The sequence below is a fragment of the Papaver somniferum genome, chromosome 2 (assembly GCF_003573695.1).
Source record: "Papaver somniferum cultivar HN1 chromosome 2, ASM357369v1, whole genome shotgun sequence".
Classification (NCBI taxonomy): Eukaryota; Viridiplantae; Streptophyta; class Magnoliopsida; order Ranunculales; family Papaveraceae; genus Papaver; species Papaver somniferum.
The window spans coordinates 54,414,640-54,486,728 of NC_039359.1; the positions used below are offsets into that span (position 1 = coordinate 54,414,640).

The window sequence follows — 72,089 nt, forward strand, 5'->3', positions numbered from 1 at the left end:
TTAGGAAAGCTCAAATTCCGGAAGTGTGTCGGCAAAGCAGAATATGAAAATTTGAGAATGTGCGATACTTTAAGATGGAGATTTCTCATATCGTTCACTCTATAAAGAGAACGAAATGAGAAGAGGCAAAATGTGCGAGTGAAATATCGCACATTCATTATGTATGCGAAACAAATATCATCTAATACAAACGAAAATCATCGCACATATCAAAATTGAGATTACGTACTTGATGATGTCAGCATAGTCACGAGTAAAGTGTAATGATCTGTGTGAAGTATAAAGTGTGCGAAGTTGAGTGAATGTATATGAGCGATTGTAACGCACAGTGATTCGGAAAATAGGGGATCTATTAGCTGCCATCCACTATGTAAAATCCTGTATAAAGGGAAGGGCTATCATGTAATGCGAGAGATCTCAGAGAGTGTGTTAGACAAGAAATTAGGAGAGAAAAAGTTTATTTGGAGAGCAAGTAAAGTCTTTGTATTATCTTATATCCAACTTAAGATTTTAATGAGTAAATGAATGATTTTAACCATGATTTCTTAGTGTATTGTTTAGATTCTTGTATGGATGTGGTTGTAGGATTTTCTGCAACTTCATAGATTAAAGATAATTACGACATTACATTTAACGAGGTCAAGGAGTTGAGCGAGTTATTCCGCTTCAGTAGGTTTTGTGAACCATTTGATAAGTTTTTCGACCTCAATCTTTATAAGGTTTCTCAGCTCTTCATCTGGAATCAGACCAAGCTCCATTTTCTTCCACACCTCATCTCCTTGACGAGTTTTAGCTTCCATTGTTGTTATGTCGCCTTCAGGTAATTAATGTTTTCCTTTGAGATGGATGTGGTAGGTATAAATGGTCACCCTTCACCCCCATTTTATAGTTGTGAAATAGGTTTTGTTGACATCTTTTCTAAGCGGTCGGTCTCACACAATAATGTAGACCAATTAGTAACGGTAACCAATAACATTTTATAATGGAAGAGTAATTTAAAAGCCAATTGAGAATCCAATAATTTGCATCGGGGTTTCAATAACTTACTTTCAATTCGCTATTGTGAGACAACAAAATCTTACTTTTATTTATATAAGTTTAAGATTACTAGAATGTTTTTAAAATAGATATATTATTTTATATTTTTTAAAATGTATAAGTTTAAGATTATTAGAATGCATTTAAAATAGATATATTATTTTATATTTTTTAAAATGAAAAGAAAATGTATTTAAAAGTTTAGAAAAATAACTTTTTAACTATTAAAACGTAAAGAAAAAACACAAAATTGGTCAATTAACCCAATAACGACATTTCCTGGGTGAAAAAGACATGTGAAATTTGATACTGTTTAAGTGGACGAGAATGTAAAAATAGCAATGATGTAAACAGATTCATGCTACCTATTAGTTTTTCATATTTTTAATTTACACCAGGATGCATCCAGTTTCACCCTCGCTTTTTTCTAAAGGTGGGTTTGGATGTAGAATTTTAAAGGTGGGATTTAGGGGTCAAGGGGATTTGGTGGAATTACATTTCCCTCGGTTTGTTTGGTTGCCCAAATCCATGGAATCACGTTTCCAATGGGAATCAGTTTTCCAGCAAATCCTCCATATGGAGTCCAACCCTCCCCCTAAGATTTCTGGGAAGCTTACCAAGGGATTTGTGGGCCTACTTTTTTTAACCCTAGATTTCATTTATATTCAATTTTATTATTCCAAACGTAAAACCAAACGGTATATAGACTTTAGAACAAGATAACTCTATGAATCCTATAAATTTTAATTGGGTTACCAAACACACAAAAGATTTACATGAATCCCAGAATTTGTAATCCCACCGGATAATAAATTCCTGAAAATCGTGAATTCTACAAACAAACCCACCATAAGTTTAAGACAGGATGAATCCAGATTTTTTTTTTTGACAGGAAAAGGGAAAAATTTATATAAAAACTTGTGGTCACCAAAAAAGTGACTACATGAGTAAGAAGTTACATGGATATGTTTACAACCGCTTCCCAATTGCATGGATGAATCCAGATTCATTCTTTCTATTTTTTTTGTGTCCATTTCATCCATAATAATTTTTACTCGTCCATTAGAACCATGTTTTAAAAATATTTGGATATTTAACCAAATTTATTTTGTTTTAATCATACAACCACATGCATGTAGGTTTATTCGGTGGTCAAGGGTTGGAGTTTCTGGTCAAACTTTGTTTTGTGCAAGTTTGTTCCAAGTTAGGAAAACTTGTTCCTAAAGTGGCTTAAGGGTCAGGTTTGTGTTCTATATTTACATGACTAGATTTGAAGACATAAACTGATTCAACCCACAAGAGTGCTAAAACCTGATGATTAGGTTTTTGGTCTCTTTGTTAGGAAGGATTGAATGCTATCGTTAAAATCAATATCGACGATGTAAGTGAAAAACTTGTAGAGAAAGCGCTTTTTGTGTTATAGTGTTAGTACTTTTTTTCAAGAGTTTACATGTTTCTCCTCGGTTACAGTCAAACCTCGATAAATGAATGTTCGATAAATGAATAACCTCGCTAAATGGATAATTTGTTTTGGTCCCGACTTGGGCCAACTTGATAAATGAATAACCTCGGTTAATGCATTAATGAATAAAAAAAAATTGAATCCTTAAAATCCCTATAAAAATATAAATGAATAACCACTAAATTTCCATATATAAAAAAATATATATAAGAACAAAACAAAATACATAATCAGTAAATTTCAAATAAAAATATATGTAGAAATTCGTATATGGTTAAATGACTTTTTTTTCACCCAAACCAAAATGCATCACATCCTTAATTTTATGCAATGCTTGCACAATTTCTGGAATATTTTGCTCGTGTTGTATCAAGTAATTTTTTGAAGTGACAATCGCTTGAAAGGCATCTTGAGATGAAATATTTGGTACGACGCTACTATCATCGGGTTCAGTATCATTCTCGTCATTCATTACCGACTCAATAATTTCTCCGTCTGTTGGATATTTCATAACTGCATCATTCTCGTTAGGATAGTTTAAAACATGTTCAACGTCCATCAAATTTCTATAATGTACGTAAATAAAAAATGACACCTGTTAATCCTTGGATATCTTCTTCTAATTGACCATTTTCTAGTTCTGAAACATCTTTATCTTCGAACCAAATCTTACACCTCTAGCTACATTTGTACATCTTATCTTATAAATATTCATTTATTGATAAATAAATAACCCCGCTAAACGAATATTTTTTGCTTAGTCACGAGGTCATTCATTTATTGAGGTTTGACGATACTACCAACTGTGAAGGTGTGGAAGAGAAGACATGAAGCTGGTTAATTTGAAGAATGGTTTAGAGAATTTTTAAGGTTTCTCGACAATGTTTTTGGGTACATGTGTTTGGTTTGAAGAATGATTCAGAGTTAGATCTAACCATGAATAATCAACAAAAAATGGCAAAACCAAATTGTATATGCTTTGGTCTGAAGAAAAAAACACCAACAAATTATGATCTAACCATGAATGATGGACAAAAAAGGTGAAAAAAATTATCATTTTAATCTGGGAAAAAATTACCAGTTCGATGTGTAGCAATGAATAATTTTCAGAGATAATAATGTTACTAAACAATTTCTCAGAGAAGATGATGAATAATTTCATTAATTTCATTAATTTCTTGATTTTTTTCTTCATTACAGACACAGGATACAAGGCTCAGATATTTATTGAAGTGACTGGCCGACATATTACAGGCTGTAACAGCTAACACCAATAGCTGACTGACATGTAACTAATTGCTAACACCAATAAAAAATGAACACCTGGAATAGCTGACAGTGCATGGCAGGCCTCGAAAAGGGTATTAGAAATTATCCCCGGCCAAAAACTTGGTGGACCCGGAGATATGTATAAAATTAAGCGCAATGAAAACGGGGGCCTACAGTAATACCGCAAGTGCACGGTCGTCGGTTGTAGCTCGTGCAAGTACGGGTCGATCCACAGAGATCGGGAGTGTTTGGAGTGTTTCTAGCTAATTGGGTTCCTAAATTGCTATTGGGCTATGAAGCCTTTTGGCTTAAATTGGGCTTTGAGTACTAATGGGTTTGATAACAATAAAATGAACTGAGCTTGGGCTCAGTTATCTTTGAAGTGTAAATGGGCTTTGGCCTTAAACTTAGGCTTTTGATTAAGCCCACAGTTGATTGAATTGGGCTTTGAGTCTTAAACCTTGTTTTGGGCTTTTGGGCTCAATGGGCTTTGGAAAGGCAAGAGGAAGAAAACAGCAGAAAACAGTAGCAGCATAAGCAATGAATGCAGCAAGCAACAGAATGCACAAGCAATAAGAAGCAGAAAACAGTGCAATCAGCAAGCAACAGAAAACAGTGCAAGATGAATGCACAAGCAACAGAATGCAGCAAGCAGCAGAAAACAGTAGCAGTATAAGCAATTAAGACTGCACAGCAGCTGCAGGGCAAAAGCAACAGCAACAGCAGCAGAAGTGGCAGAGAAGGCAATGCAGCAGCTGCACAAGCAGTGCACAACAGCACAAGGCCAAGAAGAAGGAAAGGCAGTTAACAGGAAAAGAAGTAGCAACAGGGGAAGAAAAGGCAGCACAATGCAGCAGTGCAATGCAGCAAGGCAAGTGCACAGCAGCAGTGCAAGGCAAGTGAAAAAGATGGCAGTGAACAAAACAGTGAAGACAATAAAGAAAACAAGCAGAGAACAATGCAAGAACTAAACAAAGCGAATACTAGACAGCAAAGAAAGATAACAAAACAAACCAAGGCCTAAGGCCAAGGGCAGGGATGTGGAGAAGCTAACAGGGCAAAGCTAAGGCATTCTTCTAGAGTGGGAAGAGAACTAGCTTGCTCATTGTCACTAGTGAGCACTAGTTTCTCCCTACTACTCAATCAACACAATGCACCTAAGCATACAAAAGGAATGGCAAGATAATCAGCTTGCTATGAGCACTGATTTCTTTCATTACACAATCAGTTCAATGCTTCAAAGGTATCTATCCTAGCATTCCATCAAACTAACAGTGAATTAAACATAACAGGAACATTAACAAAGGAAAAAGCAATCAAAGGAACTTATCAACACAATGCATCAAAACAAGCACATTAACAGGGTAAACACTAACAGGATTAACATTAACAGGAACAACTTTAACCTAACATGATAAATTAACACTAACAGGGAACAACAGGATTAACATTAACATTAACAGAACATAGTAAACATGAACATAAATGAAATTGAACTGAAATTAAAAACATTAACAGGACATGAAAGTCCTGGATGCTGGCTATTCCAAGCATCGTTTTTACATCATACTCACACCCATATATATACCCACAGACAATTAGGGTTCTACCCATTTTCACCCAAAAATTCCCAAACTGACAGAGCTAGGGTTTGTGATTACTCACCCAATTTGACACAACCACTCCATTGTGATGTCGACCCATGCTTCTATTTGTTCTCCTGTATCACCTCCATGCATCAATTGCTTCTCTAGCACACGTTAATCCATCAACCCATAACCTAGGGTTTAGGTTAGGTAATGAGTTGATGGGATAAAGGGCTAGAATGATGGGGGAAGGTGTTCAATCACGTGTAGGATGATGACGGAGGTGGTATGGTGGTGTTTGGTGGCGACAGGGAGAGGTGGCGATGATGGTGGCGACAGTTGCAGGGTGATGGTTCTGCAGAGGAGGGGTGATGGAGGAGATGGCTCGACTGTTTGGGAGAAGGGGGGTGTTTGGTTAGGTGGTAGGGTTCGGTTGCTAGGGTGTTAGGCGGATCCATCGAGTTTGATGTTCTGTGACGCTGAGTCACTGGATGCGAAGCTGGTAGGTAGATCGGACGGTGATGTGAAGTGAAGCTTGTAGCGACCGTCAGATTTTTTGATACAACGAAGTTAACGGCTCTAGATGGGGTTAGGTGTTGTAGTGTAAGGCGGAGATATCAAACGTTGATGAACAGCAAGGGAGCGACCGTTGGATTCAACTACCATCTAATCTGAAGGCTTGGAATTTCAGCGCTGTGGTGCTCGACAGAGACTTCAGATTTTGATGCTCTATGAAGGAGCGACCGTCGGATGCTTCTGAGAACTGATCTGATGGCTGAGAACGGAGGCGCTTTTGTGTGTAGAAAATGAGGTTGTGCGCACCACTCTTTGCGGCTTCCTTGCGTGATTTCTCCCGGCTTTTCACTACTTTTCTGCTCTTTTTGCCCCGCGACTCATCCGAACTTTATTTATTACCTAAAAATGCAAAGTTAATTAATAAAAATATTTATTCTTGAAAACAATGAAAATACAGAATATGGGATAAAATGTAGAATTAATGCATAAAAGATGAGTTAAAATGCCAACAAAAAGGGATAAATATATACAATATTTGGCACTCATCAAATACCCCCAAACCTGAATTTTACTTGTCCTCAAGTAAAACAAAACTAAGGAAATCCTAACTATACCACTGTCGCTGGTCTCTCGAATGCATTTAGCGTATGCACTAAGCCTTTTAAACCACTAAGTGTCCCTAGTGGACGAGTTGAATTCTCGTGAAGGTTTACCAGAGGTGTGCCTACAAAACCTAAGGACAAATATAAGCTCAGATTCCATCAAATGTGACATGTGCAAAACAGTTAAGCTCACAGCAAAATGGAGATGTCAATCTAGCTATCAAAGGCACAATCCTAGCACTGATAACAAATAAGGACATGTGATAAGAGTGTAAAGTGTATCTACACATGTGTAAAGAAAGATCTGAAGTCATGACTACTAATCACCAAGGATAGTTTCTCAGGCTAAGAACTGAGGTCGAAATCTAGCTAGCTGTCCGGACTTTACGAGAATTGTGAATGAGTTGGAGGTATTTCACAATTACTCGCGTTGTACATCAATGGCATACACCCTCCTTGCTTATTACAACGAACAACAAAAATGACTATTTACATGACTCTTATTTACATTGACTATTCTCTTTTTATTTTTGGAACAAGAGATGATGGAATTGATAAATACTTGATTTTTTTTGTATTTTTCTGATATTTTTTTCTCTCTTTTTTTTTTTTTTTTTTCTGAAAATACACATCTTTTTTTTTTTTTTTTTTTTTTTTTTTTAAGGAAACACTTTTGATACAAAACAAAAAGAAACAAAAGATTACATGACACTTTGCAAGAGGTAGCCCTTTTTGATGCACCCAGTTAAATTCGATGGTTGTCTTTCTTAATGTAACCTCCACCTTCTATCCCAACCAACCAAAGAACAAGCTAGTCAAGTTTCGTTCAGTATTCTAAAGTGATTGGCAATCGTAACTTCCTATCAAACACCTTGAAGATCGAGGCCATACATGTATTGGTAGATCGTGCGCGTGCAAATTTCTTATCACTATGTGAATTGTGCTAGAATCAGGGTGCCTAAATATCTAGACTAAGACTCCTAATAATTACATATTTGCACAAGAGTCAACATTTCAAGGTAAATGAGCTCCATTTTTTTTATTATTTTCATTTTTTAATTTTTTTTTGGAATTTTTCAATTTTTTCAAAAGAAGAAGGAGTTCGTTTTCAATTATAGCATATTATCGTGGTATCTACTCTATACCCCCAAACCTAAACTAAACATTGTCCTCAATGTTTCAAAATATGGAAAGAATTAAAATGCAACATATGGAAAGGGACATGCTGAGTAGAGTAAAAGGAGAGAGAATACCCGATTTCGGCGAAAGCAGAATTAAAACTCCGTTATCCAAGGCAAAACTCCAACATATTCGGAGTCACAATGGATGAGCACAAAATATATACAAAAGGAATTCTAACTAAGAAAATTTGGTTTTTAATGGGATTGGACTTTTTGGGAAAAATTTGGTTTTGTCGGGAGACATTTGGCTTTGATGGGAAAGAAAATTTTTGGTTTTTTTAGGGAAACATTTGGAAAACTTTGGTTTTGATGGGGGAAATTTTTGGTTTTTGAAATTGGAGAGAAAATATTTATTTTAAAAGAAAATATATATTTTTTTTTAAGAAAATAAAATGAAGAAAATAGAATTTGGTTTTTTTGAATGAGAGCACGCCCACTGTTTGTCCTCTAATGGAATGGAAGGCTGCGGCTCACGAAACACTAAGTTTTAACTTTGAAAGTTGAATTTGGCCCAGTTGGTTAAGGCCCGACGTTTGTTTTAAAACTTTGGTTTCGAGGTCCACTCTTGAGTGGAAACAAGCCCACAATCAGTTATAAGCTCAGCTGGGTTTAAACCCAGAGTCCAAAATACAAGTCCAATGGAAGAATTTAAACAAGCCCACACAAAATAAATACAAGCCCACAAATTAAACAAACAAGCCCAAAAATAATTAATTACAAACCCAAAATAGAGAAATAAAAAGCCCAAAAAAATTGGGTTAATTATTACAAGCCCACAATTAAAGAAATTTGGAAGCCCACAGGTTGGGTTCTCTCAATGGAATGAGTTTAGGCTTACCTTTTTAGCACAGCCCAGCTGCTCTGATATTGTTGCAAAAACCCAGTTGGGTTTTGGTTCTTTTCCTTGGTGGCGTCCCAGCAGAGGAAAAACAGGTTCAGAACAGCAGGTCCAACAGCAAATGAAGTGAAGCAGATGCAGATGCAAATGCTATGAAATGAAATACAAAATAGCTAAAGAAAAACACAGATAAAACACAGCACCAATCCCCGGCAGCGGCGCCAAAAACTTGGCAGGCCTCGAAAAGGGTATTAGAAATTATCCCCGGCCAAAAACTTGGTGGACCCGGAGATATGTATAAAATTAAGCGCAATGAAAACGGGGGCCTACAGTAATACCGCAAGTGCACGGTCGTCGGTTGTAGCTCGTGCAAGTACGGGTCGATCCACAGAGATCGGGAGTGTTTGGAGTGTTTCTAGCTAATTGGGTTCCTAAATTGCTATTGGGCTATGAAGCCTTTTGGCTTAAATTGGGCTTTGAGTACTAATGGGTTTGATAACAATAAAATGAACTGAGCTTGGGCTCAGTTATCTTTGAAGTGTAAATGGGCTTTGGCCTTAAACTTAGGCTTTTGATTAAGCCCACAGTTGATTGAATTGGGCTTTGAGTCTTAAACCTTGTTTTGGGCTTTTGGGCTCAATGGGCTTTGGAAAGGCAAGAGGAAGAAAACAGCAGAAAACAGTAGCAGCATAAGCAATGAATGCAGCAAGCAACAGAATGCACAAGCAATAAGAAGCAGAAAACAGTGCAATCAGCAAGCAACAGAAAACAGTGCAAGATGAATGCACAAGCAACAGAATGCAGCAAGCAGCAGAAAACAGTAGCAGTATAAGCAATTAAGACTGCACAGCAGCTGCAGGGCAAAAGCAAAAGCAACAGCAGCAGAAGTGGCAGAGAAGGCAATGCAGCAGCTGCACAAGCAGTGCACAACAGCACAAGGCCAAGAAGAAGGAAAGGCAGTTAACAGGAAAAGAAGTAGCAACAGGGGAAGAAAAGGCAGCACAATGCAGCAGTGCAATGCAGCAAGGCAAGTGCACAGCAGCAGTGCAAGGCAAGTGAAAAAGATGGCAGTGAACAAAACAGTGAAGACAATAAAGAAAACAAGCAGAGAACAATGCAAGAACTAAACAAAGCGAATACTAGACAGCAAAGAAAGATAACAAAACAAACCAAGGCCTAAGGCCAAGGGCAGGGATGTGGAGAAGCTAACAGAGCAAATCTAAGGCATTCTTCTAGAGTGGGAAGAGAACTAGCTTGCTCATTGTCACTAGTGAGCACTAGTTTCTCCCTACTATTCAATCAACACAATGCACCTAAGCATACAAAAGGAATGGCAAGATAATCAGCTTGCTATGAGCACTGATTTCTTCCATTACACAATCAGTTCAATGCTTCAAAGGTATCTAGCCTAGCATTCCATCAAACTAACAGTGAATTAAACATAACAGGAACATTAACAAAGGAAAAAGCAATCAAAGGAACTTATCAACACAATGCATCAAAACAAGCACATTACAGGGTAAACACTAACAGGATTAACATTAACAGGAACAACTTTAACCTAACATGATAAATTAACACTAACAGGGAACAACAGGATTAACATTAACATTAACAGAACATAGTAAACATGAACATAAATGAAATTGAACTGAAATTAAAAACATTAACAGGACATGAAAGTCCTGGATGCTGGCTATTCCAAGCATCGTTTTTACATCATACTCACACCCATATATATACCCACAGACAATTAGGGTTCTACCCATTTTCACCCAAAAATTCCCAAACTGACAGAGCTAGGGTTTGTGATTACTCACCCAATTTGACACAACCACTCCATTGTGATGTCGACCCATGCTTCTATTTGTTCTCCTGTATCACCTCCATGCATCAATTGCTTCTCTAGCACACGTTAATCCATCAACCCATAACCTAGGGTTTAGGTTAGGTAATGAGTTGATGGGATAAAGGTCTAGAATGATGGGGGAAGGTGTTCAATCACGTGTAGGATGATGACGGAGGTGGTATGGTGGTGTTTGGTGGCGACAGGGAGAGGTGGCGATGATGGTGGCGACAGTTGCAGGGTGATGGTTCTGCAGAGGAGGGGTGATGGAGGAGATGGCTCGACTGTTTGGGAGAAGGGGGGTGTTTGGTTAGGTGGTAGGGTTCGGTTGCTAGGGTGTTAGGCGGACCCATCGAGTTTGATGTTCTGCGACTCTGAGTCACTGGATGCGAAGCTGGTAGGTAGATCGGACGGTGATGTGAAGTGAAGCTTGTAGCGACCGTCAGATTTTTTGATACAACGAAGTTAACGGCTCTAGATGGGGTTAGGTGTTGTAGTGTAAGGCGGAGATATCAAACGTTGATGAACAGCAAGGGAGCGACCGTTGGATTCAACTACCATCTAATCTGAAGGCTTGGAATTTCAGCGCTGTGGTGCTCGGCAGAGACTTCAGATTTTGATGCTCTATGAAGGAGCGACCGTCGGATGCTTCTGAGAACTGATCTGATGGCTGAGAACGGAGGCGCTTTTGTGTGTAGAAAATGAGGTTGTGCGCACCATTCTTTGCGGCTTCCTTGCGTGATTTCTCCCGGCTTTTCACTACTTTTCTGCTCTTTTTGCCCCGCGACTCATCCGAACTTTATTTATTACCTAAAAATGCAAAGTTAATTAATAAAAATATTTATTCTTGAAAACAATGAAAATACAGAATATGGGATAAAATGTAGAATTAATGCATAAAAGATGAGTTAAAATGCCAACAAAAAGGGATAAATATATACAATATTTGGCACTCATCAGTGCACAAGATGAATTACACGCTATAAGAATTATTCTCTAACACCCCCACGCAAGTGCAGTGTCTAATGAGAAGGGGAGACACTGAGCTTGTAATGCAGAGTAGAAAAGCGTGTGGAAGCTAACCCTTTGGTGAAAATATCTACAATTTGATCCTGTGTGGAGATAAAACGTACCTCTAATGATTTACATGCTACTAGCTCTCGAACATAGTGAAAGGCAATTTCTATGTGCTTCATACGATTGTGAAAAATTGGGTTTGCAGTCAGATAAGTGGCACCCATATTGTCACACCAAAGAACAGGTGGTCTTGGTGAAGAAAAATGAAGTTCTGACATAAGAGATTGTATCCACACAATTTCAGAAGTAGCATCATCTAGTGCACGGTATTCAGACTCAGTGCTTGACCTGGAAATAGTCTTCTGCTTACGAGAGCACCAAGAAATTAGATTAGGCCCCATAAAGATGGCCATGCCACTTGTACACCGCCTGTCTGTAAGATCTCCAGCACATTATGCATCTGAGAATGTCTGAAGTTGCAGAGAGCTATATCTTTTAAATTGCATACCATAGCCTAGAGTGCCTTGTAAATATCTGAGAATGCGCTTGACTGCAATCCAATGCGCTTCAGTGGGAAAGTGCATAAATTGGCAAGCCTTGTTGACTGCAAAATCTATATCTGGCCTGGTAATTGTAGCATACTGCAAAGCACCAACTACACTTATATATAGAGATGGATCACTAAATGGTTCAGACTGAGAAGTAGAGTTTCTGGTAGCAATTGGTGTAGATGAAGAATGAGCAAATGACATCTTTTTATTGAGTAGCATGTTGGATATATAATGTTCTCGAGAAAGTAAAATACCTTCACTGTTTTTAGAAGCTTGAATACCAAGAAAGAAGTGCAATTCTCCCAAGTCCTTGATTGCAAACTCTCTACTCAGATCAGCAAGTAATTGATCAATAGCTGTAGGTGAACTCCCTGTGACAAGAGTGTCATCAACATAAACAAGAACATACAAGGCTGTAGTAGATGTAAATTTGAAGAACAAAGAAGTATCTGTTTTGGAAGGAAGAAAGACACTTTTCAGCAAAAATTGACTAAGCCTGTCAAACCAAGATCTTGGAGCCTATTTTAATCCATATAAGGATTTTTGGAGTTTGCAAACATGATTGGGTAAGAGCTTATCAGCATACTCTGGTGGCTGAACCATGAAAACATCCTCTGATAAATGACCATGCAGAAAAGAATTTTTAACATCAAGTTGTCTTATGTTCCATCCCTTGTACAGAGAAATAAAAAGTATTAATCTCACTGTTGTTGGTTTGACAACAGAACTGAATGTATCTTGATAATATATGCCTTCAACCTGATTAAATCCCTTTGCTACTAATCTAGCTTTGAATCTCTCAATGGTGCCATCATCCTTTCTTTTGATTCTAAAGATCCATTTGCAGCCAATGACATTGTCAGTAGAGCAAGCTAACACCAATTTCCATGTTCCATTTTTCAGTAATGCATTTATCTCTTCATCCATAGAAGCTCTCCACCTTGGATCCTTGCAAGCTTCAGAGTAGCTAGTGGGAACTGTAATGTCTTCACAAACAGTTTGAACTTCTGAAGAAAATACTTTTGGTTTAAATATTCCTTTCTTTCCTCTTGTTGTCATAAAATGATCATTAACAGTTGGAGCAGGTGTAAATATAGGCACTGAAGATGAAGTAGGAGGTGGAGATGACAGGTCAGCATCCACTTCATTAGAAATAGCATCAGAAGTAACTGATAATGGAATCTCCATATATGAAGTGGAAACATTGTCAGATGGAACACCTGTGAATAGCTGATGATATGAAAACTCTGATTCAACAAATACAACATGTCTCTTGAGATAATGATCTTGTTGGTGGAAGGATTGAGGCATCTGTAACCTTTGTGCATTTTACTGTAACCCAAAATATACACTTGACTGATCTTGGTTCCAATTTATGATTATTGAATGGTCTAAGACTGGGAAAACATGCACAACCAAAAGTATGTAGCAGCTGATAATCAAGTTTGATCTGAAAAAGGCACTCAAGTGGTGAATTTTTTTGCAGTCTAGGTGTGGGAAGTCTATTGATTAAGTAGTTGGCAATTTCAAAAGCATAGCTCCAATAAGAAATAGGAAGTGAATCATGGGACAATAAAAGCAAGTCCAGTTTCTACTATATGTATATGTTTTCTCTCAGCGGTGCAATTTTGAGCATGAGCATGAGGGAATGAAACTCTATGGCCTATACCACAATTATCCAAATAAGTGGAAACATTTATATGCTCTCCTCCCCAGTCAGACTGTATAAATTTAATCTTTCTGCTCAGTAGGTTTTCAACATGAGATTTGAATTTGATAAAAGTATCAAGAACTTCTAACTTATATGCCAAAGGATAAAGCCATGTAAATCTGCTGTTAGAGTCAATGAAGGAAACATAGTACTTATATCCATTAATAGAACAAATGGGAGAAACCCATACATCTGAATGAATAAGGTCTAAAGGACCATACACTTTATTGAAACTAGTATAATCTGGCAAAGAATGACTCTTAGCTACTTGACAGGCAGAACAAACTTGAGAAGATAAATGTGTATCAATGACTTCATCTATAGAAGATAAAACATGCTTCAAAGTGTTATAAGAAGGATGACCTAGATTATTGTGCCAATTTGATGATCTTGTAGTGGAAAAAGCTTGCTTGAGTTGAGTTGCAGAGAATTCCAAATGATATAATCCACCTTTAACAGGTCCACTGAGAAGAACCTTGTGAGTAACCAAATCCTTCATAAAGAATGAATCAGGATGAAATTCAAAGAAGCAGTTATTCTCTTTTGTAAATTGATGCACATAAATAAGATTCTTTGTAATGGAAGGAACATGAAGAACATTAGACAAAGTAAATTTAACATTGTCATGCTGAAAAATAGAAGAACCAACATGTGTAATGTGCAAACCTGAGACATTTCCAACTTTAACTTGATCATGATCTTGATACTCTGAATTAAGATTCATATTAGAAAGATCAGAAGTAATGTGATGTGTAGCCCCTGAATCTGGCACCCATGTAGAACTAGAAGAAGCAGTGGAAGTTGGATGATCATAAACTGCAAAGGCTTCTGGTTCTGGACACCAAAATTCATCATAGTCTTCTCCATAGTAATCATAATTAGTGTTATAAGCCTGTGTATTTGAGTTATTATAGTATCTGTATTTGCAAGTGGGAGCTAGATGACCATCTTTCTTGCAGATTTGTCAATGAGGAGTATCATCATTGTAAGGAGCTTGAGATTGTAGTGGAAAGAAATTGTTGTGATTAGAACGACCACCATGTTCAAATCTTCCAGTTCTACCACCAAAATCTGATCTACCACCACGAAAACCACCTCTATAACCTCCACCAGTTCTATGACCTCTATTCCCATTAAAAGAACCTCTGTAATTGGAACCTCTATAATTTGAAGATGTATACTGTGGAGGACCAGAGTAATTCTGATAATAAGAAGTAGGATATTTCCAGTAACCAGGGTATTGAGAATCAAAGGTTGAATAAGAAGGTGTATGGGAGAAGTGGGATTGTTGTGTGGTTACATTTGCAGAAGCTGATGTAATATCAGATTTAGATTCAGAGTTCACACGCAGTTCTTCAGAGAGTAATAATCCGAGTAACTCAGAAGAGGTAATGAGGTTATCGTTCTTTAATTGTTGAGTGGTTATAGATGTTTTAAAGCATTGAATTCAGGTGATAAACCTTGTAGGATACGGAATACAAGATCCTCATCAGAAATTGCTCTACTAATTTGTGCTAGCTGATATGATTAAGATCTAGCCTTATTGAAGTAAACAATCATTGATTCACTGCTTTTCTTGAGATTTACCAAATCAGATTTCAGTTACATCAACCATGATTTACTAGAAGCATTGAAATTATGTTGTAATCTAGTCCAAATCTCATGAGAGAAATTACAATCAATTACCTGTGAGTGAGTCTCTTCAGTGCAGGCACTAAATAACCATGAAAGTATAGCTTGATCTTGATTTATCCAGTAATTGTAGAGCGGATTGAGAATGAAATCATTGTCTGGATTAGGATCTGGTATTGTTAAGGCTGCAAGAAGAGCTTCACCAGCAGTAGATGTTTTCCGGAAGAATTTAACTGGACATTGATAAGATCCGTCGTCAAATCTGAGAGATTATAACTTCGTAATAGTGGTACAATATGAGATTTCTTTAAGGTGTAACTTGTTGATGATAGTTTTGATGGTGGTTTGAATGTAAGAGGGATATGTTTTTCAGTTTCAACCATGGTGATGTTGTTGTTGATGAAAAAATTTAGGGTTTGATGAGACAGGTATCTGATACCATGCCAGAGAGAATAATGTTGCTAAACAATCTCTCAGAGAAGATGATGAACAATTTCATTAATTTCTTGATTTTTTTTTCATTAAAGACACAAGACACAAGTCTCGGATATTTATTGAAGTGATTGGCCGACATATTACAGGCTGTAATTGTTGGGTGCAATAATCAAAAACAAGGAAAAATCAAATAAGAAAAAGTTATTGATACTTAGCTCCTTTATAATGGAAGTGATCTATTTGATGAAACGGACGAGCTCTCCATATCTCCGCAACAACAACAAGGCAAAACTTTGGAAAAACTGAGTGAGTCACATGTTCAACACGTTGCTCTTAAGACATTAGAGCCCGGCTACACTCAAGAGTGATGTTATAGACCTCACAGGACGGATATCTCCAGGATAAAACACCCTACTACACCTACTACTAGCATATGTAGTAGATGCTCAACTTGAGCTTGGCAACTCCGAAAAAAATCATAAAGGAAAATCTCGAACACTTGAGAAAACAATATAAAATGTTTTTTTCCCTTAGGGGTCCCTCTAAATATAGAGCAACCCCTTTTCCATAGATTTTACAAAAGCAGTGAATTCGTTTTTATAATTGACAAATACAACTTAAGAAGAAAAACTCCCCGATGTGGGACTAAAAGGTTTATATAGTTTCTTAAAACTACTAAAAATTGGAAACTCCACAGTGTGGGTCTAATAAGTTTCATTCACAAAAGAAAACAATAAATTATAATTTTTATTAAAACTTTAAAAAATTATTTTTTATTAATCGTTTTCCAACAATCCCCCACATGAATGAAAACTCAATAAAACATGAAAACACAGATAGATCTTGGTAAATCAACATTCCAATCTCACGATCCAAACAGACTCGTGCAAGTGTTGAAATCATACTAGTCATTTCTACGTCCTCTCCCTCACACAAAAGTGTGTTGACCCCAGGGTCATACTATGGATTGCACAAATCATAATAGTATTGAGATCTTTCATCTTTAGTTCTGACAAGGTGAGACTATAGGTATCCTTCACCAAAGTGAAAAAGCATGAACTAGTGAACCCTTAGTGACCTTTAGGTCCTAAGTTCTAGTAATACCAAAACCATCAAAATGAAAATCACATAAAAAGCGCAGGAAATACCATTTTAGGCAGAGGTGTCCATGAGGTCTTGAACCTTTGCTTAGTGAGATATTACCGGAATTACTTGATAGAGACAGTGAACTATGTCTTGAACTGCTAGCATTTGATGTAATTCACGATAACAACCATGGGTGATATCTCCAAGGTTGCTGCCAAGGTCGTGCAGTTTTGTCCAATTTGGCCCTGGACATATCCTGTTTCTAGAGAATCAAAGCTCATATTCTCATAGGAAGCGGCCCACTTCCTCATTCAGATAGGTGAGTTTCCATAAAGAGTGTTACTGCTACACCCCACTTCAATCTTAAATTGATACTATTGAACTCATTAAGACTTCTTAAAAGTCATCCTTCACATGCAGTCACACTATCACGTCTACACCATAGGGAAGGGACAGAGAATAAAATTCTCTGATAGTGTTTACCTTTACCCACCACAAATTAGTTGTCTCATTCGAAACCTTGATCTTGGGATCTCCAGTCAGCAAGGTTGAGTATCCTTCATGGAAAGTTTAATTTATGAGATTAAGCCCCTTCCCCCTTGATGTATTTCTAACTATCTCTTGGGATAAACCTTTCGTCAAAGGTTGCGAGATATTCTCCTTGGAATTTATCCAATCAATGGAAATAACGCTGATATAGATTAGTTATTTTCAGCTTTAGCTATTATAGCTTGGATACCACAATGTATAGATATAGCTGGCACAGGCCTATGCCAGAGAGGAATGTCTTCTAAAAAGCATCTTAGGCACTCGGCCCCCTCTCGTGCTTTATCTAACTCGATACTCTCAGATTCCATAATGAATTGAGCAATATATGTTTGTTTGTAAATCTTTCAAAAACAAACCCTCATGCTAGAGTGAAACATATCCACTCGTAGACTTAGACTCCTCTGAGTCAACTATCCAGTTTATATCACAAAGTCCCTCAAGAACAGCAAGATACCTTTAATAAATCAAATAAAAGGTAATAGAGTATTTTAGGTACCATAATACTCTACTCAGTGCATCTGAATGCTATTACTATGGACTAAAATTATATCTACTTAACTTACTCACATACAGGCAATGTCTGGACTCTTACAGTTTATTAAATTCATCAGACATCCTATAACTCTTGAGTATTCAAGTTAAGATACTCCATTACCCTTTTTTCTTGAGTCTACAAGAATAATCGTACGAAGTACAAGCAGGCTTACAATCACACTGATTGTATCTCTTAAGCACAAATTCAACATAATGAGAATGACTAAGACTACATATGTTAGATTATTTTCTAATCCTCATCCCTAAAATTACATCAACATGGCCTAAGTCTTTCAAGTCAACGTTCTCATTCAGCGCAAATTTTGAGTGGAATTAATCACATCTATGTTTGTATCAAGTATAAGCATATCATCAACATACAAGCATACAATCACACATGCATCCTTAACAAGTTACTTGTAAACATACTTGTCAGATTCATTAACTTAAATCCACTACACATTATCACATGATCAAATAAACCATACAAAATTTTGTTCAACTTACAAACTTTATCACCATAACCTTTCACTACAAAGTCCTCAAGTTGTTCTATGTAAATTTCTTTATCTAATTCACGATTTTAGAAAACATATCTTAGCATCCATATGATGTATCTCTAATTTGTTTATGATAGCAATAACAATTAGCATCTCAATGGAAGTAAATCTCGTCACATGTGAATAAGAATCAAGGAAATATATACCTTATTTTAGTTTATAGCCTTTAGCTACCAACTTAGACTAATATTTTTTCACAGTTCCATATACCTAATGTTTCCTCTTAAAGACTCATTTACATCTCATGGCCTTACTCTCTGGAGGTAAACTATAAACCTCCTAAGTCAGGTTCCGACGGACTGAGTCCATTTGACTAAATGAAGCTTCTTACCAGAATGGGGTTGCAGTAGATATCAGGGCTTCTTTACAAGTCCAGGGCTTAGACTAAGCTAGGCATGTTATGAAGTCGGCTTCATAAGAAGTCTCAAGTATAATTGTTTTACTTTTCTTAGGCTCAACCTTAACTTCATCTTCCTTTAAGATAAGTTCTGACTATTTGAAAATAAACCTAGGGGATCAACAACACATCTCTAATGAGGTACAAGTTTAAGAATAAACATGTTCAAAGAACTCAGCATCCCTAGATTATGTAATATTATTCACAACAAAGTCAGAAAAATCACACCAAAGTATGAAAAATCAGAACACACAACCAAAAATCTATATGTAGAAGTATACTCAGCATACCCTATATGAAGACACAAACAACATTTTTGGTTTCCATCTAGTTCTTTTAGGAAGAGGAATGACAATATTAGTCAAACACCCCCACACTTTTACGTATTCATAAGAAGGTCATCTACCTTTCCATAAATCATATGGAATTTCATCTGATCCTTAAGGGTACTATATTCAGGATATACTAGTTAAGAGGACTGCCTCCACCCACAAGGACGCAGGTAATCCTGAACTAATCAACATGGAAATTATCATCTTCTTAAGGATACAGTTGTTATGTTCAAGGCTTCTAATTGGTTTTGAACTTCAAGTTTAAACATCTTAAGGCTTCTAAGGCATCATCCTCATCCCTAAGAAAGTATACAAGATAGTACCTCGTACAATCATCCACAAAAATTATAAACCATCTTTTACCATAGTGGTTTTGGGTTGAACTCATGTCAACTAGGCCTAACTGAATTAATTCTAAGGGCTTAGAATTACTATGAACATTTGTGCTAAAAGATTTTATAGCATATTCAATTCACTTTTGAGTTCAAGATCCAAACTAAATTTGGGTACGTAGCCTATGCTAAGCAGTTTATGCATTGACTTATAATTTTACGTTTCCAAGTCTACCATGCAAAACATTCAAAGACACACAAAAGAAAGCACAAGAATCAACTATCTTCACTTCTTCAGATTTTTCCTTCAAACTTATATAGACCCTAAGTCCTATAACTATTGCCTAAAAAATCAATGCCCTTAGTTATAACAAGTTTTCCACATTTAATTAAGATCTTCAATCTTTTACCATCTTCAAGAGAACAAGATACAAGATTCTTTCATATGCTCGGAACATGAAAACTTCATTCAGTGTGAGACTATTACAGATATGAGCTTATGCTCGACCTTTCCCTTTTATGAAACCTCTGTCGCAGATGAGTTACTCATATAGAGTTTCTCGACGTCCCTTATCCTCTGATAAGAGGTGAACATGTCTCTGTTTCAACAAACATAATTAGTGGCTCCAGAGTCCACCCACCAGTCTCTCACATTGGTTATTAAAATAACTTCCGACATCATGTCAATGAACTCGTTCTAATTTGTTTCAACTAAATTAGCATTAACTTTCTACTTATTAAGGTTTTATGTTGTCTACACTTTACTGCCGTATGCCCAGGAATTTTACAAACATAACAATCACCTTTAATTAAAGTAATTCCGGATTCAGTTTTACGAAACATACCTTTCTTATGAAGACTATGCTTAGAGTTGTGTTTGGTTTTCTCGCCTTTGTCATCTTTGGAAGACTTGTGTTCATTCACATGCGCCTGGTAGCCATGTTCCTTTTCAATTTCATGTCACAGACTTCGTTTATACTCTGACCACGGAAACAGTAATTTCCCAATCACCTAATACACCACATCTCACAAACCTTTTTTCAGATAAATATATGAGTTTTGAAGATAATATCTAGATTTATAAACTTCGTTTGAACCACCATATCAAAAAACTCATGGTTACCCCATAAAAACTACTTTAGTTAACAACAAAATTCTGCCCGTCAGAATTTTTCAAGAACGTTTCTCTAATTTGTAAAATATCAACAAAATACTTTTACAACTCCAAAAATTCTGAACTTTTACGTGGGTAACTATCAGGATGTCTACTACGTTGTATCAAAAGAGTTCGTCGAAATTTCTTCTAGGTTAAGAGATAAACTCGAAACTCTACAGCTGACCAAAAATTCGTTTTTGTTTTTCACTCCACAACTAACATCCATGATTCACAAACCAACCAACCACTTTCGATTATTACAAATTGTAATGTCTTAAGATTGTTGGGTGCAATAATCAAAAACAAGGAAAAATCAAATAAGAAAAAGTTATTGATACTTAGCTCCTTTATAATGAAAGTGATCGATTTGATGAAACAGACGAGTTCTCCGTATCTCCCCAACAACAACAAGGCAAAACTTTGGAAAAACTGAGTGAGTCACGTGTTCAACACGTTGCCCTTAAGACATTAGCACCCGGCTACACTCAAGAGTGATGCTATAGCCCTCACAGGACGGATATCTCCAGGATAAAACACCCTACTACACCTACTACTAGCATATGTAGTATAGGCTCAATTTGAGCTTGCCAACTCCGAAAAAAAAACCATAAAGGAAAATCTCGAACACTTGAGAAAACAATATAAAATGTTTTTTTCCCTTAGGGGTCCCTCTAAATATAGAGCAACCCCTTTTCCATAGATTTTACAAAAGTAGTGAATTTGTTTATATAATTGACAAATACAACTTAAGAAGAAAAACTCCCCGATGTGGGTCTAAAAGGTTTATATAGTTTCTTAAAATTACTAAAAATTGGAAACTCCACGGTGTGGGTATAATACGTTTCATTTACAAAAAAACAATAAATTATAAAAATTTTATTAAAACTTTAAAAATTTATTTTTTATTAATCGTTTTCCAACAGTAACAGCTAACACCAATAGCTGACTGACACGTAACTAATTGCCAACACCAATAAACAATGAACACCTAGAATAGCTGACAGTGCACAAGATGAATTACTCGTTAAAAGGCTTATTCTCTAACAATAATCAACAAAAAATGGTGACAGAAAATTATAACATGATTCAATCTACGCAAAAGATCACTCATGCATGCTGTTTCAACCATAAATAATCTACGAAGAACACAAATAAAAAATTGTTCCGATTTCCATTTCATCTTTCCTTTTCTGTTGTTGATCTTTCTTCTTCACCATGTTTACTAGTTTCGGAAAAGTTTTGTTTGATTTCTAGTTTTCTGTGTCAGGTTTTAGTCTTTGCTTTCAACTAAACTTTTAAGAGAATCGACTTTGAGTAGAGAATGGAAAATAGATATCAGATTTCGGGTATTTGGTTTTTCAGGAAAATAGTCATTATTAGCTATTTAAAGAAACGACCGAACGACACAAACACGTGCATGATGCATACATAAACTTAATCAAACACTATTGGCACCATGCACCAACGAAACCCTTGCGCCTATTAAATTAAACCTAACGGTTCCCTCAAATGCACTGCAGTTGTTCTTATTAAAGCAAATTAGTTGAACTAATTACTTGGATCAAGAAATGGATAATCAGTGTATCCAACAATTGGGTCTGTAGTGTAAAATGTATCCCTATTGTACTTATTAAGAGGCGCATCAATGGCGAAACGTTTAGGCAAATCAGGGTTCGCCAAAAACAGCCGACAAATGCAATGAGATCTGCATGATTTTTATCGATCATTTGGTTACTGTCGTCTTTCTTATAACCTCCGGCAGAAATAAAAGTCCCTTTAAAAGCTTTCCTCATCGGTAAGCTGCTGTACGGGGTGTCAGAAATATCTAAAATGTTCACCATTCTTGGCTCTATCAAATGGAGATACAATATTTCATATTTGTTTAATGATTCAGCCATGAAGAGGCCGAGGGCTTCAGGGTTTGAATCTCTTGCTTCCCCGACATCAGCGAAGGGAGAAATTCGAATTCCAACTTTGCTTGCTCCAATCTCATCCACAATAGCTTTAACAACTTCTAGAGCAAAGCGGCATCTTTTCTCAATATTTCCACCATACTCATCGGTTCTATCGTTCACTTGATCCTTCATGAATTGCTCGATAAGGCAACCATTTGATGCACGTATCTCAACTCCATCGAAACGTACAAAAAGAAAAAACACATCATATAATAAGTACCATATATTTAAACAAGGCTAGCTCTATGGCTCTAAAATGGAGTGGGCAGGCACGAAACATAAAGACCTTATGTATATGCCAACAAATTTTGATAGAAGAATCGAAAGAATATAATAGAAACAATCACCAGCTTCAATCGCATTCCTTGCAGCAATCCTATAATCATATATGACTTGTGGGATTTCATCTACTCTCAATCGACGAGGAACTGCCCAATCATATCCCTCAACTCCAGGTGTACATCCCTTATCAGTACAAGATATCGGAGCCATTCCATTAGGCTGGAACTCTAAATGTAAAATGAAAATGATGAATTTAGTCAGGATGAAGTATATAAACATACATTGGATAACTAGGACAACTGATCAACCAAAACATAGAATCGAAAGTAGGTACCAGAAGTGGAAATTCGGCCTACATGCCAAATCTGGCAAAAGAATAAACCACCCTTCTCATGAACAGCTTGCACAATTGGCTTCCATGCTTCCACTTGATCTTTTGTCCAAATTCCTGGTGTTCCTGGGAACCTTATAAAAAGGTATACGATGGGAATCAATACTTATTATCATATATTTTTGTCCCTAACATATATACTACACACGTTTAGTGTTAACTCCTATAAACTGAAGCCATGTCTTAATCATTTTTTGGGTTCTAATAGGATGCTTCCAATCATGCCTCAGAAATGTAAGATCGGTGCTTTCGAGTTCCCAAACCGCACTTAATATAATGGTTGTGGTGATCCCTGACAGTTTCAGAGTTGATGTTTGATGAGCCTACTCACGTGGATCAACTTTGTTAGATATTAACTAGCTTCTTAATTTGTTCATTATATTTTTTCTTCAACTATTGTAAAGATAACCCAGAACTTACAATCAACCCGAGATATGTTTGTTTAGTTAACAAGACATGTGTAAAGATGAAGAAACGAAGGTATGAAAACATGGTTAGAATTACATTATACCTACCCATGAGCTGTTTCAGATATCCCAGTTGCTTCACTAATGAGAAGACCTCCATTAGTAGTCCGTTGTGAAAAATACAAGATGACACTAGGTTGAGGTAGACCTCCCAATGACCTCTGTCTTGTTAGAGGTGCCATAACCACCCTAACAAAATGAACCAAGATTAGCTAAACATATTAAAAATATTTTTGTTCAGTAGAATGGTAAAATCGTTGAACATTAATTAGTACAAACTGCATGACTACTTAAATTCAAAAGTACTCAGATCCATTTCAGTAAAAAAATAGGAAAATAATTAGGTAAAACTTAACCTGTGATTGAGCTCAAAATTACCCATTTTGTACGGAGTGAGTAGTGGTATAGTACTTTCCATATTATTGGGTCTCTATAAAATTTCTTTCTGTTCTACACACTCTTACTATCTGGTTGTACTCTCCTTATTCACACTCTGTATTTTCTCTTCTCATTTATAGTAGGAGAACAGACTGATCAAACATATCGCACCGACAGTTGAATGAAATGATTGCAGCCAAAGAAAATTTGTTGGGGTTTTTTTTTCCTGCTCTATGGGCCACATTGGCGATGGCTAGCGAGACATTTAGTGGTTGGCTTTATAAAAGAAAAATGGGCGATAATTAAACTACCATAATGGTTTTTCCAGGGCATTACAGGTTTACATCATTGCATATTCTTTAGTGGTCAAGGTATGCTCGTGGGCACTTTTCCTGTGGTCGTGGCATGTAAACAATTTCAATGGGAGACAGATAAAAATTAGAGATGAAGAAAGATGAGATATCTAGGATTTTTAAAGTTCGTTTCAACTTTCAATCAATCATAACTTTTACACGTCCACTAAAACTAACTTTTAAAAGTTTTTAAGGGTATTTTACCCATTTTATAGTATCCTCTTCTTTTTTTTTATGGAGAGAAATTATGATATCAAAAGCGGAATTTAAATATGCCAATATCACAAATCTATTTGGTAACCGACTTGCATTCCTAACTATACATGAAAATTGTGAGTTATTATTATATATAGTATATAGATGTGGTGTGTGCAGTTAGCCTCTTACGAAATATGGAGAGTAGCGGTGTACCTGTAATCGCTCTGAGCTCGGGAAAAGGGATGCCGGTTTTAGGTATGGGAACATTTGAAACAGTTGGGAAAGGGTCTGAGAGAGAGAGGTTGGCGTTTTTAAAAGCGATAGAGGTGGGTTACAGACACTTCGATACAGCTGCTATATATGAAACTGAAGAGTGTTTTGGTGAAGCTATATCTGAAGCACTCCAAAATGGCCTAATCAAATCTCGAGATGAACTTTTCATCACTTCCAAGCTCTGGTGCACTGATGCTCACCCTGATCGTGTTCTCCCAGCTCTTCAGAATTCTCTGAGGTAAAATGATTTTGTACAAATTGAACCCAAGGCTTATGTTACACCCGAAGCCGCTGTACATATACTTACACCTAGAGTTCTTGAAGATTTATCAAATTTTAGAAGCTTCAAATTGTTTGGTGTATGTATATGTAGGAACCTTAAATTGGAGTATCTGGATCTATACCTGATACACTTTCCGGTAAGCTTGAATCCAGGGGAGCTTGTTATGGACGTACCACGCAACGAAATTTTTCTAATGGACTACAGATCTGTATGGGCAGCCATGGAAGAGTGTCAGAACCTTGGCTTCACTAAGTCAATAGGTGTCAGAAATGTCTCCATCAAAAAGCTTAAAGAATTGATGGCGATAGCCAACATCCCTCCAGTTGTAAATCAAGTGAGTAAAAGATAAGCCATTTTTTATTAATTCAAAGGTTTGGTAAAAATTAGTGTTTGCCTTATTCGACCTTCAATTTTTTTTAATGCTAATCAAATTTCCGATATTTGACTAGTCTGATGGTCATCAAACTAAAACTCATATATTGTTGATTAAGGTGGAGATGAGCCCCGTTTTCCAACAAAAAAAATTGAGAGAGTATTGCAAGGACAACAACGTATTGATCACTGCATACTCAGTTTTAGGAGCTAAGGGAACGGCATGGGGTTCCAATGCAGTTCTGGGATCTGAGGTGCTTAACCAGATTGCTACGGCCAGAGGAAAATCTATTGCTCAGGTTGGTCAAATTCTCCGCTATATATATTTCACATGCCCAAAATATTTGCCTCACATGTATTTTACACAGAATTTAACATATTTAATGTACATTTGTATTAATGATCAGGTTAGTTTGAGATGGGTTTACGAACAAGGTGCAAGTCTTGTGGTGAAAAGTTTCGATGAAGACAGGATGAGAGAAAACTTGAACATATTCGACTGGGAACTGACTAAAGAAGACTCGGAAAAGATTATTGTCATTCCAGAGCGTAAAATAATAATTGAAAATTTTATGGTATCAGTTAATGGACCTTTCAAATCTGTGGAAGAGTTCTGGGATACACCTTTTCTCAGTCCCTATAAACGGAGGAATCAATTGAAATTTTTATGGTATCATGGGTAGCTTGGTTTGACTATTCATCTCTATAAATACACCTTTTCTCAGTCCCTTATAACCTTTACCTTCTTCTCTTCCCTTCCTTGCCATCTGTAAACTTAGATTTCGTTTCGTTCTCCTCCAATGGCTCCCAAGAAGGTCCCCAGTCCTACCACCTCCACGACTTATGAGGAATTTAAAAGCGATCTTCAGAAGTTGGGTATTTCTCTATCTCCAACGATTGATTCCTCCGTTTCTTCTCCTATTACCTCAACCAAATTCATGGAATTAAATTACCGATGGATTCAAACGGAAACTTGGTCTTCTACAAAGATGTTGATTACCGCTGGCCAACTGAGAGCGGGTCTTTCTTTTCCTTTGTATGATCCGAAGAACCCTTTTTTTTATGAAATCCTAGTCAAACTTCAGCGAGGTGTTTATCAATTGAGTGGAAATGCCATCCGTCTTGCTAATGAATTCGTCAGAAGGTCTAATGGCGATACTTCCCCGATTTCGTTCCTGCGGATTACAACATTGAATCTTTCTCTGGGAACTACACCGGCCAGGATATGACCACGAGAGCCTATCACGAGTGGGGAGCCAAGCTTTCTCGCAAAATTTTGGCTGATCCGTCCAAGGCCCTTCTTTTAGATGTTGATCCTATTGGTGCGAAAAGAAACAAGTATCTTCGTCTTTCTAGTGATGAGGATTGGATGATGTTTCCTTTGATAGCCGAAGGTCCTCTGGTGTGGGGTCTCGACGAGAATGGGACTGCTCGCACTGGTCCTCTCCCTCAACATGCCCATCTCGCGGCATATGATGCAGGTCGATTTTGCTGGCATAAGATGCCCAACGAGGTTAGTCTTATCCTCCTTTGGATTCTTTGTCTTTTATTTTATTGTCTCCTAACGTCCTTGTTCCTTCCTCAGTATCCTATTCCCCCGACTGGTATGCTGAAGGACCGCTCTAAAAAGTCAGCTTAAGCATAGGTTCGTATCCCGTGGCCTCCCTTTTGGTCGTTGTTTTCGTCGATTCCTAACCTCCCATTTTCAGGAGAATGAGCCTCAAGCAACGGATGGTCCTGCTAAGAATTTGAGGAAACTCCAATATTCTGGGGTTCCTCCTACTACTTCCCAGGTATCCCTTTCTTCCTTAATTTGCTTTCTTCTTCTCGCATCATCCCTTAATCTCATGTATTTCAGGACGATCCTCCCACCTTTCGCACCTCACAGCGTCGCCGTCACGGCTTGGATGTGGAAGGCCTGTCCCAAGTCCATTCCTCAGTCTTACCTCGCCCTGATCCCTCTCATCATCATCATCCTCGCTCATCTTGCGATACTATCCCCTCGCGTAGTGCCCCTTCTCCCGAGCCCACTTCATCTAGAGGTGGTCAGCAAACTACCGAAGTGGAGGAGCCCAATATTCTTCCTAACCTAAAATTTTTAAGGGAAATTTTTTTTTCAACTCGCGGAGATCCTTCCTTAAGATCCTAGGCTACCGAATCTTTGGTTTCTCTTAGTTTTAACGATTTTCTGGCTGAAGATAAATCATTTATTTTGAATGCTTCTTTTAATCTTTCTCTGGAGCAACATTCTGTCATAATGGGTTTGGTGAGTATTTAACATGCGTTTAACATTTGTTTTCCCCTTGTAATACTTCGCGGAATTTTTAAAGCGGATCTTTCATCTTTAGGAGCAACATCGCAGCATGGCTCATCTCGTGGAGCTTCGGGAGTCTCGTGAATTGATGAAAAAGTCTAGTGCTCGTCCGATCTTCGCCGTGAGTTACCCTTTCTTTGTCATTTGGCGCTGTCTTTCTCTTGGTGATAACTTACCTGTTTAACTCTTTCATTCCTCAGGAAGTGAACAAGAGCTTAAGGATCAGGTCTCTCTTTTATCCCGTGAAAAGGACAGTCTTTCCAACAAGGTCTCCACTCTTCAAGAGGACGTTCAGTATTTGCATGAGGATCTCGATCAGATGATGAAGGATTCAACCTTGATTGAAAAGCGTCTTCGCAGAAATGCTCAAGACGAGAAGGTCAGGTTCTTTAATGAATTTTGTGATTCCCAAGGCATTCCTCGCATTTTTCTGGATCTTGAAGCATTTTCTGATGATGAGCCTGAACCTATTGCCAAAGAATCAATTCCTATCATTAATGAATTGTCTCCTACTGGCAAGGATACCGAAACCGACGAGGATCGTGAAGATGATTCCCGCGAGGATACCGAAAACGACGAGTATCATAAAGATGATTCCCGCGAGGATGCATGACCTCTTTGAACTTTTCTAATATTGCAACCTTAGGTTTTACTTTGGATGAACGCTCCCAATCTTGGGGGGAAGAAAATATTTTTAATGTATTTTCCCCTTCATTGTACTTTTGTGTTTGCCTTTATCTCGTGCCTTTGCGTTTGCCTGTATCTCGTGCCTTTGCCTTCGTACCAAGTATATACTTTGGAAAACTGAGTCTTGTGAGGATAATGCTTAATAAGAACATAAAATATAAAAGTATATACTTGCCTCTTGTTCTTATTGAGCATTAGTTAATCAAGACAATGTTGCGCAAGCCAAATTTCATGCTTAGTCCTTTCTATTTATTGTTTCAACTTCCTTGCTGTATCTGAGCAAATTTGAGTTTTCTTTGTGACTCTACGAGGTCTTATTGCGCCTCCTAGTTAAGGTCTTATTGTGCCTCATCCTTTCTGAAGGGTCTTAACTCGATGAAGTATCAGGCGCTTATTACCCTTGCGAATAATAATCTATCTACCTCGTCTTAACATTTATTTTTATTTTCTCCGCGACAATGCGACAGGCCTATCTATTCCCTTGAACATTAGCCCCGTGACATTGCTGTCTTTTTTGGTCACACAGATTCCTAATATGGAAGGCACCATCCCTTTATATTCCCCCTGATTGCCACTTCAAGGAGGTTAACCCTAACATGCATGTTGGTCTCCTCTCATCCAGTTATTACGACATTCAGTTGTTTTGGTGACTTCTTATCACCTTCGCCGATATGGCTTGGGGTTACGAAGCCACACCCTAAGTGAGGTTCCTTTGGGATCGAGTGCATCATAGCCAAGACTTGCCATACGGTCATGGCCGGTAACGCTCCAGAAGTCTCAGACACCCGCAGCTTAACCGAATACGTCGGTGCCTTGGTCATATTTCTGCATCCCTTACTGAAGGCCATCATAAAAAGGGACCCTCAGCGGAAAGGTCTTATCATTGCCCCTAGATTATCTCTCTGAGAGTTGTTCACGACATGCTTAGGTCTTGCCTCTTGCACTTTTCATGCGAACTAGGGTGCATGCCGTGGATTCTCAGCCTTCCTAGGGGAAGGTTTTAAGTTTCCCTAGAAACTGTTTATTTTGTGAATCTTATTTGCCTCCTAATATGAGGTCCTATTTCTCTTTAGTTATCTCGTGAGTTTTGTTTGATTATTTCATAGACCTTGCTCCTGTATAAGTTGATTATGAAAGAGACATTTCATTAATAAACTCCATTCTACATATTTATTTCCTTTTATGCATTATCGATTACATTCATGGGTACACTGGATTCCAAGGATGATCCAGTTTTCGATCTTGCCTCTCGATCTCACCATAGATTATATTCCCTTCTTCATCTTTGTCCTGTCCTTCACAATCTGCCAACTCGTATGCCCCATTGGCAACTACCCTTTTCACGATATAATGGCCTTCCCAAGTAGGCTCTAGATTTCCTCCTGATCCCCTTTGGTATGGAGGTATTTCTCGTAGTACAAGCTCTCCAGGTACGAAGCTTCGGGGCTTTACTCTTTTATTATACTCCCTTGACAACCTCTGATGATAATTTATCATATGTTGTAGCGCAACTTCCCTCTTTTCCTCGAGGTCGTCCAACTTTGCTAGAATCAATTCCGAGTTTATCCTTTTCTCCCATGCTTCTCTTCTCGTGGTTGAAAGGATGACTTCGGCGGGCAGCACCGCCTCAGCTCCATGTCAAACAAAAGGGTGAAATTCCCGTTGCATCTCTCCTGGTGGTTGATATGTTCACACCATTCTTTATGATGACCGTCAAACTTTTTCTTTAACGTTGTTGCTATCGTCTTGTTTGTAGCCTCCGCTTGCCTGTTTCTCTGTGCGTACAGCGGAGTTGATTTCCCGGATTGAATTTTCAATACGTTAAATAACATTCTTACATTTTCTCCTTCAAACTGTTTCCCATTGTATGAAACAATCATAATTGGTATTCCAAATCTAAAAATAATATGCTCCAGGATGAAATCGTACACGTCACCAACTCTCGTGTGTTGTAGGGCTTTGGATTCCACCCATTTCGTGAAATAATTTGTTGCTACTATCAGGTACCTTCTTTCCATTGTCCCGATCACAAACGGTCCCACGATATCTATTCCCCACATGGCGAAGGGCCATACACTCAATACAGAGTTTAATCTCGTGTATGGTGCATGTATCCTTTTCCCAAATCTTTGACAGGCTTCACACCTTGTGGATATATCCTTCGCATCTTTGTGCATATATGGCCAAAAGTACCATTGCGTCCTGGTTTTGAGAGCTAGTGACCTGGTTCCGCTATGATTACCAGGGTCCCCATAGTGATTTGATTTCATGATTTTTATCCCCTGCTTCTGCGACAAGCATCTCATCATCGGACCCAAATAAGATCTTCGGTACAGGAGTCCTTCTCGCACCTCGTAATTCGTAGACTTGCTTTTAATTTTGTTTGCCTCTTGCCTATCTCGCGGGAGATCTCCTTTCATCAAATAGATATAAATGGGGGCTCGCAAATCATCATCGATTATTTCCACATACCCTTCTTTTATCATCATTACTTGGGACTCCCTTTCCTCTCTGTTTACTGAGAGTTGCATTAACCGCTCAATCATGATATGCCCGATTTTTGGATCCTCAATCATTGAGGCTATAAAGGCAAGTGCATCTGCATGTCTATTATTGTCTCGTCCTATGTTTCTCCAAATAAGGCTTCGTATCTTCATTGAGTATTCTTTCACGAGTTGCTGATATCTCTGCATCACCAGATCAACTGCGTTATATCTTCCTTCAATTTGGCGAACCACTAGCTGTGAATCACTGGTAATTGGTACTTCGTTTAATCCCATTTCTATCGAAATCCTTAAAGCTTGTACCACTGCTTCATATTCAGTCTCGTTATTTGTTGCTTTGTATTCCAACCGAAAGCAGAAAATTATCCTGATCCCTGTGGGCGAAGTGAATACTATTCCTATCCCCCCTCCACAACTGTTTGATGATCCATCGACGAATATTTCCCACCTTCTGGGATGATTCTCCTGTAACAAGTCCTTAGGGTCTGGACGACTTTCATATACATCCATCATTTCCCCTATGCTTTCGTCTTCCCCCGAGGGAAATTCAGCGAGGAACTCTGCGATTATGCGCGACTTCGTAGAAGTCTGTACTTCGTACTTTAGCTTAAATTGATCAATATGGGTATTCCATCTTTCTACTCTCCCAACTCTCTTTGAATTCTTCAGGACTGATTCTATAGGAATTCTTGTAAGGACCTTAATTTTGTGGGTTTGGAAATAAGTCCGTAACTTTTGTGACGTGTAAAACAGTGCCAGTATCAATTTTTCAATTTGTGGATAATTTTTCTCTGTGGAATTGAGGGTTTTGCTGACGTAAAGTATTGGTTTCTCTACTCCTTCATCTTTCCGAAGTAAGACGACACTAATAGCGTTTGATGTCGCCGCAAGACAAAGAAACGGCTCCTCTCTGGGTTCGGGTTTTTGCAAGATTGACAATTTAATAAGGTACTCCTTTATACCTTTCAACGCCTCTTCACACTCTTGTGTCCATGCGAACTTTACTCCTTTCTTCAAAATGTCAAAGAAGTGCTTACATTTGTCTAAGGACCGCGAGATAAATCTTCCCAGAGCTGCTAACTGCCCGTTTAATTTTTGTACATCTTTTATGGTCGCGGGTGAGGGAATTTCTAGTATAGCATGGAATTTTTGTACATCTGTTCAAATATCTCCCCCAGGTCTTCCACATGATCCCCTGAATCCTTTGTCTTGACCAACGTATCATCCACATAAACTTCTAATTTCGTATGTACCCACTTGGAGAAAAAATTTCCACCATCCGTTGATATGTTTCCCCCGTGTTTTTCAATCCAAATGGCATTCTTGTGTAACAGTACAACCCCCTGGGAGCGAAGAAGGCCGTGTGTTCCTGGTCTTCCTCAGCCAAGGGTATTTGATTGTATCCACAATATCCATCCATGGATGACAACCTTTTATATCCTGATGTTGATTCCACCATCTGTGGGATATTTGATAAGGGAAAATTATCTTTGGAACACGCGGTATTCAGGTCGCTGAAATCAATACATATTCTTATTCCATTGTTCTTTTTCGGCACGATTACCATGTTCGCATTCCAGTCTGGATACTTTGCTGGCCTTATGATTCCTTCCTCCATCATCTTTTGAAATTCCTTATCGGTTTGCTCATGATATGTTATGGAGATCTTCCTTATTCGTTGCCTGATTGGCTTGATTATTGGATCTATCTCCAATTTATGACATGCCACCCGTGGATCAATTCCTGGCATTTCCTCCATGCTCCACGCAAATATGTCGCCATATTTTTTTTAGCAATTCAACTAGCCTCGCTTCTTCTTCTTTGTCCATTGTCGTCCCAATCTTTAGGATCTTGGGTTCATCGTCAATCCTCAAGTTTATATCCTTTGTTGGTTCTACTACAGCAAAGTTCATGACCGGTTCTCCTAATGGTGTCGTCTTCCTTATCGGTTTCACAAGCTCTCCTTCTTCTTCTGGTATCTCGCTGGGTATTGCCCATCCTACTTTATATCTTGCCATGTATACCCTTAACTCGTCCTCTTTTTTCAACTCAAGCATTCTCTTCTTTCGTTCCTTCTTCCTTTTCAATCTTCCCTCGTAATTCTCAATGTCATTCTCATCACAATTTTCCGCATCCTCGCTGCTTCCACGTATCTTACCAATCCCACTGGGCATGTGTAATAGTAACAATTGGTGATAGGTTGACGCGACTCCCTTTAACCCATGGATCCACGGTCGGCCCATGAGGGCGTTGTAGGGTGACTCCACATCCACCACGCAAACGGTAACCACTCTTTCTAATTCTCTTGCGAGGATCCTCATACATATATCGCCTTTTGGTTTCGTTGCCACCCCATTAAATCCGGAAAGTGTATATGCCGATGGTATCATGTCAGAATCCTCATACCCCAAGGCTCTGAACGTATGGTAGAAAAGGACATCTACCGAACTTCCCATATCTACCAAGATTTTGTCCACATCCCACATTCTTCGTTGGATTTCTTCTTTCAAAAAATATTTACACATGGTCAAGGTGATTACCAATGAATTCATGTGCTGATCCTCTCCTTTTGGTGCATCCCGTGCCGAAAATTGTATGTCTCTCTTTTCCCATTCCTCTAGTGACTCTTTCTTCTCTACTGGCAATATTTCGTTCCCTTCATAGTCCACCTTGTGTATCCTTGAGAGCACGTTATCTTGGAAGTTTAGGAAATCCTCCTTCGAATGCACTACAAAATTGCAGCCGAACGACTTCCCTCCTTGGTTTGTTTTAACTTGATGTTGTCCCATCAGGTCCCCATAATAATGTTGTGGTGTCGGTGGCATCTCCCGACCTTCTACGTAATGTGCGAGTTTTCCCTGTTCCATGAGGCGAAGTATGATCTTCCTAACGCTCCTGCAATTGTTCGTATGATGTCCATGAAAGCTATGATATCTGCAGAACTCGTGACTCTTCCTAAGAGTTGGTTCTCTTCCCAAATTTGGTGGTGTTGGAATTTCCTCAGTCAATATCACTTCCTCCCATATCCTCTCCACAGTTGCGTTAAGCTTTGGGAGTTCTAACTCTGTCCAAGCATTTACTCCTTGCTTCGTCGGCTTTATGTTCCTCAGCTGGTGTCCTTTCGCTTTATCACTTTGCGGCTTTCGATCCTTCTGCAAGGATTTTTCCCGCCTTTGGTCAACCCGCTTCATCTCTCCTTCTGACGTTGTTTTCACCATGGCAGCCAATATGACCTTCTTCTCCATCCATTGCACCTGGCCTTGCCTTTGCGAATTTCCCATCTGAATCCTTAATCTTCGCATCTCTCGTAAGATTTCGTGGTCGATAATCCCTCTTACCGATTCATCAATATCTCTTTCTCGCCTCCTACTTTCTCTTTCGCTTTCCTTCACTAACAGCCTCCTTAGATCTCTTTCCCGATCGTATCCTTATATCAACCCTCTTCCTTGTGTTCTTCGTTCGTCCTCTTCTTCATAACCTTCGTAGGGACTCTCCTCCCCATACAGGGTCCTTTTCCGAGATGAAGCTGTTATCATTTCTGAACTAGCGTTTTCTTCTTGCGAGATTCCAACCATGATTTTACTTCCACGTTCATATTCCTTTCTTTTCACCTGACTGCCTCGTTTTGCTGTTCTTGCTTGCCATTCCGGCTGGTACCTTACTCGGCCCTTATCTCGACGAGTTGTTTTACTCGGTTCTTTCTATATCACGTCTTTATCACTCTCGTTCCCCTCCACTTCTTCTCCATTCGTTTCCCATATCGTAGTAGCCTCGGCTTTCACGATTTGAGATGGTTCCGCCATGGATTCATCCTCTACACTCTGCTTTCCTTTACTTTGCCTTGTGACTTCTCGTCTTTCATCTGCTGTGGGAATTTCTCCCTTCTCCCCTTTCTTCAGCGCTTCCAACCGCTTGCTCCTCCTTGCCGACGATGTTCCTCCTCTTTGCATTCTTCCTCCCCTTTTGGCTTCTAATCGTTTGCTTCTCCTCGTCGCTATCATGTGTGCCGCCCGATCTGGTGTTCTAGTCATCGATTTTCCCTAATTTCAATATTGTTTTTTCTCTAAAACCTAATCTTAAAGAGGGATGTTTTCTAAAATCTCTTACTCGTACAACTTTAGCTAGGATGTCTTGCCAAGATCTATTACTCCTAAAACTCTAGCTTCTCTCCACTCCTTAGATGAGGATGAATCCCCAATCTAAGTTCCCTATTTCTGGAAGCCAAAATGTAACTACTGGAAACCCAGTAGCACACCCAAAGTAATAGTAACCAAGATCTAAGACATCTTAAGTAAAGTAAACACCGAAAATTCTTATTGATGAATCATTCAAAGTAACAAAGATACAAGTTCTGAATACAAGGAAACCCTAATCTCTCCCCTAGGTTAAACTCTCCCACTCTCCAAAAATCCCATCCCTATACATTGACCAAGGACCTCTATTTATAGGCCATCTAATCCTAATGGAACACAGCTCATCTTATCTCGTCGCGTTCTTGCAGTAACGCTTTACACTTCTCCCAGACTGTTTTCCATAAAGTTTTTTCCCTTGTTTCGCTTACTTCACAAGGGCTTGTCTGGACACCTGTCTCTTTTCTTACTCCATAATTTATCTATCTCGTGGATTGTCTTTTCGGCCAAGTAATCTTACTTCGTCCTTTTTTACTTCGCGGCAGATATCTTGTAGGGTACTTCATGGATCTTTCATAACCCTTGTTCCTCTCGGAGCTTACTTCGTGATGAGACACTATCTCGCACATAGCTTTTACCTCGTCGACTTGTCAATAATGGTGATTCTGACTTGATTTGACAAGTCACTGACGAAGATTTTCGTGACACGATACATGATCTTTATTCCGGATTCTCGCGTCTTCCCTATGTCCACATGGCGATCCATATTTTGGTATCTACAGTGTTATAACAGACACTCGACCTCTCTCTTACAAGTCATCTCTGAAGCTCTCATCAATCTTGTTTATAGAAGACAAGGTCTGCAATCACGATTTTTATGCTAATAAAAATGTTCACTTCTTCACATGGTATCAAATTATGTCAAGAGGCTTTACTTTCATGGCAGCAGGAAGATCTGGAATCTTTTGCCTCATGCTGTTACGTGGTGTGTTCAGAATCTTCAGAGGGAAACGTAACTCTTGTATTTTTAACTGGAAGCTCATTCTACCGCTCGCACTCTCAAAGAGTCCAAATTTGTTCGCATTCCTCTAACGAGTGTGTATTAAACATATTATTCGGATTGGTTAATTAGTTAACTGACGTCGTATTATTCGGAAACATTTCATGTCATCTACCCTCTATGTAAATGACATGAAATGTTCAGAATCTCAATAGTTAATTAGTTAACTGCTGACCCATTACCCTCCAAAACTCAAGTGTTACACAAATTGATGCCCTAGGAAATGTTTCATTACACCTATTACATGAAATGTTATAAGATAGCCCACACATAATTTCAAAAGCCCAAAAAGACTCGTAAGCTAAAACAGACTTATGCCCACAACCCAAATGACGATTTCAAAACCCTAGGATGTTAGTCACCAACCATGACCACCACCACTGATAGACTTAGTTTTTTTTATTTTAGTAGGCACAGAATGGTAGTAGTCCTCAACTAACTGTGTCTCTAGTCTCTGGCCAAGCCATCACCTTTTTCTGTTTTAGTGTGGCCTGGAGAAAAGAAAAGAGAATCCAATCATTTGATTTGCCTCAATCATTCCTTCTTTTTGGGGCGTAGGTATTGAATCGCAGTTCAACAGGAACGTGCTGTGGAAAACTGAAAAGAAAACCGATAGCATCCATGAGGCACGGTCGTATGATATACCTTATTATTGAAAGTATAGTTGAGAAATTTTTTGACATACAGGTAGCTAAATGTCTGTGATCAGACTCACAGATGATCAATGCTCTTTCATTAGTTCAAATTTTTGCCGCATGCGGAATTGCTAAGTGGGCGTATTCGCGTATGCATCATTAATCAAATTATTTGATAACAACGGAATGAATTATATTTTGCAGCAAAAGACACACAAAGACAATCCTTATTACCAAACATAAGATAAAGGTGAAGAGTAACTGTTAATCGTATTTTAGTGGACCGCAGCAGATTTGATGTAAGTGGGACGTGATCGTATTGTTCAGTGGGGCGTCTGCACATAATATTTGGATAATGAGCTTATGGCTAGACATACTACCAACCATGTTTCTCTCTCCTAAAAAATCCGTTCTCCATTTTCCACTGATCTTCGTTCCTGCTAGATCCCTGTAGCTTAGAACCCTTTTCCATAGAAACCTTAGTTGTTACCTCAACCCTCACTATGTCTCCTGAACATCGTGATGTTCAAATTCAAAAAAAATTCTTTAGGTTTTCCTGTAGCAAACAAACTCCCTATTCACCTATAACCCTCACTGAATTCTTCACTTCTGGGTCTACTAAAGGTTTGTTTACACTACCACTTGCAAAGCATCCTATTTGAAATTGGAAAAAGTGGTGATTCAGGAAGAAATTTTTTTTGGAAGTTCTAGGATAATCAATTTTGGTTTGTAGCTAGTAAGCAATCAAATAATCATGGTTTTTTCCTAAACGTAACCCTTTGTCAACCTAATCCTAAAGCTGATCCAACATCCTTTTTTATCCCTTCCGGTGATTGTTTCACAGGTTGGTTTTCCATGGCCTCCACGTTAGAAGATATAATCAATTTTTCTTCTTCCATAGGAAATCAAACCCACTTACAAGCACCCAAACCTATTCGTAATCTTTCTTATGCTCAAGTCCTGCAATCTAATCTTACTCCTAAACATATCTCTAACTCACAAAAAGGACTTATACCTTTTATGTGTGATAGATTCGCCCCACCCCTGTCCATTTCTTGTGATCCAAAAGGAAATCTCAATATCAAAAAACAGAATGATTCAAATCCTATAGGTGGGTGGATTGATTCTTTTGTGGTGTCCTCACCTATCCCAATCGTGAATTGGTCAGATATCAGTTTGGCCATGAGTCTTGAATTACAATGCAACTCATCTTGTATGCTATATCCTATGAATTCATATCAGGCTTTATTACATGCAGACAAGGAATTATCCAAGGAAGATATTGAGTTTGTTTTTACTTTTAACAATGTAAATTTCTCAGTGTTCAGATGGGATGAGAAATTCTGGAAGTCATCATGTTCATCATCGACAATATTTCATGTTGAAGTTTTTGGGGTACCTTATCAATTTTGGTCATCTAAAGTCATACATCAAATTGGTAGGTTATGTGGTGATGTTTTGCTAATCGACCCTGCAACTCTCAAGCTGGAGGATTTGACTGCAATCAGGCTAAAGATCCGTAACAATAAAGGAATTAATTCCATTCCTAGAAGTGTGAGTATATTTTCAGATATGGGTGAATTTACAGCTCACATCTTCATTGCCGGAAACACAATATCCTCAAGATCTCGTTCGAATTTGAATTTCGGTCAATGGATATCTCCGAATTTGGTGGATCATCAGCACGAGAGGTGGAAGACTACAGAAAATTATGGTAACTCTATGGACTCATTAATTACAAAAGATTTTCAGCCGTCTTCTACGGATATTTTTATGACTTCTCCAGCAAGGAAACTTTCAACAGATATCCGAAAAGTTCAAAATCAAGGATCCGGTAAGAGAAGGAAAATACGACGTAAGCCCAGGAAAAATAAAAAAAAATCCAACACAATATGGAAAAAGGTAGAGAAGATATCTTTATTATCCCGTGAAACTCCTGTGAGTATTGATGAATCAACAGACATGGAGATTGATTTTACTCCTGCTTTCAAGATGAATCTCGAAGCCCTTGAAGTTTCTGATATGTTATCTCCAGTAGATCCTAAACCTATCCATTCTAAACCTCCATACAGGTACACTTATATCACTAAGAAAATCATAAAAAAAATTTATTTCATCGACCCCATCCCAAGACCTGTTTCCACCATCGTCTCTTTGCCAATCCTAAAACCAACACCCATACCCATTACCATTAACACACCCATCCTACAAACTCCTCCAGTCCCTATCACCAATATTCCAGTCTCCCTGAAATCTGTTGTTACGTACTTCAAACCTTCAAATTCTAGTAGTAATATAAAGGTTCCAGCATACATTGTTAATGAGGTGATGAGATTATTTGAGTTAGTTGTTCACTTAGGCATCACTTTTAATAATATGCCTAATCACTCAAAACGGTTTCTATGTTCCAAAATTACTTCTCAGGGTCCGATACTTAAATCCTCTACTCCTGTTGCTTTACCATCTCCCTCTTTAGTGAAAGATTTTGCAGTTCAATCCATTATCACACTAGACGGAACTAGAGAAGTCTCTGTGCATGAGCCCAAGGATAAGACAGTGCCATTAAAAGGTCTTAAAGATACTTTTATTATGCTTCTAGAGGATGAAGACACTTCAGCTGCGTCACAATCCTCCACTCCTATTTATCCACCTGGATTTGAACCTGATATGGTGGAAATTCTAGATGATGGTATCTCAGAGCATGTCTCACAAACTCAGGAGGTCTATTCAAAAAGATACATTGCAGAATGTAGGCGTCTTGATATTACAGTTCAGGAAGCTAATACTTCTGGTGTCAAGTCTAAAAGATTGACAAAACAAAAGAAGGGATACGTGTGTGTTAAATGAGTCTCAAGATACTTTCATGGAATGTGAGGGGATTATGTTCGAATGATAGGAGGCTGATTGTAAAGAAAATGATTGGTCTTCTTCAAGCACCTATCGTAATCCTACAAGAAACAAAGATGATGCGTTGTAGTGATCATGACATCCAACAAATTTGTGGACACTCAAATTTTGGATGGACTTTTCAACAGTCAGTTGGTAATTCTGGTGGGATGATCATCTTATGGGATAAAGATTTTCTTGAGGTTAAAGAATCTTTAGTAGGTGATTATTCATTATCTATCTATTGTGTCAATAAGCATGATGGTTTTTTTTGGGTTCTTACCAATATTTATGGACCTAATAAACCTCATGAGAGGGCAGATTTTTGGGAGGAGTTGGATAACATCTGTGGATACTGGGACTTACCTTGGTGTTTGGGTGGAGATTTCAACACCATTAAGTGTTGTGATGAGAAGAAGAATTGTAATACAATCACTAAGAGTATGAAGGACTTTGCTGAATTCATCTCTCAACACAACCTTATTGATTTACCTTTAAAAGGAGCTAGATATACTTCGTCTAATGGGCAGATCAATCCTGTAATGAGAAGACTTGATAGATTCCTCATTTCTCCTTCCTTTGAACTTCAATTCCCCTTGGCAACTCAACTTGATAAAGCTAGGCCAACATCAGATCACATTCCTATCCTCCTAGATATCTCTGATCCTTCTTGGGGACCTAGTCCTTTCAGGTTTGAAATCATGTGGTTTTTGGAGAATGGTTTTTTGAAACTTTTAGAAGATTGGTGGTTGTCTTTTTCTTTTGCAGGTAGTCCAAGTACAACATTGTGGTTGAAATTGAAGGCTTTAAAGAAGAAGTTGAAGGTGTGGAATAGGGATACTTTTGGTCACACTAATACCAAACTCAAGCACATACTGGAAGAGATACAGTTCTTTGATCTTTTGGCAGAAGACAACATCCTAGATGAATCTCAGTTGGCAGATAAACTTAAATCCAAGTTGAGTTTGAGAAAGTTACTAAAATGAATGAACTAGCATGGAGGATAAAGTCCAAAAACAAATGGTCACAAGAAGGGGATAGAAATACTTCTTTTTTCATGCGTCAAGACACTGCTAGAAGAAGATACAACAGGATTAGACAGCTATGCATTGAGGGTGAATTGGTCTCTGACAGGTTCAAACTGCAAGAACATATTGTGAATTTCTACAAGGACTTGTTTGCTGAAGAAGAAGTTATCAGACCGGCTTTGGAAGGTATTACTTTTGACACTATCAATAACATTGAATCTGAAATATTAGATGCAAATTTCAATGAGGATGAAGTATTTCAGGCTATCAAAGACCTAGGACAAGACAAGGCACCAGGGCCTGATGGCTACCCTATCATGTTTTTCTCAAGGTGTTGGAGTTTTATTAAGGAGGACATCATGAAGACTATTATGGAATTCTGTGAGTCTGGTAAGATCGATCCAAAGCATAATGCCACTTTTATTACATTAATACCCAAAAAGGATTATATTGAAACAATGAAGGATTGTAGACCAATTAGTCTTCTTACCAGCATGTACAAGATAATTGCAAAGGTACTTGCCTCTAGAATGAAACTAGTTATGCCAAAGCTCATCTCTCTTGTTCAATGTTCCTACATTGAAGGTAGACAGATAATAGATGGCACTCTCATTTCTAATGAGTTGGTCGATTCAAGATTTAAATCTGGGCTTGCTGGTGTGATTTGCAAAATTGACCTAGAGAAGGCCTTTGACAGAGTAAATTGGAACTATTTGCAGGATATCTTACAACAGATGGGGTTTAGTAGGAAATGGCGTAGTTGGTTGAAATTCTGTTATTCAACTGCATCCTTCTCGGTGTTAATAAATGGGTCCTCCTTTGGCTATTTTGGCAGTACTAGAGGTGTTAGGCAAGGCTGTCCACTTTCACCTTTGCTTTTTAATATTGCAATGGAAGGCTTCTCAAGGTATTTGGACAGAGCAGCAGGTTTGAATCTCTTTAGTGGCTTCAATGTAACTCAAAATGGATTAGTGGTGAGCCATTTACATTATGCTGACGATACTATCTTCTTTGTAGATGACAAGAAAGAAGAGTTGGTCAATCTCTTCTCCCTTCTTCATTGTTTTGAATATATTGCAGGCTTAAAGGTCAACACTTCAAAAACAAGACTTATTGCAGTAGGAGATGTACCTCTTATTGAGGAATGGGCAATTGAATTGGGTTGTGCAACTGATTCAATTCCTTTCATGTACTTAGGCATGCCTTTGGGAGCAAAAGCTAACTCAAAAACTATTTGGGTTCCCATTATTGAAAAATTTGAGGCCAAACTCTCAATGTGGAGACAAGGTAATTTATCTAAAGGTGGTAAGCTGGCTCTACTCAAGTGTATTTTAAGCTCCCTTCCCACGTATTATTTCTCTCTTTTCAAGGCCCCGATTTCTGTTATCAAAATTTTAGAAAGGAAGATGAGGAATTTTTTGTGGGAGCATAAGTCGGGTTCAACAACTTCTCACCTTATAAACTGGAATTTAGTTTGCTCTTCTAAAGAGAAAGGTGGTTTGGGTGTCTTAAATCTAAAACTAATGAATCAGACTCTTCTTGCAAAATGGTGTTGGAGATTTGGTGTAGAAAAAAACCATTTGTGGTACAAAATCATTGTTGAAAAGTATGGTGCTTCATTCTCTATTTGGGTCCCTAGTAAGGTAATTTCAGCTCATGGAGTTTCTTGTTAGAGGACAATTGCTGAAATGAATAATTGGATCACTTCTAACTGCAATTTTTGTGTTCACTCTGGATTACAAATTTCTTTTTGGCATGACAAGTGGGTTAGTCGCTCTAGTTTGGATGTGCAGTTTCCCTTACTGTACAAACTTGATTTTTTGAAAAATGACAGTATTGCTGCACATATTTCAGAAGAAGGAGCATGGAAGTTTGATTACAAAAGAGTTCTGCTGAATGATGAAGTTAATCAACTTGCTGCAATGTTTCTTGTTATCGGTTCTGCACCACCAATATTAGACAACTTGCCAGATACAAGAAGATGGGCTATTGAACCCTCTGGTGTGTACACTGTGAAATCTCTTTATGGAAACCTAGTGGCTGATGCTGGAGTGACTAATTTTCCATGGAAGTTTATATGGAAAGCTTGCATTCCTCCAAAAATCTTTTTTCTCATGTGGTGCGCAGTTCATGGAAGATTTAACTCTCTAGATATGTTGAACCGTAAAGGTATAGACGTGTATAACTCTTGCATTCTTTGTGGTGATAGTACTGAGACACAAGATCACATCTTTATGCACTGTAAAGTCGCACATTGTGTATGGACTTCTCTAACTCCGAACACAGACTGGTCCTGGGTCTTTCCTGCTACTATGTATGCGCTTTCGGTTTCTTGGTCAACCAATCACATCTCCAGTAACGCAGGAAAAGATATTTGGAACCTAATCCCTGCTGCCATCATTTGGACTCTCTGGAATGAGAGAAATAGTCGCACTTTTGTTGACGACTATGCATTCAAAACAGACACAGAGTTGTGCGATATTGCAAAAGTCTTAGTTCTTTCTTGGGCAGCTGCTGCTGGGAAGAGAATTCACTCCAATTTCTCTTATACAGTGCTTAATTGGGATACAATTTTCCATTGATTATATTCTTGTTCTCTGTCACTGCTACAGCTTGTAGCTTTTCTGTACATTCTTTTTAATCTAATAAAATTCCTCTTTTCCAATAAAAAAAAAGAGGTTATGGCTCCACCTAAAGGCACAGCCAACTACAATGTCCAGTTCTCGGGAGTCGGGACTCGGGACATTGTGGGTTTGAGTGCAGCAACTAGTCCATGCTAAGTGTTGATCGATCGTCAATTGGTTAATGTGGCCGACAGATAAATGCTTTATTACGGAAAATAAAAAAGTATCCGTTTCTTTTGTGAAATAATCTTACTCCATAAAAAATTGTGAGAATCTTTACACCTTTTCTCTCCAGTTATACTCCCCTTGTAACAATTAAATCTTTTCTATCTAGAGTGTTTTGCAATTCAAAAAATGGATTTGAATATTTTGTTCATAATAGCTGGTACTGTAATAATATTTGCATTAACAACACTCATTCTAGTTTCGAAAAAGTTCTCTCCATCTGCAATGGAATGGCCAGCAGGTCCAAAAACGCTACCTATAATTGGGAACCTTCACCAATTAAGAGGAGATCTCTTTCATGTTGTTTTGGCAAACTTTGCCAAAGTTCATGGAGGTGTTTTTACAATATGGATATGAAGTTGGAGTCCAGTGATCTACTGGGGATTTGGCTCGACCCAAACCCATAAGATTATTTCCACATGGGATAAGCAGAGTTCTAGGTAGAGGCTAATAAGGTGTGGAATCTCCCTACATAGTATCGAGGTCTTTTCGATTAAAACCCCACATCTGTCTGGCCAAAGGTGGTGAAAGTGGGAACAGTATCCGTACTATGTAACGTCTGTAGGATCCTTCAATTGGTATCAAAGGTAGGGCTACTGAGAGATCGAATGGTTATGGATGTCAACCCTAAGGAAGGATGAGGTTCGCAAGGTGGAGTTAGGTGGTGCGGAACACTTTAACTCGGGTGGAGTATGGCAAGCCGAAGCTAGTGCTCATGGTGGAGTTAGATCGTCTCCCTCTCTAACTCAGGTGAAGCAAGCTCGAAGTGGCGGCCAAGGCTCATGGGCGCATATTGACTGTAACCAGGTTCGGCGGTAGTATACGGATGACGATCGTGTACGATAGACTGAGTTGGCATGCAGTATACCTAAGTGGTGTCAATCATCGTGGAGTTGTGTACATGAAAGAGCAAGGTGTATCTCAAGATGTTGATAACGGTGATCGTACGACGATACTTGGTGAGATAGTTTGGATCTCGCCAAGGTGGAGATTGTTGGGGATTTGGCTCGACCCAAACTCATAAGATTAGAGGGTAAGCGAAGTTCTAGGTAGAGGCTAATAAGGTGTGGAATCTCCCTACATAGGATCGAGGCCTTTTCGATTAAAACCCCACACCTGTCTGGCCAAAGATGGTGAAAGTGGAGACAGTATCGGTACTATGTAGCGTCTGTAGGATCCTTCATGATCATTGTTAGCGACATCAAAAGTGCTCGTGAAGTTCTTATCACTAAATCTTCTGATTATTCAGTTAGAAATGTGCCTGATTATCTTAAAATCGTTTCTGCAGATGGCGAGAGTATTGCTGATTCTGATTCCGGTCCGTTTTGGCATAATCTAAGAAAACGTCTTCATAATATTGCATTAAATCCTATGAGTGTTATGTCGCAGTCTCATTTACAAGAAAGAGCTATGCAGAAGCTAATCAAATCCATGCAAGAAAATGCGTCACGAGAGAATGGGATTTTAAAACCTCTTGATCATGTTAAGAAAGAGACTATTCGATTTATAAGTCGAATTTTATTCGGTCAAGACTTCTCAAATGAAGATTTTGTCGTTGCCATGAGTCAGACTGTACACAAATTAGTACGTATAGGTGGGTTTGCAAGTTTAGCTGATGCATTTAAGGTTGGTGAATATTTGCCGAGCCATAAAAAATTTATTCGCGAACTTAATTCTATAAGTGCACATGCCGCTAATTTGATTCTTCCATATATCGGATCTAAACCTCCTGTAAATACTACTTACATTTTCTAACGTCCAAGATTATGGTGAAGATGTTATAATCTCTGCTATACTTGAAATTTATGGTTTAGCAGCAGATAGTTGTGCAACAACAATAGTTTGGGCACTCACATTTTTAGTACGCGAACAAGAAATTCAAGAAAAGCTTTACTGCGAGATTCTAATAAGTACATTGACGTAAATCGATTCTAACAAGTCCCGAACACTTTGATTTCGAAAAAATCGAATTTTGAGTGATTGCATGTTTCTAAAACCTAATCCCCTTGGGTTACTAAAAAAAAATATTTGATTCGTGCCACTTCATCTGCTTTTATGATAATCAAAGATGGCTCGTATTAGGAGAGAAGAAGAGAAGAAGCATCGGTTGGAAATGGAGATGAAAATGAGATTTTGATTTAAGTTTTTAGTTTTATGATTTTGATTTCAGTTTTAATTTTGATTTTAGTTTTGTTATTAGGATTTAATGGGGACACATTTGTAGTTTTAGTGTTTGATAACGGGTAAGTTAATAGTTTCATCTCTTAATAATCTTTTTTGTCCTATAATGTAGGCCCAAATTAATAGGCATACCCTCCAATTTAACAAGGTTTGTTAAAGGAAAATTACCCGTTATGGAAAGTTAAATATGCCCGTTGCCCCTATTGGATACATAAACGATCTTGGTAAGCCTCTTCTAGTTTCTATAATGTTTCTATAGAATAATTTGTAGTTGGTATTCCATACCATTGAACGGACTTTGAACTGCACAAACTTTAGTCCTATTTACTGTCATTCGTGTTCTTGTTGGAATCGAACCATTGACTGTAAAGTTTATAACGGCCACAATGCACTTTTTTTTTTTTTTGTGAAGGAGAAAGGAGACAACATTACGCTGCTTTTGTACTTTGTTTTTTTGAGAGTGGGTAGTCTTTTCCTACCCCTGAAGGTGTTCCATTTCTTAGTTCCACTGTATATTTTAGGAAAGCCAATTTAGGACAGTTATTGAAACCCATAATATTCATGTGTTCAATTTCTTAGTTCCACTGTATACTTCAGGAAACCCAATTTAGGACAGTTATTGAAACCCATAATATTCATGATATCTTATCAAATTGTATTTCATATCGCCATACTAAATCAAAAATCTATCCATTATCTTCACGGGTGAAGTCGCGCCACACAAAATCAAAAGTCCTAAGCCCTCGCCACAACAAATCAAAAATATAGTTACAGAAAAAAAATCGGGCACAAATCTAATTCCTCTTTATGTAAACAAGAATTGATAGTAGTTAATTTAAACGATGAAGACAAACTCGTTTTTTTTTTATTTGACTCGCAAGGGGCAAAGTAGATTAGAAAAGTAAAAACTCCTCACCATGATGGTAAGGAGCAGATAAAAGAAAATACAGGAAACACAAGCTCAATTATGGCAGAGCTCATAAAAAATACCAAAACCAAAACACAACAAAAGAAACTAGAAGCCTAACTATTGCATTACCGCTTCCCAGTTGTACAACACTGAATTCAGATGGATTCCGTGAAAGATTTTTGTCCCTAAACACCAGTTACATATAAAAACCTTAACCGTATTGAGAATTTCTTCCAAAATTTTGTAACGCCAATTGAAAAGCGTTTCATTTCTCTCTAACCACGCAACCCACCATACCGCGAAAGAAATGATGTCCCAAATGCGATTTCTAATATTTGAGTTTGTAGTTTTTCTTTTCTTCCATTCCCATATGGTATCTCTGACTGAACCTTGAAAGACCCATTGCAATCCGTAACAATTCACAAAATAAAACCACACATTCCTAGTTGTTTCGCAATGCTAAAAAAGATGCTGATTTGACTCCGTTGATTTCTTGCCAAGTACATCCATTCACCAAAGTGCTGATTTGACTCTGTTAAAGACAAACTCGTTAACAGCTATAAAAACTAAAGTGTTGCATGGTTGTGGGGAAAACTGCTGCCTCATGAACAGAAATATAAGTGCCACTGCCTTGAAGAAGGAAGGATACTAATGAATGGACTCAAATCCTGTCAAGAAGGTACGACAGGTATTATTGGAATTTAACCATGTGTTCCTCAACTAATATTCACCGCAACCGGTATCGTTCATCAGAAATAAACCTTCCGAGCCAGCAAACATAATTGCCACAGTAGTTACCCAAATTGGTTTTCCCCAACCAAAATTAATATCATAGAATCCAAAGTTACACCAACTACTCATCCATAAATGTCTCTCCATTTTCAGTATTTTCCAAATCGAAATCATGGTCACCCTTCTGGCTTTTACTTATTGATTCCCTCATTTGACTGACAAATTCATTTAGTTCGCCATGTAGCTTACTAGAATTACTACTAGTTGTCCCTTGGGTTGTTGTTTTTGTTGAAGTTGCTTCTATTGCTGCGCTGGTGAACTCTATAAGATACCCGAAAGACGCATCTGGTAATGGTGGGTTAAGTCTCTTTCTAAGGTTTAGGCATGTCTTACAGTTACTGACAAAGAACCAGCAGGGGTAGCCAACTTCACCAATGACTTCCATATCAAAGCAGAAACTACCTCAACCCTTGTTGGCCTGCGACATTTGTATTTATCCGCCATTAATGCTAATTGTAGTTGCAACAAATTCTACAACCACACCCTGTATGAAATCTTAATAATAATTTAAGTGATCGTCTTAAATTTCATACATTCATTCATAAAATATTCAATATGATTACAAGATTCGAGATGAGTTTTAACTTGGAGAACAAATAATCTTTCTCTCTCTTAAATTCCAAGTCTAAGCTCTCAAAAAGATTCCTCCTTTCACAAGGTCGCTCGGTCCCCTTATATAGGGGTTTACATAGTGGATGACAGCCAATAAACCCTTTATTTTCGGATCTGACGTGCGTCATTATCTCACACTTATCTTGACTCTTCTCGCACATGCTCTATAACTTCGCACGACTATCACACTTTATTCATGATTCTTCTGACGTCATATGATGCGTCATCTCAAATATACTATACGCGATACCCCTCGCTCGTTTATCAAATTCATTACTTCGCACACATATTATGTCGTGCGGTATTTAGTATCTACAGTTTGCCTCTTCTCATGTCGTTTATTTGGAAAGGGAGCGATATGAGAAATTCCAACTTTAAAATGCCACACTCACTCATCCTTTTATATTCCTTTCAGCTGACATATTCCCCTAATTTAAGCGTGAGATCTTACGCGTGTTTTTTCAGTTATTCCTGATTTGACACGACTTTTATAACCGCTTTTTCTTATATGTTCATTCTCAATCGTCGCATTAATGAGTGAATATGTCGGGAATCGATAGTAAATATCTTAGTTACTATCTTTCTTCTTCATACTTCTTTTTACTCTCTGCAACTATTTTCTTCTGCTACTACTCTTCTGATTTCTTCTCACACTTCTTCTGTTATTTCTCTCCCATTTTGATCTTTTCATTAATCATCATTCTCATACTTAAAAATGCTTGAAGCTGGTTGGAAGAACAAATAGGCATTTAATAGATTGAAGAGAGAATTTGGTGCTCGGGATTTTTGGTTTTTGTTCCTGCTGGATCAAAACCTTCATCCAAACTTGGACCTGATAGATTTTCTCTTGAGGAATGGAGTGATCAAAAGATCATCATTTCAGTGGGACAACTTCTTGCAGGTCTCCTTATTCCTCTTTATGATCCCAAAATTCTCTTGTTTTATGAGACCCTTTCGCATGCGAATTTTTCGCATGGCATATTTCAACTTAGAGGTGATAGTATTAGAATAGCTCTTGAATACGCTTGTCGCACAACAGGTTTAGAATCTCAGTATCCAATGGGTAAGAGAAATACTGATCATCGATATGAGGATATTAATTTTTCTGATTATACCCTTGAATTGTTTTTCAAGAATTACGAAGTTACCGTCATGAAATTAGCGCCTCTAAATGGGGTACTCGTTTGTCAAGAAAAGATGGTATTGCTGAAGAGAAAAGGATCATGCGAGATGTTGACTGGCATGATTCTTCAAATAGTACTGCTCGTTGGTCGAACGACACGTGATGGTTAGAGTACCCTATCATCTTGGTGGGACCATACATAACTGGTAGGGATGGACATGGCTTAGCTCTTCCCCTTCCTGAGGGACTTCCTGCTTATGATCCTTGGGTATTCAGATGGCCTGAAGAAGAAAAAGTGGTATGCTATCTTTAATTATCTTTTACCTCCCTCTTTTTCCTTTTATCTTTTACCACTTTTACCTATTTTCCCCATTTCAGATGGCTGATCAAGCAAAAATGGCCAGAAAACTGTCTCAGGCGACATCCTCGAACAATAATGAAGTAAGAAATACCTTTTGTTTAATTTTAACAATATTGTTACCTATGTTTCTTATCTTCCATTATGTGTGTAAGAGGAGATTGTGAGCGCAAGCGTGAAAGGAAAGGGTGTAATTTGCAGTAAAAGACTGCTTCCAAATCTTTTTCTAAGAATCCCTCTAAGAAGCGGAAATCACCTTCCTCTTCAAGCTCTCAATCCGACAATGATGATGACAGTATTCTTGGTGAAGATTTCTCTATTAAATCTGCAATGGATCAGATATCGAGTATTTTTTCTAACTCCATTACAGCAGTTGGAGATGATTTATTGTGTCACACATGTAAGACTCTTGCGAAGATAATAAATGCCCCTACTTTGGATGATGATTCCCTTCGCAGAGCTGCCTCAACTTTGAGTCCCAGTTTTCAATATTCCCTTTCTTCTATGGTAATTTGTTATACCTTCGCACTTTCCTTAGAGTTATATCATGTGGAAGTTTCTCACATTTATTTTATAACCTCGCAGGTGACTCGCTCATCATATGTTTTTTCTTCATACTATGAAAGAAGACTTCGCAGGATTGCAGCTAAAAATAATGAACTTAAGTCCCAAGCTTCCATTAATGAGAATGATGTTGTTGATCTTCGCAAGAGGAACCATCAACTTGAATCTTATGTTTCTTCATGTACAAACAAGATATCTGATCTTCAAAAAAGGAACGATCAATTAATTGGTGCGTAATCCTTTGCTTCTTTTGTTAATATGTTTATTTATGTCTTTTTCTCCCATTGTAATTATCTATCCCTGCAGAGATTTATAGCCTTAATGATGAGTAAATTTCCTTATTTCATTCTCTCCCTCCTCCTGTTGATGATGATATTCTTCTAGAATATCTTAATGTCTCTCTAAATAGCTTCGCTAATAACAAGTTGAACACCTTTTCTTTGCAGGATATTAAGAAGAAGTACCAAGATCTTAATGTTCACCATAGGAAGGCCTTATCTACTAGTAAGGATTTTAGACATTGTTTTTTAGAAATGAAGGAGAGAAACAAAACTTTGCAAAACAAGATTAGTACTCTTATCGCTGAGAAGGATCAAATTTATCTTAATGGTGCCAAAGCTTTAATGAAATTCCAAGAGACTATTCTTCAAGTTCAAGTGGAACGAGATCAAGATTTAAGATAGAGGGATGCACTTGATGATCAAGGAAAAGTAATCTGTTCTCGACTTCTTATAGAGAGTGATGCTGAATTTGATTGGGCTGCTAAAGTCTTAGATAATGTTAGAAATGACTTAGCTTTGACTGTTAGCCTCGAATCAGATCATTCCACTTTGATTAAAGATATTATTTACAATAAAGAAGGTCGTTTATTATGCCTCTCCACTTATTATCCCTTAATCCATTTTTTTGTAAATGACATTAACTTTCTCATTTTCCTTCGCAGTGTTAGAAAAAGAACTTCGCAGTCAAATTAAATAGCTGGAAGCGAAGTTTATCACTCATGATTCTAAATATCGCAGGTTGAAGAAACAGTTTGTTGCTACCATTTCTAATAATAACAAAGATGCTATTCGCGTTTGTGATGATGCTATAAAGAAGATCTGTGCCGAGAATGGCATTCCTCACTCAAAGTATAAGCTTGCTGATGTTACTCCAAATGAAGAACTTTCTGATATTTCTGAGAGTGAAGAGGATTCTGAATATGAAGAAATTGACGATGAATTTAATAGTTCTGAAGCTGATAGGGTGAATGAAATCAACCTAGGAGAGAAGTAGCTTCTTTATTCTTGAATAGCTTTTCTACTTTGTCAAATTTGTGAAGTTTTCATAAGTTCTTTGGTCTTCAAATATTAACTCTTGAAATTGCTTCTTTGATGTAATCTTTTTGATTGTTTGATATTTCTTTAATGTATATTCCCATTCTTTAATGCGTATCCTCCTTGCTATATACCTTTGTAAAAGCTTCACTTTCTAACAACTAAAGTTAATTTGTGATATCACCCTTCTAAATGTGCATGATGATATCTGTTTGTTATGAAAAATAAGCGTAAATCTATCATGTGGGTGCGAATAACACTTTTCTAAATGCTAGCACTCCATACTTGTCTCTGCTATTCGACAGCAGATGATCAGATGAAACTAATATATGAAGTGCATTTATTATTTGTGTTTATATGCCTTATGCTCATTAATATTGTTTCCCCATCGTTTTACCTTCCGTTCTTGTTTTAAATTTACCTTTTTCATTTTGCCTCAGCTATGTTCCTTGTATTATCATGCGAAATTCTCCGTTAAGGAATTCTCTTTATCTCATTCATGTGCTACAAATTTCGCAAGGTATATTTACCCTGCAAAATAATAATGATTATTAGCTTCTATACTATTTCTCTCATGAGGTCTTATTTATCCTTCCTAATTAAAGGTCTTATTTTTTCTTGTATATGATATTCTTTCTATGCGACGAGATCACAGGACGTCTTTACGTTTTCGCGTAATGATCCATTGATCTCGCCTTATCATTTTCTTGTATTATTACCTCTCCAGGTTTTATTATCGCATAAATATGACAAGCCTTAATATTCCCGTGAGTAAAAAGTCTCATGATATTTGCATTTTATGACACAATTCAGCTCCCTAATGGAGGGTGTCGTCCTTATATTCCCCCTGATTTCCCCTTAAAGGAGGCGTACCCCTACCGGGTTAGGTTGGGCTCCTCTCATCCAGTAATGCAACAATCTGTTGTTATCGCGGTCTCTTATCCCTCCACCGATATGGTTTATCGTTACAAGACCGCACCCTAAGTGGGGTTTCTTTGGAACGAGTGCATCATAGTAAAGACTTGTCATGAATGGCCAGGTACGCTCCAGACGCCCTAAGAAATCTTGACTCAACCGTGTACCTCGACGCCTTGATCGAGTTTCTGCACTCTTTAGTAGAGAGCTTCTTACCTTAGTCTTTCAACTAAGGCGCTCTACCGGATGGGTTTTGGTTTTACTCCAAATCTCCATGACTCAAGCTCCAGGGTCGGTGTAGCATTCACTTGATCCATGCTAACTATATTAAGAATTATGGCGTGCGTTAGGTTTTATTATTGCCTCTTGCTTTACGCGAACTAGGGTGCACGGTACAATCGCATAGCTAGGCTCCTTAATTGGAGTCTTTATTTCTGATGCCTTTTTATTAAGGTCTTATTATGAAATCTTATTTTGTCTTTTTCTTGTATCATTATAATGAAAAAGGTTTCTTCAATTGCTTTCTTATCTTCGATTTATACAATTATGATATAATGTTTTCCTTTCACTAGGAAAACAACTGATTCTTTGAGGACTGTTACATCTGCGATGAGTTGCTTGCTGCTTTCACTTTCTGCACTTCTTTGAGTTCTCTCACACTATCGAATATATCGATGTGTATTTGTTCTATTTCTTCTGTTGTGCGGGAATTACCGCACGCACCTTATTTCTTCAAGCACACTTGATGCCATAATTCATCACATGAATTTTCCTTTGCATCTATCAACTCACACATCCCATTGTTAATAACTCTTTTGATCTTATATGGGTCTTCTCACGTGTTTTCCACATTTTCTTTACCAGTATTTTGATATCTAGGTTTCTGCCTCATCACTAGATCTCCTTCTTGGAATTCGCGTCTATGCTCTTGTGCAATTGTTATCGCTTGTGCAGGATCATGTAATGTTTCCTTCTTCTTACTTACAACATCTAACATCAACCTTTCACCACACTGACTTTCTCTTATTTGTTGTTTCCAGTTTCTTCACTTGCTTGAGCGCTCTTCACATTTGTCATGTCAATTTCATGGCATGCTTTTCATTCATTTGGATCTCCTCTTATTACTCCTACACCATGAGGAAGAGGAAACTTGATACATTGGTGAAAACTAGAAGCCACCCCTAAAATACCATGTAACCACGACCTTCCAATCAAAGCGTTGTAAGGTGATTCTACATCAACAACACAAAATATTATTTCCGATGATATGCTTTTTAGAGGAATCCTCATTGTTATTTCTCCCTTCGGTTTATTTGTTGTGCCATTAAAACCATATATCTTATAAGTAGAGGGAATAAGCTCTTCATCTGTACCACCCATAGTTTTGTATGTATGATAAAATAAAATATCCACTGAACTCCCAAGATCTATTAGAATTCTGTTGATAGCACGTGTATCTGTTTCTTCTTCTTGATCTGTATCACCTTTTGCTTTTGAATCGATTTCCAATATTACCATTAAGGGATTTTCGTGCAGAAAAATGGAAAATTCATTATTAGCATTTGGTGCAGGTATGCGAGTTTGTGCTGGTATGGATATAGCTAAACTTATTGTATCTTTTAGATTGCAAGTTTGGTTAGTGAGTTCAAATGGGATTGTGTATCAGATGAAAAATTGCCTGATCTTACGGAAGATCTTAGTTTCATTCTCTTAATTAAAAACCCACTAGAAGCGAGAATTACTCCCCGAGTTGATTAATGGTGTTGATGGCAAGCGGAAAAATGAAAAGAAGTGTGCATTATACCTCAGTTTGTGTAGTTTGCTTTTGCTTTCTTTAATCATTACTAATTGGCGGTGATGCGCACTTGCATTTCTCCCTCTTCTTCTTTCTTTGCTGGTCTAATATGCTTCTTGTACCTCTTCTCACTGCACAAAAAAAAAAAAAGGTTTAGTGTTAGAAAAATTTGTCAGCAAATCCTCTTTTTTGTCTCAAAATATTTTCAAAAATGAAATTGTTTTTGTCATGAAGTTGTCTCAAATATCCAGTTTGCGACAAAATTACGAACCGTTACGAAAAAATATAATTAACAACTAAACATTTATTCTAAATAAAAGTGTCTTTCACCAACAAATAAAATTGTGTGTAAAAAATAATTTAACATGCTTTCTCCGTCGTGAAGGACATGACTTTTTACTTAGGTGACTACCAACAACTAAGTATTCTTTTACGTAGTTCCTTCATCAACAAAGATCAAAGACAACTCCAACATCACGCATCCCGCTTCAAGCAGTATCAAGAAAAAAGAGGTAAAATGTAGGGACAAAATTTCGCACAACACATTTTGTTAGTGTGCGAGATTCACTCACTTCCTTAGCGTGCGAGAACGTAGCAAGGGATCCGAAAATATGGGGAAATATTAGTTGTATCCCACTACATCTTAGTTGTCATCCACTATGTAAACACCTATGTAAAGAGAAAGTCAGGAGAGAGAAAGGGGGACACACCTTTTAGGAGGACACATTTGTAGAGAGAGAAAACAGAATTTGTATTATTATTAACTCATTCTTCTTCATTCACCAACTTAAAACTCTAAATACTCATTAATGGGGTCTCAATGTAATCCAAATGTAATTTCAACAATCATAGTGAACCCTAACCCTGTGGATGTAGATCACATTGATCGAACCACGTAAGTCTTGTGTCTTATTTTACATTTCCATTATTTTTATCTTCATTTTCATGTTAAATAAGTTTAGATCTAGAAATTGTTAAAGAGTTATTAGTTGTAGGATTTCCTGCAACTACATTTTGGCGCTAGAAACACTACTTGCTTGTTGGATTGAAGAAGATTCAAAGAAATTAGCAATTGTTTATGATGAATTCAACTGAATCTGTGAACTACAAGGACAAATATGGAAGATTCAAGAAATTAGCAATTGTTGTAGGATTTCCTACAATAACAAACGACATCTGCAGCTCGGTGGCGTGATGAGAAAAGAACGACGTAGGACAGCCAACACAATTTCAGAGGATGTATCGATGGAAATCAAATCAAATTTGACTACATCGACAATTAGTCCAAAGGAGAAGAATAACACCAAATTCATGCGAAGATGAAGGTAAAAGCGAATTACCCCATGCTGAGAAGATGAAGTAGGTGATATCCCAAAAGAAAGAAAAATGTCGTATCCATGTAAAAGCGAAGAATAACACAGGACTTATGCTAAGAATGAAGTAGACAGATTTTAGGGCATGCGAACAAACAGGAGAAGAGGAAAAAAGAAGGGATTTTTGATAAAGTATCCCCGTTTTTTGATATCCAAAAAATAAATGTCCCCGTTTTTTTACAATTTGTTAAAGTGCCCTCACGTTAGTTTTTCCATCTAGTGTTAGTTACGTCTAATTTACTTTACATATTTTGCCCTTTATTTATTCCCACATTGATTTTATACATCATTTTTCAGGATTTTCGAGTCCGTTTCAGGATCGTTACACCGCTTTCTGGTTCGTTACCTCATTCCCCAAAAAGGGTTCATCATCTCAAGTGTTTTGGGGTTTTTGGTTGGAAGAAATCGACCGTCTACGACATATTTTTAGGTTCGTCGAGCTCGGTTCATGATCGTCACAATGCTTTCACGTCGTCGAGCCCCGTTCAGGATCGTTACACGTCGGAACATTTACCCTCCCCTCCAAGGAGATGTAGTTCAGGGGTAAATATGACTTTTAACTGGAAAGATAGCTGCCACCTAGCACTTAACTGGATGAAATTTTCCTTTTGAATAAAACGGGGTACTTTAACAAATTTCAAAAAAACGGGGACACTTTTTTAGTATAATGTGAAAAGTAGGGATACTTTATCAAGAAACCCAAGAAAAAAACGAAGATAAGCAAAATAACAAAGAGCGATAACATGAAAAGTTGTGCGAATCTCGCAGCAACAACACAGACAGAAGTCAGCACAGATGGTCAATGGAGCAGTGAAGGAGTTTGATGTCGCGTGATCAATTCTCACTTAGCTCATATTTTTCTCATTTTCCCCAACTGCTAGAGGGAAAAGAATAAGAGGGTAATATTATGCGTTTACTTTGCACACCGAAGCTGGATCAATTGGTTTGGGATGCACCGAACGAGTATCAGAACGCATGTTCGAATCTCCCACACATGATGCATTGTTTTCACATTATGTGTTTCTTTCGCATGGTAAGGGATGCACAGATGAACAATCAACATCGTGCAACTATTTCGCGTACTAAAGGGATGCACAGATGGTCAGTTAAGGACAGTGAGCACTACAGGTTCAGAGTTCGAATCTACCTGCTCGCGCAGATTTTTCTAAAAGAGCATACCACTGCATAACACCAAGATCTTTCCCACTAGATCAGCACCAACAAACACCATCATCTCATAAAGCATACTAAGAAGCAAAGGAGATGTCCACGGAGATATCAACGCACCAACAAAAACTCACTTCGAAAGAAATAGAGCGCTACAACACGAAGAAAAGAAAAGCAAAGAAGAAGAAGGCAACCATAATACCTTATAATAAGACCTTAATAGAAGGCATCAGAGATAAAAACTCTAATTAGAGAGGCTAGGAATCCGAATGTGGCGTGCACCCTAGTTCGCATACATGCAAGAGGCAACAATAAGACCTAAAGCACGTCATTTTCGGGTAAACTAGTATGCATGACTCAAGGGAAAGCCACACCAACCCTGGAACTTGAGTCATGGAGATTTGGGTGAGAAAAATGAAAAAGCCCATCTGGGAAGACGCCTAAATCGAAAGATTAAGGTAATAAGATCTTCCCAAAGAGTGCAGAAACTCTATCAGGGCGCCGAGGTACACGGTTGAGTCAAGAGTGTTGGGGGCGTTGGAGCCTACTTTCCCACTCTTGACTCAACCATGTACCTCGGCGCTCTGATCGAGTTTCTGCACTCCTTGGGAAGATTTTATTACCTTAATCTTTCGATTTAGGCGTCTTCCCGGATGGGCTTTAAATGTCATGAGGCTTTTTACTCACGGGAGTATTAAGGCTTGTCATATTTACGCACAAGAAAAACCTGAATAGGCAATAATACTAGAATAAGATAAGGCAAGATCAATGGGTCGGTACACTACGGTGTAAAGACGTCCTGCGATTTCATCGCGTAGAAAATCACAGACAGGCAAAATAAGACCTTTACTTAGGAAGGTGCAATAAGACCTTCAGAGAAAAGAAAAATATGCTTGTTTAACTAAACATTTATTTTGCAGGATATTCAGAAAAGCAATAGAAAAAGTACATTCGCGCATTTGTTTCTTACAAGACATATAATAAGAGGAATTGATAAAGAGTGGATAGACTGCGAAGAAGATCGCATAATAAATGTGATTGAGGCAAAGCCAAAGAAATAAGGAAGAGAAGAAACAATAAGTGCGCGAAGATGAACGCTTATACTAAAGACAAAGCCAAAGAAATGAAGAATGTAAGCAACTTAAAGCAACATCAACATTAGAGCGTCAAAATAAGCTAAGTAACACAAACATTATCTATACATTACATTTAATCAACAATAGATAAGCATTCTCATCATATAAGCATCACATCCTCATCATGAAAGCATCGCATCTATATTGTAAGGGACAATGGCGTTTGACTACATCGACGACTCTCTACAATTTGAACACATAAAGAACGGCCCTGATTGAGGCACCTATTTAAGTTATTCAGTTACATTTCTGGCATATAAAGAATGGTTCGGATTAATTCACATAATATTAATTACCTTAGATAATAAATTTATTTAAGATTTATTTAAATAAACAAGGGTCCATATTTATTATATAGATTTATTATAAATCATAGGTAATTAATAAATTTATTATAAATCTATATAATAAATTTATATAGATTTATTTAAAAAATTTATTATATATTTTAGGCATATAAAGAAGGGTCCAGATTAATCCACATAATATTAATTAACTTAGATAATGAATTTAAATTGATTGCCCATTAGTTTAATATCATTTATTTGAGAGTTATTCTTCCAATTTAGGCATATAAAGAAGGGAAGTGTCCATTTATTTGGGAGTTACTTTTATTCCTCCCATTAACTTAATTCTTAAGTTAATCCTTTTTATAATCGAATTCCTATCCCAAAGGTTCATCATTTGCACAACTTTATTCTCAAGGTATGATTCACTATTGTTTTGGTTGATTAAGATAATTGTTGTTAGCTTTTCTCTTTAATGTCAATGAATTCATGATGCCTCACGCCTAAGTTTTATGTCATTTATGCAGTCAAAGATGCTGATCAAATATGATTGCTATCTATTCGTTTTCATTCTTATGTTAGTTTTTTTTTGATACCATACCATTTAATTTCTATTTTTTTCACACAAATTTTTTTTCCTCTGGGCAGGGAGTTGTTCAATTAGACTATCACTTCTTCATGCAAAAATCATAGGATTTACGTGGAGTGAAAATAAATGACGAAGAATGTTTCATTATTATGTCCTTAACTTGGGACGATAAATAGCATTTCTCAACCGTTCATCCTCTTAGTTGGATCATTGTTGTTAGCTTTTCTCTTGAATTTTTTGTTTAACATCAATGGATTCATGGTGCCTCACGCAATTTTTATGTCATTCATGCAGTGAAAATGTATTGATCAAATATGTTATATTATAAATGACAATGGTTTTTTTTATTTGGACGGAGATGTACTGTTTGGACACCTAAATGACGGTCCAGATTGAGGCACGTATCTAAGTTATTCGGTTACATTTCTGGCATATAAAGAATGGTCCAGATTGAGCTACAAATTAATTCACATATTGCTTTTACTTAAGACAATGAATTAGATTTTTAATGTGCATTTATTTGGGAGTTGTTCCTCTCATTTAATGTCAAACCATTATTTTTATTCCTCCCATTAAAAATCTACATGCCAATTTGTATGTGATTCATGCAGTCAAAATATATTGATCAAATATCTATATTATAAAGGACAATGGTTCTTTTTTTTTGGATGGAGATGTACAGTTTGGACACATAAAGGACAATCTATTTAAATGATGACTGAACTGCATCTTTAATTTGGAATGCAGTCGGCAAGTTAATCTTATCAAACTAGGAATTTCTACGAGTTCCCATTTGGGACGTTAGGTTTTCATGTTTGTTGGTATTATTTGCAACAACTGTGAATGGGTGGTTATATCAATTACCACAAATGAAACTGGGTGGAGTTTCAATGTACACGCTTACATTGGATATTTTAACCACCAAAAAAATTACTCTATGTTGTATATATATATCAATATGCATAAATATATGGACATCCTAATCACCATTTAACAAGAAACCTCTCTCGCTGATGTTAATAATATCAATCAAAGCTTCGAATTCTCCTTAAGAAAGATTATCATTCCCTCAAATTTCACACGCTCAGCTCATGGTATTCTCCCAAGAAAAAAAAATAATAATCAACAGAAAAACAACCCATTTCCCCGTGCCGTCATATCCTAGTAAGCATTACATGGCATACGCATCGCATACACATATCATGGCATAAGCATCGCATACACATATCATAGCATAAGCATCGCATACACATTTCATGGCATAAGCATCACATACACATCTCATCCAACATTTTCTCAAGGATTCTCCCCTCATAGATAAAGAACAGTGGCAACTACGGATAACTAAGAAAACATTTTTTGTTCTTTATCTTCTCGGATTAGAATCATTTCCAAAGAAGACGCTTATTTATGAATAACAAGAATCCTCACCAACAATGGAGTAAGACATGTTATAGAAACAAACACACTCAAGTTCAGCATCATCTCAACTACTCCAACGCCGAGTATGCATAGGAAAAATCGAAAGCAATGAATCGTTCCATGAAGAACTTGTGATCAACAACAACAATAATTTCATTTGATTTGTTCGCATACTTCTTATACTTCTTCAAGGAATAGTAATTTCGCATGATTAGTTCGCAATACTTCTTATTCGCATGCAAAGACAGATACTTCTTATATTTCGAGGATTAGTACTTCTTATACTTCTTCAAGGACACTTCATACTTCGCATACTTCAAGAAATGATACTTCGCATGCTTCGGAACTTCACAAAAGAATAGAGGCAAGTACGTACTTTTCAAGAAAAGTATTCTTTCGCGTAGTTCCTTCATTAACAAAGATCAAAGACTACTCCAACTTCACGCATCCCACTCCAACAACTACAACAAGGTGGATTTTTCCTTGAAGATCGCTCTTCAAGCAATATTCAAGAAAAAGAGGCAAAATGTAGGGACAAAATGTCGCACAACACATTTTGTTAGTGTGTGAGATTCACTCACTTCCTTAGCGTGCGAGAACGTAGCAAGGGATCCTAAAATAGAGGGAAATATTAGTTGTATCCCACTACATCTTAGTTGTCATCCACTATGTAAACACCTATATAAAGAGAAAGGCAGGAGAGAGAAAGGGGGACACACTTTTTAGGAGGACACATTTGTAGAAAGAGGACACAGAATTTGTATTATTATTATCTCCTTCTTCTTCCTTCACCAAATTAGAGCTCCAAATACTCATTAATGGGGTCTCAATGTAATCCAAATGTCATGAAAAACCTGAGTATGATGCACTCGGTCCGAAGATACCCCACTTGGGGTGCACTCTCGTAACCACAAACCTTATTGATGGAGGGAAAAGAGACTGCGAAATCAACTGGTTGTTGTCTTACCGGATGGGAGGAGCCAACCTTAATCCGGTAGAGGTAAGCTTCTTTGAAGGGGAAACAAGGAGGAAGATAAGGACGACACCCTCCATTAGGGAGCTGAATTGTGTCAAAAGACGTAAATATCATGAGGCTTTTTACTCACGGGAGTATTAAATCTTGTCATATTTACACACAAGAAAAACCTGAAGAGGCAATAATACTAGAATAAGATAAGGCGAGATCAATGGGTCGGTACACTACGGTGTAAATACGTCCTGTGATTTCGTCGCACAGAAAATCACAGACAGCCAAAATAATACCTTTACTTAGGAATGCGCAATAAGACCTTCAGAGAAAAGAAAAATATGCTTGTTTAACTAAACATTTATTTTGCAGGATATTAAGAAAAGAAATATAAAAAGTATGTTCGCGCATTTGTTTCTTACAAGACATATAATAAGAAGAATTGATAAAGAGTGGATAGACTGCGAAGAAGATCGCATAATAAATGTGATTGAGGCAAATCCAAAGAAATAAGAAAGAGAAGAAACAATAAGTGCACGAAGATGAACGCTTATGCTAAAGACAAAGCCAAAGAAATGAAGAATGGAAGCAACTGGTAGCTCAAGGAATGAGACCTAAAACTATGGTTATATTTACACCTGCAAGTATACAGGGTCACATAGTAGATAATGAATAAGCAGGGGAAGTCCACAGGGACAAGGAGGGAGCTGGTGTTGTTTTCTAAATCTTTCTAGTGACAGTGACTAAAAGCACTAGGGCATTTGAATCCACCCAATAATCCTAAGCTAAGGCAATGCCTATTCAAATTATGTTCTTGTTCTTTTCCAGATAAAACTACAATGAATGATCTCTCAGTTAGTCTCCCTAACTCACCCCTAGTATAAGCTGTCTTCTTACAGCACAACCTATCACAGGCTCATTTGGTTCAATTAGATAACTGTCATTCCTTTATCAATTAAGCACATTTCTTCCTCCAGAGAGGTCTCAAATGGATGACTTATCAACCCACTTCACTAACTCACCCCTAGTATCAACTGTCTTCTTACAGTACAATTGATCACAGGCTAATTTGATCCATTAGCTAACTATCATTCCTAAAGCAATGACGCACAACAAGAACAACAACATGAACATGAATTATCTTAACATATGATTATGGGTTTCATCAAAACCCTAGTTATTAAATTATAACATGATGAACACAATACTGAAAATAAACTACTACAACTTGGTGCACCAGCTACTCCGGGCATGCCCAAAATCAACACCCATGTCTTCAATTTATACATGCAAGCTTTTTCCCCAAAAAATCCCCAAACAGTAAAATTAGGGTTTACTAGAAAATCTAAAATTGACCTTTACCTAATCTCTGAAATCAATAAATGGTCTCGACCCATTCTTCTATTGCTTCTCCTCTTCCGTAATTGGTGGTTTGATTTCACTAACTCTGTTTCTCTCAAACCTAGTTTCTAGGTTCACTGTTTTTGAAAAGATAAAAGGGTTGAGAGAGAAGGAGCTAGAGGGTATCATGGTGGTGTCCTTTAGTGATGGCGGGGGTGGCTGATTGATGGGGTACAGTGATGGAGGTGGTTGAGCGGAGTTGGTGGCGGACATGGTGGTGGTGATGGTCGCTGTAGAGGAATGAAGAAGATGGAGTCGATGGTTTTGGGAAGAAGTGTGCGTTTGTTTTGCGGGTATAGGTATTTGGTTGTTTGGGTGTTGAGCGGGCTCATCAAATCTTGATGTTTCGCGAAGCTGAGCCGTGTGATGCGGAAATGATAGATCGATCTAACAGCGAGATGGAAGGGAGCGAGGAGCGACCATTGGATGCTGAAGTACAACGAAGCTGACGGCTCAAGATGGAGTTAGGTGCTGTAGTGTTAGACAGGAGCTTCAGACTTTGATGACTGGCGATGCTGCGACCGTAAGATGCTGAGATGATCCAATCTGACGGCTAGAAAGGGAAACGGGTATGGATATATGAAATGGATTTGGGTTAGGGTTTTGGGCCTTGGGTATGCCAAGCCCATATCTTCTTTAAGAACAATTCTTCCTCTTCAAGCCCACTTCTAGCCTTTTGGTCTTGTGCACAACATTCTTCGCGGCTTCCTTGTGTAATTCCTCCCGGCTTTTTACCGCTTTTCTGCTCTTTTCCGCTCCGCTATTCATCCAAACTTTATTTATTACCTAAAAATGCAAAATTAATTAATAAAAATATTTATTCTTGAAAACAAAGAAAATACAGAATATGGGATAAAATGTAGAATTAATGCACAAAAGATGAGTTAAATGCCAAGAAAAATATATAGAAATATGCACTTTTTAGCACTCATCAAATACCCCCAAACCTGAATTTTACTTGTCCTCAAGTAAACAAAACTAAGGAAATCCTACCTATACCATTGTCGCTGGTCTCTCGAATGCATTTAGCATATGCACTAAGCCTTTTAAACCACTAAGTGTCCCTAGTGGACGAGTGAAGTCACGTGAAGGTTTTCTTAGAACGTACCTACAAAGTTCTAGGACAAAATATAAGCTCAGATTCCATCAAATGTGACATGTGCAAGACAGTAGAAGCTCACAGCAAAATGGAGATGTCAATCTAGCTATCTAAGGCACAATCCTAGCACTGATAACAACTAAAGACACGTGATAAGAGTGTAAAGTGTATCTACACATGTTTATAGAATGACCTGAAGTTATGACTACTAATCACCAAGAGATAGTTTTTAGGCTAAGAACCAAATTCTAAGCCAAGCTAGCTGTCCGGCTTTACGAGAATTGTGAATGTTCGCCCAATGAGTTGGTGATATTTCAGTTTACCCGCGTTATACATCGATGGTTGCACCCTCCTTGCTTATTACAAGACTATTTACAACAAAAAGATGACTCTTTACATGACTCTTATTTACATTGATTACTCTCTTTTATTTTTGGAACAAGAGAGAACTATTGTCTTTAACATGACAAAACATGGAATAAATACTTGATTTTTTTTTTTTTTTGTAAGAAATAACTTTGATCTTTACAACATAGTGACACTTTTGATACATGAACAAAAAGAAAAACATAATTACATGACTCTTAGCAAGAGGTGGCCCTTATCGAATGCATCCGGTCAAATTCTATGGTTGCTTTTCTTAACGTATCCTCCAACTTCTATCCCAGCCAACCAAAGAACAAGCTAGTCAAGTCTCATTCAGTATTCTAAAGTGATTGGCAATCTAACTTCCTATCAAACACCTTGAAGATCGAGGCTATACATGTATTGGTAGATCGTGCGCGTGCAAGTTTCTTATCACATGTAAATTGTGCTAGAATCAGGGGTGCCTAAATATCTAGACTAAGAATCCTAATAAAAATACATATTTGCACAAGAGTCAACATTTCAAGGTAAATGAGCTCGATTTTTATGATTTTTCATTTTTTTAATTTTTTTGGAATTTTTTAAATTTTTTCAAAAAGAGGGAGTTCTGTTTTCAATTGTAACATGTTATCTTTTAATTTTTTTGGAATTTTTTAAATTTTTTCAAAAAGAGGGAGTTTTGTTTTCAATTATAACATGTTATCGTGGTATCTACTCTATACCCCCAAACCTAAAATAAACATTGTCCTCAATGTTTCTAATGATAAACATATTCATAACTTGGATAAATCAGAAGAACATGTTGAGTTTTGAGAGAAAGGAAAGAGATTACCCGATTTGACGAAAGAAAGAACCGAACTCCATTGTTCATGGTTAGAATCCAACATATTTCAGCCGCGATCACCATGGAGTAGCAAAATATAAAGAAAACATAAAATTTCACTAAAAACTACCTACCATATTATATACAAAAAATTCACTATATACATAAAGTCTAAAGAGTTGAGGATCAACCCAAAAGACAAAGTGTTGAAACATAGAAAGTTTCAAAACACTAAAATTGGACTGAAATGAGAGCGAGAGTGAAAAACCGGATGAATCACCCCCAAACCTGTAATTTTCAGCAGGTTTACTTTTAAGCACAAAATCTTTCCATTTTAGGGGTGCAGGATTCACAAGGTCTAACTCAAAATGGACTTTGTTTGGGATGGACAAACATGCATATTCCAACTGTGGCTCCTTAAAAGTATTGTATTTAGATGCAAAATAGTCCAAGAGGACTTGAGAGGCACACAGTTCCAATCCTAGGTTGGGAATCTTCAGAAAAGTTGGTTTACAATTTTTGTTACAAACCAAATCTAGGTTGAGTGGAATAATCTCAATCTGTGACTTAGGCAAGAAGGTGACATCTAAGTTTCTCACATGCATGAGATCAAAAGTACCAATATTATCAGTCACATCAGCATTTTCTAAATCATAATCAAGTTGTGTAGCATGCTCATCATCACAACACAATTTCACAAGTCCAAATTCAGAATCATGGTTATCCGAAATATCCAAATTAACATCAAAAGAAGCAATACATTGTGGCTTAGGTATGGAATCAGACACATCAACTATATTTTCATGCATAGGATCATTAGTGTCAATAGAAGATTCAACATTACCTAAGTCATGCTCTTCACAGGATAACTGCACAATATCTAAATCAGTAGCCTCATCACATGTATATGGAATACTAGAAGAAACATCATTCATGAAGGTCGGGGCAGAAAAGCCTAATGTATTTGAACTCAAAGGTTACATAACATTTTCAGCATAGACATGTTCTTCTAATATAACATCATCATAATCATCATCATCACAAATACATGAAAATCCTACTTTGTCAAAACCATTAGTGTTTTTCGTCCATACATCTGCCTCTAAAATAGGTGAATATGGATCGACATTTTCAGCAATAGGGTATGAAACACTATATCCAGAATTAATCTCATTGGGAAAATCAACATCTGACTCATGGTGATTACCCATATCATGTGGCATGGTCCTAGTTTCCCTATAGGTTTCCCACTGATGGTTTTTCTCTGCAACTTCAGCTAGAAATAACCATGCATCGTCCACAGTTTTATCAATGAATTCACCATTACACATAGATTCAACCAAGGCTCGAGACTTAAAGTCTAGTCCCTCATAAAGAATGGCGACCAGTCTCCACTTCTCGAGGCCATGATGAGGACACTCAAACAACAAATCATTAAATCGTTCAAAATAATGAAAAAGTGTTTCTCCATCTAACTGGACAAAACAATTAATACTTCGACGAATAGATATGGTCCTATGATGTGGAAAGAACTTTCCGACAAATTGATTTGTGAGTTGTTCCCAAGTGGTGATTGACTGCGGTCTCAGATTGTAAAACCATGTTTTAGCCCTTTCCTTTAAAGAAAATGTAAACAAGCGCAATTTCAAAGAGTCTTCGGATATATGGTCAGGTTGTAAATCCCGGACAATTTGTTCAAACTCTCTTACATGGTTATAGGGATTCTCAGAATCGAACCCTCGAAATATAGGAAGTATTTGTATCATGCTTGCGTTTAGTTCAAATGGGCCATCAGTCTGGGGTAAGACGATACATGATAACTGACTTATTATGTTAGTGTACATGTATTCATGGAGACTACGGAGTTTATTCACACACTCGCCCATTTTTTCAAAAAATTTGGTTTTAATGGGTTTTGAAAATTCGGTTTGAAGGGGTTTTGAAAAGAAAATTTTGGTTTTTAAAGAGTGAGAAAAATTTGGTTTTTGAAATAAGGAGCAAATTTTTTTTTAGCCCAAAATTTAGTTAAGTTTGGTTCACAAAAGAGGCAAGCCCAAAATCCAAAAAGTTAAGTTTAGAGCAAGCCCACTATTAAGAAACTACAAGCCTAACAAACAACTAAATTACAAGCCCAAATAAAGAAAGAAATAAAAATAAAACTAATTATTACAAACCCACAAAAAAAAGAAAATAAAACTAAAATTATTACAATCCCAAATAAAGAAAGAAATAAAATTAAAATTAAAATAATTATTACATGCCCAAAAAGATAATTAAAATTACAAGCCCAAAAGAGAATAACAATACAAACCCACAAAAATTTACAAGCCCAAAAAATTTGGGTTTGGGTTTAGGCTTACCATTTTGGAGGGAAGCCCAGTTAGGCTTTGGTCCCTATTTTTTTGTTGCACAAGCCGAGTTGGGCTTTGGATCTTCCTAAACTTTTGTTGGAGAGGCCCAGTTGGGATTTGGCTTTCCTTTGGCTTTACAACAGAAGCCCAGTTGGGTCAACCCAACAGCACCAGGCAGCTTGGAGAAGGCAGCACCAGCAAGAATGGCTAGCTGCACCAGGTTCACTCCAACTGCGCCAGGGCAGCCTAGCAGGCAGCAGTACAACAGCAACAAGCAGCAGCAGGCTACACAACGCTCAGCAGCAGCTGGTGAGAACAATATGCAAAACAGTAGGAACTAGCAAAGGACTAGCTCAGAAAAGCAATGAAGATGAACAAGCTAAGATGACTTGGTAATGCAAAACAGTATGCAAGAACTTAAGTATGCAAGAACTAAGTATGCAAGACCAGCTAAATGCTTACACTAAATGCACAGAAGCAAGTGAGACTAAGATGCAGTTACACAGTGATGCTTATGCAAATGGATGCAGTGCAAGAAGATATGCAAGAATATAAGATGACAAGTATGCCAAGATGATGTAAGATGCAATGCAGATGGCACAAGCTTCAGATGACAAATAAGAAAGTTACAGGACAGAATCAATGAGCTGCAAGATGAGTTGATAACTGAATATGCAGGACAAAACTAGATGCAAGCTAAAGCTAATGATGCATCCATAAAGGCTAGATGGTGCAAGTTAAGAATTCTGTGAGGCTAGATGACAGTAAATGAAAGAATGCAAGAATGCAGTTGTAATGAAACAGTAAATGCAGTGAAGATGCAACAGGATGTACTAAGGATGCAAAGATGGAACCAAAAAAAATTAAGATGCTACTAAGTTACAGAATAGTAAACAAGTTAAGAGTTCTAAACTGAAACACAAGTCTAAACAGTTTACAAGTTACAGAATCTAACAGTAAACAAAATTCAAGTGAAACACAAGACTAAGCTAAAAATCAGAAAAGTAATGAAAACAACAATGGCACCGCTACGAGTTCCCGGCAGCGGCGCCAAAAACTGGTAGCTCAAGGAATGAGACCTAAAACTATGGTTATATTTACACCTGCAAGTATACAGGGTCAGATAGTAGATAATGAATAAGCAGGGGAAGTCCACAGGGACAAGGAGGGAGCTGGTGTTGTTTTCTAAATCTTTCTAGTGACAGTGACTAAAAGCACTAGGGCATTTGAATCCACCCAATAATCCTAAGCTAAGGCAATGCCTATAAATTATGTTCTTGTTCATTTCCAGATAAAACTACAATGAATGATCTCTCAGTTAGTCTCCCTAACTCACCCCTAGTATAAGCTGTCTTCTTACAGCACAACCTATCACAGGCTCATTTGGTTCAATTAGCTAACTGTCATTCCTTTATCAATTAAGCACATTTCTTCCTCCAGAGAGGTCTCAAATGGATGACTTATCAACCAACTTCACTAACTCACCCCTAGTATCAACTGTCTTCTTACAATACAATTGATCACAGGCTAATTTGATCCATTAGATAACTATCATTCCTAAAGCAATGACGCACAACAAGAACAACAACATGAACATGAATTATCTTAACATATGATTATGGGTTTCATCAAAACCCTAGTTATTAAATTATAACATGATGAACACAATACTGAAAATAAACTACTACAACTTGGTGCACCAGCTACTCCGGGCATGCCCAAAATCAACACCCATGTCTTCAATTTATACATGCAAGCTTTTTCCCCAAAGAATCCCCAAACAGTAAAATTAGGGTTTACTAGAAAATCTAAAATTGACCTTTACCTAATCTCTGAAATCAATAAATGGTCTCGACCCATTCTTCTATTGCTTCTCCTCTTCCGTAATTGGTGGTTTGATTTCACTAACTCTGTTTCTCTCAAACCTAGTTTCTAGGTTCACTGTTTTGAAAGAGAAAAGGGTTGAGAGAGAAGGAGCTAGAGGGTATCATGGTGGTGTCCTTTAGTGATGGCGGGGGTGGCTGATTGATGTGGTGATGAGGGGTCAGTGATGGAGTGGTTGAGCGGAGTTGGTGGCGGACATGGTGGTGGTGATGGTCGCTGTAGAGGAATGGAGAAGATGGAGTCGATGGTTTTGGGAAGAAGGGTGCGTTTGTTTTGGGTATAGGTATTTGGTTGTTTGGGTGTTGAGCGGGCTCATCAAATCTTGATGTTTCGCGAAGCTGAGCCGTGTGATGCGGAAATGATAGATCGATCTAACAGCGAGATGGAAGGGAGCGAGGAGCGACCATTGGATGCTGAAGTACAACGAAGCTGACGGCTCAAGATGGAGTTAGGTGCTGTAGTGTTAGACAGGAGCTTCAGACTTTGATGACTGGCGATGCTGCGACCGTAAGATGCTGAGATGATCCAATCTGACGGCTAGAAAGGGAAACGGGTATGGATATATGAAATGGATTTGGGTGAGGGTTTTGGGCCTTGGGTATGCCAAACCCATATCTTCTTTAAGAACAATTCTTCCTCTTCAAGCCCACTTCTAGCCTTTTGGTCTTGTGCACAACATTCTTCGCGGCTTCCTTGTGTAATTCCTCCCGGATTTTTACCGCTTTTCTGCTCTTTTCCGCTCCGCTATTCATCCAAACTTTATTTATTACCTAAAAATGCAAAATTAATTAATAAAAATATTTATTCTTGAAAACAAAGAAAATACAGAATATGGGATAAAATGTAGAATTAATGCACAAAAGATGAGTTAAATGCCAAGAAAAATATATAGAAATATGCACTTTTTAGCACTCATCAGCAACCTGAAGCAACATCAACATTAGAGCGGAAAAATAATATCTATACATTACATTTAATCAACAATAGATAAGCATTCTGATCATATAAGTATCACATCCTCATCATGAAAGCATTGCATAAGCATTACATGGCATACGCATCGCATACACATATCATGGCATAAGCATCGCATACACATATCACGGCATAAGCATCGCATACACATATCATCCAACATTTTCTCAAGGATTCTCCCTCATACATAAAGAACAGAGGCAACTACGGATTACCAAGAAAACATTTTTTGTTCTTTATCTTCTCGGATTAGAATCATTTCCAAAGAAGACGCTCATTCATGAATAACAAGAATCCTCACCAACAATGGAGTAAGACATGTTATAGAAACAAACACATTCAAGTTCAACATCATCTCAACTACTCCAACGCCGAGTAAGCAGAGGAAAAATCGAAAGCATTGAATCGTTTCATGAAGAATTTTTGATCAACAACAACAATAATTTCATTTGATTTGTTCGGATACTTCTTATACTTCTTCAAGGAATAGTAATTTCTCATGATTAGTTCGCAATACTTCTTCTTCGTATGCAAAGAGGAATACTTCTTATATTTCGAGGATTAGTACTTCTTATATTTCTTCAAGGATACTTCATACTTCGCATACTTCAAGAAATGATACTTCATGGGCTTCGGAACTTCACAAAATAATAGAGGCAAGTACGTACTTTTCAGGAAAAGTATTCTTTCGCGTAGTTCCTTCATCAACAAAGATCAAAGACTACTCCAACTTCACGCATCCCGCTCCAACAACTACAACAAGGTGGATTTTTCCTTGAAGATCGCTCTTCAAGCAATATTCAAGAAAAAAGAGGCAAAATGTAGGGATAGAATGTCGCACAACACATTTTGTCAGTGTGCGAGATTCACTCACTTCCTTAGCGTGCGAGAACGTAGCAAGGGATCCGAAAATAGGGGGAAATATTAGTTGTATCCCACTACATCTTAGCTGTCATCCACTATGTAAACACCTATATAAAGAGAAAGGCAGGAGAGAGAAAGTGGGACACGCTTTTTAGGGGGACACAGTTGTAGAGAGAGAAAACAGAATTTGTATTATTATTATCCCCTTCTTCTTCCTTCACCAACTTAGAGCTCCAAATACTCATTAATGGGATCTCAATGTAATCCAAATGTAATTTCAACAATCATAGTGAACCCTAACCCCGTGGATGTAGATCACATTGATCGAATGACGTAAATCTTGTGTCTTATTTTACATTTCCATCATTTTATCTTCATTTTCATGTTAAATAAGTTTAGATCTAGAAATTGTTAAAAGGGTGTTAGTTGTAGGATTTCCTGCAACTACAAAAACGTTGGCAGCAGCATCACTCGTTGCCTCGAGGGAGGGCAGCACATCCAACATTTAAAATACCTCTGGAGCTTGGTGAAAACTCGGTCTGTGACATATGAAAGGAAACACCATTGGCGGCGTAATAATAGGGTAGGGCATTGATAATAGGGTATGAATCAAAGATAGTGCATAAACATGACTTTGAAGCACTGGACAGGGCATTGATGGGTCTTTTTTTTTTGTTTTTGAAGCACATTGATGGATCTGATGAGCAATCCTACAAAGACATTTGGAGGAAAAACAATTGTCTTCTGGGGAAATTTTAGGCAGATATTACCCATGACTTTTAAAGAAACAAGAATGACTGTTGACACATCGACAAATAGATCAAACCTGTGGAGTTATTCCCTAATCTTCAACCTATACGAGTAACCTTTTGGAGCATCAGTGCATCACCAAGGAAAGGAAAATATTCTCCCACCATCATATTCCTGAAAAATATATCCAGTTAGAAATTTATAATTAATCATATAGATTCATACACACCCTGGACGGGTTCAACAATACTTCACACGCAGCATCTTTTACTACGCTTTATGTATCATTAACAAACAAATAATCACTCAGTCATATACCATTTCTTACACAAATTGGAGGCTTGGTTACAAAAGATATCATCGATAAAACCGGTACTTTAACGTTGGAGATTCG

The 72,089-nt window shown here is 37.6% G+C and overlaps 3 protein-coding genes and 2 pseudogenes across 6 annotated transcripts; 3 read left to right on the forward strand and 2 right to left on the reverse strand.

The window, feature by feature from the left end:
* Window positions 1–21,994: 21,994 nt before the first annotated feature.
* Window positions 21,995–24,193, reverse strand: LOC113347687 (annotated as a pseudogene).
* A 523-nt stretch (window positions 24,194–24,716) lies between these two features.
* On the forward strand, window positions 24,717–28,749 carry LOC113347688 (NADPH-dependent codeinone reductase 1-4-like). 4 transcript variants are annotated; one of them, XM_026591357.1, is made up of 9 exons: window positions 24,717–25,165; window positions 25,301–25,544; window positions 25,702–25,881; window positions 25,990–27,095; window positions 27,168–27,227; window positions 27,292–27,375; window positions 27,441–27,848; window positions 27,931–28,017; window positions 28,097–28,749. In XM_026591357.1, the coding sequence occupies exons 1-4, from the start codon at window positions 24,849–24,851 to the stop codon at window positions 26,263–26,265; spliced, it is 1,017 nt and encodes a 338-aa protein (XP_026447142.1). In that variant the 5' UTR covers window positions 24,717–24,848; the 3' UTR covers window positions 26,266–27,095; window positions 27,168–27,227; window positions 27,292–27,375; window positions 27,441–27,848; window positions 27,931–28,017; window positions 28,097–28,749. The 4 variants fall into 4 exon arrangements, with proteins under 4 accessions (XP_026447142.1, XP_026447144.1, XP_026447141.1 ...); XM_026591359.1 differs by having other exon boundaries at window positions 27,471–27,848; XM_026591356.1 differs by having other exon boundaries at window positions 27,168–27,375.
* A 1,396-nt stretch (window positions 28,750–30,145) lies between these two features.
* LOC113351050 lies at window positions 30,146–31,597 on the reverse strand. Its single transcript, XM_026595121.1, has one exon. It carries the CDS (start codon window positions 31,595–31,597, stop codon window positions 30,146–30,148), a length of 1,452 nt encoding a protein of 483 aa, XP_026450906.1.
* Window positions 31,598–39,755: 8,158 nt separating this feature from the next.
* LOC113351051 lies at window positions 39,756–40,784 on the forward strand. Its single transcript, XM_026595123.1, has one exon. It carries the CDS (start codon window positions 39,756–39,758, stop codon window positions 40,782–40,784), a length of 1,029 nt encoding a protein of 342 aa, XP_026450908.1.
* Window positions 40,785–43,804: 3,020 nt separating this feature from the next.
* Window positions 43,805–45,430, forward strand: LOC113351052 (annotated as a pseudogene).
* The last annotated feature ends 26,659 nt before the right edge of the window (window positions 45,431–72,089 follow it).

What these genes read in the sequence shown, in the direction of transcription:
- LOC113347688 (XM_026591356.1), top strand. Translation starts at nt 24,849, where the DNA reads ATGGAGAGTAGCGGTGTACCTGTAATCGCTCTGAGCTCGGGAAAAGGG. An exon ending in GCTCTTCAGAATTCTCTGAG is followed by an intron (nt 25,166 to 25,300) that starts GTAAAATGATTT and finishes ATGTATATGTAG; the next exon opens with GAACCTTAAATTGGAGTATC. An exon ending in GAGGAAAATCTATTGCTCAG is followed by an intron (nt 25,882 to 25,989) that starts GTTGGTCAAATT and finishes ATTAATGATCAG; the next exon opens with GTTAGTTTGAGATGGGTTTA.
- LOC113351050 (XM_026595121.1), bottom strand. Translation starts at nt 31,597, where the DNA reads ATGGATGTATATGAAAGTCGTCCAGACCCTAAGGACTTGTTACAGGAG.
- LOC113351051 (XM_026595123.1), top strand. Translation starts at nt 39,756, where the DNA reads ATGAGTCTCAAGATACTTTCATGGAATGTGAGGGGATTATGTTCGAAT.